Below are 72,089 nucleotides of genomic sequence, written 5' to 3'. Positions count from 1 at the left end.
ATCAGTTTAGTGAATAACTATATATAGAAAATCATAATTTTGTTATTATCATTAGGTTATGTCTAACTACAAGTTAATCAGAAATTGAAACCCGGATCAAAAAATACTTACAATTTTTCGTTCTCGCTATTATATCTTAAATGTCCTCGATCAAAATCTGGGTACTTTGCCATAAATGACATTATTTCTTTTTGTTTTTCTGTGACATTCATTGTCACTATTTTATTTTGAAAATCAACTTTTTACTGTCTTAAGTTTCATCGATGAAAAGAGGAAATGCTAGAAAAGAAACTTCTTACTAAAGCTTAGATAGAAAACTAGAAAATGACTCATGTCTTGCGAGTAATATTCCCGTGAGCATATGAATATCACTTTTTCACTTTGTTCATAGCCAATCACGCGTATGTTTTTACATGAAATGAAAATGCAAGAAGTGAGAACTTTCGACAGAGATACGTAATCGATCCCCTAGAGTAAAGATAAACTTTTACTTTATGTTATTACGGATAATACATTTTATTCATGAATTTTATTGTCATGATAATCGCTTAGTAAAATACGAAACATAATCGATATGTTGCGAAAATCATTCAGTGATTCATTTCAGCCTTACTAACGTTTATGCATTGATGAAAGTTTGCTTTTGTACAAAAGATGACTGTCTTTTAAGCAATATATTTAATTCCTTCAAAAAGAAATAAATTTGGCATTAAATCATTTATTCTTTGCGATTGCAAGACAGGATATGTGCAAGATATAATTGTTTATATCGGGTCATCTACGACTATGGATAGCGAAATTAAAAACATTGGAAAATCAGGAGCAATAATATTATCACTATTTCCACTATACACACTGCAGATTTTGCAAGATTATCCAGACATAGAGAGAAAAATGTTGTGCAAAAGCTTATATGTGTCATAGATTATAATAATTCAATGGTAGAGTAGATAAAGTCTATATAATCATAAGCACTGTAGAGTCAACACGCAAATCTTTGAATCATTAATAATGTATTATGGAAAACATTATTATAAACAACTTCCAAAAAAAAGACAAAAAAAAATGTGTGTGAAGCTGGCGTCTCATTTCGCAGAAACTCACAAATTATTGAGAGTTCTGGCTTTCTTTTGAATAGTTCTAGAATTCCTAATAAGTTAAACAAATAGTTCTGTTCATTAAAGCGAAAAAATTGGTTCGGACAAAGTGAAACGCCAGAATCACACTCAAAAAGTATAATATTTAAGCTAGAATTCCGAAATAGCGGCCAGTCTCATACCTTTCTGTCTAAGTATGTGATACTCGGACGGTATTTATTTATTTAAAAATTGTACGTTATTATAATTGGTTGGAACTCTTTAGAAAATGCTTCTACACGTTGAGAACTATACGAAAAGTATAATTTTTAGGTCAGAACGAGTTATTTGTTTGTGTTGTAGCTCGATCTGTTATTACATTGATTGATAATTATTCTTTATTTATGTTTAAATAATTTTTGCTTTAATTTGACAGAACTCTTTATAGAACTTTTGTGGAACTGTAAATCTTTTAAAATCTTGCATTGGCGGATGTCGGAACTCATTTAGGACAAAGTGAGACGCTGTGTGATCCTGGCGTCTCACTTTGTCCGAACCAATTTTTTCGCTTTAATAAGCAAAATTATTTGTTTAACTTATTAGGAATTCTAGAATTATTATTCAAAAGAAAGCCAGAACTCTCAATAATTTGTGAGTTTCCGCGAAATGAGACGCCAGCTTCACACACACACCAAAAAAAGACATGTAATTTTAAAATAAGTATACTGCACTTTTCCTGGTTTGTAAAAGCACATATAGATATAGTAACATCTTGTTGTTTTTGTATCTTACCTTTTAATAATTAATACATCACGATTACAATCATTATTAATGACGGAATGTAAGATAACTGTTAAAATTGCTGTGAATTGGAAATTTCTGTCGTGATGTAAATATTCTTAAAAGTAAAAATATATTTATTTTTAATTAATTTTGATTGTATTAAATTCTATAGTTATTAACACAATAGTTCCATGGTAATAATGTAAAAATTGATGACATTAATAAAATTGTTGAAATTGATGAAGCGAAAATTGGTCAAAGAAAATATCATAAAGGACGGTTTAAAACAGGATAATGGGTATTCGGGGGTATAGAGCGAAAATCTAAAAAAATATTTATCATACCAATTCAAAATCGGAAATCGGAAACTCTCATACCAATTATTAAAAAATACATTAAACCTGGTGCTATTATTTATACCGATTGTTGGAAAGCTTATGATAATTTAAAATATGAAAATTATATTCATTATACAGTTAATCACAAAAACAATGTTGTATATCCATGTACAAGAGTTCACACTCAAAATATTGAAGGCTCTGAAGAGATATGAAAAACGTGTTACCTCGATAAGGAACTTTTAACATTCATTACGAACATTACTTGAGTGAATTTGTATTCAAACATTACTATTTAGAGGAACGTATTGATACATTTTTTAATATTATGACTCATTTCTATTTACCATAACGTGATTAATAATGCATTTATTTAATAATGATATTATAGAAATAACTGATTGTGTGTTATTTAATGAATAAATTGTTCATTTTATCCTTTTTTTATTAATAACTTTTTAACGAACAGTGACCGTCATTTAAAACCTCACTCAGGGTAATGACCCTAACAACATATATCAAGATCAAGATCATTGAAGGAGGCGCTCCGTTTTTCTATATATTTACCAAAATTTAAATATAATTATTTCTATTATGTCAATTTACAACACATACACATACACACACACGCGCATGCGCTCGCACGCACGCACGCGCGCGCGCACGCACGCACACACTCATACACATGTATCTATATAAATATCTATTTTTATTCTTTTTAAAAGGATTTTAAAAATTTGTTATTAAGTTTTATTGATGGACATATTATCAAATTGTATGAGAAGCACAACATATTCAATGAACCCAGACGCAAAAAACTGACTGAATTTTTCGTTACTAAATTTATGTTTTAAAAATCTAGAGATATTACAGAAATGTAAATATTTATTCATAGAAAATATTTTTGCTATATATTTATATCAATATATCGATATATTATATATATTACATTCAATATATATTACATTCAATATATATTACATTAATATATCTTATTAATATGTACAGACTTCGCTTATGTAATGCTAATTTTGATGTTTTATCAAAAAAGATTACGAATTTATTTTCAAACGAACAACAAGCATTTTATCATGTCCCACCTAAGTCTGAAGAACCTTCTCAAAAAGTATCAAAAGGAAAATTACCAAACTTTTATTGAAATAAACTTGATGAATGTAGACAAATCGCTAACTAATGCATAAAAAACGAAAGAAAATTGACGAAAATATTAATGATTCAGATGATTATTGAATCAAATATTAATTTTAATGGTAATGACAATAGAAAGTTACCATTATTTTTTTAAATTATATTTTTAAAATATTATATTATATTATATTATGATACTGATTGTACATTAATATCGTATAAAAACTGTTTTTTAAATTAGAAATTCAAATTTTTAAATGTAAAATATAAATTAGAATTAAGCGTATTTGCAAAACACATCTGCAATGATTATGATACAATACTGCACCTTGGTTATCTGTAAAAGAGCATTGGGATGAATCTCATGAATTGAGAAAAATTTTTATCAAGTAACATAAGGAAAATATTTACAACATTTTCAAGGAATATCCAGTATTCAAACAAGAATTGGGTTATATACTTGTTTGCAATATAAATCTTATTTCTATTTTTTTTAATATTTTAATAATTTTTTACTATATTTCCTATTTTAGTTGGATGATGATTATAACGCTTTAATTGATAAAAAATCAAACATTTATAACGAATAGCCTGAACTATCCAAGAAATTAGAAACATTACTCGAAATTCGAGTTATGAAAAATAAAACTTTTGCTAAACAGTTGGAGGAGATTCAATTATACCCAAAAGGAGAAGGGTAATAAAATTATTAGATATCAAATTAAAATTAAAAAAAAATTTACTTTATGGATAAAAGAAATAATTTTTTAATATATTGTACAAAATGTAGAAATGCTACATTGCTTTTTTTAATATCTGTATTGTGTCCTAATGTTCAACAGATATAACGTTTAAAAATATAACGACACGCCCGAATCACTCTTCTCTCCGTAAATAAAATTGTTAAACGGCGTGTTATTATATTGTATTATATTTGTATTATATATTCAGTTCCCGATCGATCATCTGTTGGGGTTCCGACACGGTGATTCTCCGCGATCCCACCGTCAGATAATTCGTGTCGACCACCAGACGAATTCAAAGGAAATGAATTCATGTGAACAACGTATGAATCATAATAGACCGCGCGTTAGGCCATTGCCGTTGACCCCGCTACCAATCGCGCCACCGAACGTATCCGCGGAATCGCCGAGTTCGGCGAATTTTGCGAATCTTCCGGCAAGATCATCTCCGAAGTCGACCCCAGAATCCGAGCTCGGCCGACCTGTACCCGATTATTCCTAATCTATGGCCGACTCGGATATATTAACCAACTCCGGCAGATGATTTTGGCCTATTACTGGCAAGACAGTAGACATATCCAGTGACATATCCTGATCTCGATATATCCGTTCCAATCCAAAAAAGCGATCTAGGGCGCTTCCTAACGAGCCAGGAACTTCTGGTCTCCTATGGTTCGGACCAATCCTGACAAAATTTTAATTTTTGGTTTAATTTTATACAATTATACATTGTAATAATAAATAGTTGATAAGTAAGTCTAATTAGAAATTTAATTTAACATTTGAAGAGAGTCTAACTTAAAATACAATTTATTTTTGATAAGTTGATAAACGTATAATATTTATTATAGCTATTATAATATTAATATAAGTAAAATATAAATTAACTGATTGAAAAATCTACAATTTTAAGTTAAATTTAATTTTAAATTTTGTATAAACAAATAATATAAAATAACATAAAGTAAAGATTACAAAATTAATTTACGTTGCATATGTGCTTTATGAAATTTTTATTATTTTTTGGTCATGGTAAAATTAAATGTAATTTTAAAATTTTATTAAATAAATCTGATTCTATGTGATTATGACCCAAAATGTTGCTATTTATGCGAGTCAAGATTTGAGAATATTAATCCGTTTATTTATCATTTTTCTGTTTTCCATTTCAAACTTGCAATCGTTACATATATATGCAAAACAACTGCTACCGGATTTTTCAAAAAATTTTCACTGTAAGATTGTTCAAAAGTCATTTAATTATCGATCATTCAATTGTTACGTCCAGCCCGAGGTAAATATTTTTTTGGAAAATGGATAGGCTAGGAAGGACGTTCCAAATACCCTCTCACAGGTGGGCGCGCTGAGGCGTCCCTACGAGTCGGACACACTGTGCAGAGCCACGAGTGCGAGTCAACGTCTTGAAAAAGACGCTATGACTTCGACTGCGTGACGTGCGTCCGTCGGTCCGTAATTTAGGCAAGAGAATTTAATCTCTTTTGCCAGGGACAGGATCATGTGCGAATGGGATAACGGGGAATGAAAGGGAGAAAATAACTAAAACGATAAATAATTTAAATTTTACATGTAATTAATAATTTTAAAAACGATTACAAGTTTAACTAACTACAAGATCCGTGTCATTATTTTTTGTGTTGAAGTACATTTACTGAAGGTATATTTACATTTGATAAAATAAAAAAAGGTGTTACGTACGGAAATTCATATAATATAAATGTTCTAAAAATTGACGGATGTATTATTTAATTTCCGTGTACAAATTCGATTATATTTGTATATTTGTCTACATTCTAATTATTCTTATCTTATATGGTTTAGTATATTTAATCTATATTTGATATTTTTATCCTATGTTGTTAATCTATTTAAATCTATATTTAGTTATCTGTGTGTGGTTGTTTCGGAGAGGAGGTCGGATTTCTGATGGTGAGGTCTAGGGGAGGAAGAGAAGGAGTCCGGAGTTCGCAGAACTTGTCCAAGGATTTCTTGGTGCGGAAATCTGGATATTGGAAATTAGTGTCATGGCGCTCTGAGAAGAGTGCGCTGAAATCTGGGGGTGATCCAGATTCGGATGGTCTGATCGGGGAATAGAACGGAGGAGATATGTACAAATAATAGGGTCTCCTGCTGGAACAACTCGTGGTTTCTTCAGCATGTGTAAAAACCTCGGATGTCCTAGGCGAGAGGTAGTTGGCTGATCGACGAGCTCGCTTGTTGCGACGATAACGGAGTCTCTTCAGGGCTCGCCTCCGTCTCTGAGCGTCGGAAAGAGAGGATGATGCAGATTTCACTAGAAGAAATGGATTTGGAATATGAAGGAAATGTCATTGGTCGTAAACCTTAAGGCTATCTCTGAAATATTTCAGGAGACCGAGAGATCCGACAGAGGAGAGAAATTAAGAAAGGAAAGAGAAAATTGTAAAAGGGGAGAGAAAAAAGAATAGATTTTCCGAATTATTCGGTGGCCATGAGTCTGCTGAGTGTTCCACAACGCATAGGGAATCAATGAGGTTCGACGGCCGAAATAAACAGAGAAGAAGCAGATTTTGCCGAATTACTCGGCAGCCATGAACCTGCTGAGTGCTCCGCAACGCATAGGGAGCCCAAGAGGTCCGAGCAAAGAAAGAAAGAGAAAAGAAAAAGAAAAAGGGAGTAGAAGTGTAAGGAGAATGACAGAGGATAGAAAGGATGTAAGGGAGAAATGAGAAAATATTAGGAGAAGAGACCCAAAAACTATTATTAAAGAATTTTATTACGTGTAGTCGAATTTACTGTTATTCTGGAATGCCGGAGACTTGGGACCTGCGAGATGATGAAGATGGAAGCGATGTCGCCAGGAAACTTGGTCACTTGTACTTGGTGAAATTATTGATTTATTTCGACTGACACTGACTGATTGGATAATTACTGACAACTGACGGACTGAAACTGTTCTGACCGCGTGAAAAAAGGAAGTAGCAGTGCGCGTTCCGTGCCTTTAAGGGCACTCTATATATATATATATATATATATATATATATATATATATATATGATTTCGTTGAGGAAAACATCTGTACATGTTGTTTTTCCGCGATTAGGATAATAGAGATTATCCACTTAGCCAAATTCTTAGTAACCGACTCCCGGAAGAGATCAGTTGCGTCGAAGAGAACCGTCGCGATCTAACAGCGTAACAGAACATGTGTCATCCGTTTATCTTAATTAAATTCTAATAACTGATACCTCAAAGAGAAGAATCGTGCAGTCGTCACGACGTAACACAATAGATAATACAAATTCTTCGAATGTACGATTGAATCTATCGCTGACTTATCAGCCATTAGTAATATTATAACAATAGTGATAATATTTTGATGTTTTTGCTTTATTCATAAATGAAGATGAATTTATTTGTGATTTAGTAAAATTTGTAATTCTAGTTTTTATAACAAATTGTCAATAAATAGAATACATGTGCCAACAGTTGTTAATACTACACGTACGTTTATAAAAAAATGTACTGTTTTCATTCTTAAACCAAATATTTTAAATAATCAAAGAAATAATCAAAGAATAATATTTAAATATTTTAATCTTCAATCAAATATTTTAAATCTTCTTACAAACGTTAACGATACAATTTGATATCAAATTGAACATATTTTTAATTTATTTGAAAATCACTATCAGGCTGCTCCTCGCCCTGATGAAGTGGACTACAATGTTCACGAAACGTTGGCATTCAACAATGCATAATGATACGGATAATACCCGTAAAAATATTTACTTATTTGAAAATCCATTCGAATCACTTGATTTAAAATTCAAATGATTCAAATACTTTAATAGAACCAGAATCGTACATAATTGGGCAACAAACTATTGGAAAAAAAATTGATTCAAATTATATAATTAAACTTAGTAATGTAACAGGTCAGTATATATCAAGTATAGGAATGTGCTTGAAAAAAATGGAGTCTAACTGACAGTATATTATTTTATCTTTTACTTTAAGAAAATACAACCTAAGTATTGTTCCATATGTATGATAATTATAATATTATATTTATATAAATTATCTTTTTTTAAAAAAAGATAAAAAGGATGTCAAGTATAGCGCATATTGCCAACTCAAATGATTGTGTAAAATTTATATAAAAGATTTGATATCAATAATCGGCGCCAAGTTATAATCCTACAAACATGGAGCTACAAGTCCATTTTAGTCAAATTATATATTTCAATCGTATAAAAGATTTGATAAACCATTGTTTTAAAAAAATAAAACTCAAGTAGTAGTTTCTTTAATTTAAAAATAATAAAAACCAAATTATATCTATATCTATATGTATATCTTTCATTAAAAACTTCTTTTTCTAACCCAAGTGATAGTAATTATTTAGCTTTAAAATATTATTATATCACAAAATTGCTTTACTCAACCTATATGCAGGAGAATGTCCCTCCCTTTTTACCTTTTTTAAAAAAAAGGTAAAAAATTTTATAGTGATATCAGACATTTTGAAGTATTATATTATATTACCGGCGGCAATCGATAAAATAGATAGCAATTTTTTTATTCAATTATTTATTTATTTTTTTTCTTATAATCTCCTATCTTATTATGTTATCCTAATAACTTTTACGATTTTCGAAGATATCGAGAGACACGTGAGGATAACATGATGAGGTAAGAGGTTACAAGAAGTGATACAACTTAAATTTGACGCCATGCAGATAATAAAATATTATTATATTACCGGCGGCAATCGATAAAATACATAGCAATTTTTTTTTCAATTTTTTTTTTCTTATAATCTCTTATTTTTTTTCTTATAATTTCTTATAATCTTATTATGTTATCCTAATAACTTTTACGATTTTCGAAGATATCGAGAGACACGTATCCCAACTCTCTTCCGCTGGGTCAATAAAATTAATAATGACATCTCGTGATAAACGTTGCAGCCGTACAAAGGCGACGATGATGACGTTTCTTATAGTAAAAATTTCCAAATCGGACTTTGCATAGCAATATCTCTGCTTGTAGGGCACGTAGCAGAAAAATAAAAATACTTTTATTATCAAGTCGGACTCAAGCTATCGATCAAGCCTACTTAGAACTTGATCGGTTTAACCGTTATTGAGATTCGATAATTTCAGATGCTCGAACCTCGACGATTCGCATAAAGTCACACGGCAGTGTTCTCAGTTGATCTTGACTTGACTACCGTGACCCCGTGACCCGTGACTACCGTGTCTCCTGATATCTATAAAATCCATTTTACAAAAATTGCTTGCTTTACCTAATTTCTTAGAACAAATTTTAAATTACATGCAAAACTTATCAATGGAATCGAATAATATTTCAAATATTATTCAAGCTGAATCTCGTATAAAAACTTATAAAAAAAATATCCTGATAGAATAATTATTCCTTTTATATTTTATTATGATGAATTTAAAGTGAATGATCCACTTAACTTTCGGAGCACGCTTTTCTTACAAGATTAAAAATAGGCATAAAACGTCTTTTTGCTGTCACCGTCGTACTCCGCCTGATGTTCGACGGTTCCCGAATGGTCGGTCGGGAGAAAATTCGGAATGGGAACGGAGCGGAGAGATGCGCTCCGTTACATTAATAATCATGTGTATATTATAGCGGTAATACTTTCTTTTTTATTTCGATGTACATTACATGCATCCAGACATTAACGAATTCAATAATCATAATAAACGGATATCGAGATACAATGTGTCAGATGGGAGAAATCTAACTTCAAGTAGGAAGACATCAATAATGCTTAACATTCCGTAAAAAATTGTTCATATTAGAACATAGAAATATATATAAATGTGTATAAATATTTATAATTGTATACGAAATATATCCATGTTTTATATACTGTTGTAGCCAGATCTACAACCAATAATAAAAGTAGTCCGCATGGCAACAGAAATAGTCCGCATGAATCTCGAAAAGTCTTTCGAAAGACGATACAAATGTGTGACCGCCGAAATTGCGACCAGTCTTTCGAAAGACTGCAGAAATGCATCACGCGAGAACATTGCGAAAAGCCTATCAGCAAATTTCTAAATTTGATGATCAAACCGAGCGTAATATTGATCAATCAATATCACGCAATCGATCGGAATGCTGATCGGGCATCGATCAGACTATATAACCGGTTACACAAGGCGGAGTCGCCAGAGTCAAGAATAACGTGTCGTTCGGAATCATTATTATAAACATCGTGCAAGATATTACAAAAGTGCGGCTAAGTTTACGCGAGCGTCTCAAGTGACATACTCGGTCGTCGGCCGCGATACGCGCCGAGCCGCCCGTCGACGTTTAACCGTGTGTAAAATAATAAAATAAGAAATACTAATAATTTCAAGAATTTGTGCATTTATTAAATAAACCAATTAAAATAAAGAAAGTGTGTTAATGTTAGTGTGTGTTAGAATTCAAGAAAGTCCTTACATTCTTTTGATCCTGCTCGGAGTCCCAACTCCTTAGGCTTAACGAACCTGACTATTCCTAATATTATCGTTGTAGCCCATCCGGGGTACAACAATACATTTTTTTTTAATGTATATTTCGTATAACAGATTAATAATAATAAGAAAACATAAAAAATAATTGAAAGGATAATTTTCACATTATTTCTTTTATAAAAAGTTAAGTTTAAAGATATGAGAGAAAATTATCTATATATAATATTAAAATATTTATACTGATCAGGAAACGTAATGTCTCGGATGTCAAGTCAACCGAATGCTATCGTGTGACTTTACGCGAGTCGACGGGATATGAGCAAAACTATCGAATCTCAATAACCGATAAACTGATCAATTTCTAAGTAGGCTCAATCGATAACTTAAGTTCGACTTGTGTAATAAAAATATTTTTATTTTTCTGCTACGTGCTCTACGAGCGGAGATATTGCTGCGCAAAGTCCGATTTGAAAATTTTTACTTAAAAAACGTCGTCGTCGTCGTCGTCGTTGTTGACGTCGTCTCTCATGCACGGTTGCAATTTCTGTCGCGAGAGGCGCTCTAATGTACACCTGTCAATGATTCGCTGGGTCTTACAGTGACCCTGACTTATCGGCCTGATTTATCCACAGAGTCAAGATTTTCAAAATCATTGAAAGATTTGCACTGACAGTTTACTGTTCACGTATATCTTTCCGCACAGCATGTAATATTGCTGAAATATCGCAGTAATATTGCAATATTGCAATAATATTATCGTAATATTGTAATATTTTTGCGCTATAGCTGCAATATAGTAATGTGATATATCTCATCGCAATTTTTCTACAATATTACAATAATATTACGGTGAGATATATCACAATGCATATTTCGAAAATATTACAGTGTGATATATCTTACCGTAATATTACCGTAATATTGTTGAAAGATTGCGATAGATTGAAATATATCGCATTGCTATATATGCTATATGCTATATTGTCGCAATATTGCGATAATATTGCATTGTGATTTATCTCACTGTAATATGTTCGAAATATTGCAGCACTATCGCGATAAATTTAATTGTAATAGATTGCTGAAATTCATTTATTAATCGATATACAAAATTTCACTTTCATTTAAAGAAATTCCAATTGTATATGTAATAATAGATAAAAAATTTATCATTTTATTAATCAATATAGTGCAAAATATCGATTTGAGAAATGTATTTTATTAAATTGTCGCGTTCGCGGCATTACTTCCCGAGATCGCGGTACTCGGCGGAGCGCTTTCGGAAAGGAAGAACACTGTTTAAAGAAAAAGCTCGCTCTTTATTAAACCAACGGTACAACGGTACAGAAACGGGTCCGGCCACCGCGGAATCTGGCCGTGAAATCTGTATAACAGTCGGAGAACGACGCGTTGCCAAGGGCCGATCCTCTATTCAAACTCTTATCGATTGATATTGATTAATTTCAGCAGCGCCGAACGGAACACCGCACGGCCGCAACAATATCTAATCATCAAGGATCAGGAACGTTTTTAAAATCTTTTTAAATAATTGTTGGTAATGAAAAAAATTTATAAAAAGGTTTGTTTTTTCTCATTTATATATATATATATATTTTATATATAAATATATATATATATATATATATATTCTCATTTATATATATATATATATTTATATATAAAATATTCATATATAATAACGGCTAAGATACAAACTTCCGCAAAAGCATACGAGGTAAGCTTTTCATACTTTTTCTTTTATTGTGTGATCCACTATATAGTCTCTGCAGTGTCCAATTAAAAATCAAAACTACTTGTATTTTAAAGTAAAAAATTATTTTTTAAAAGGTTTAGATAAATTATTGGATCGAGACTATTGCCATTATAATCAAAACATTATATAGAACATGAGTTGAACATAATTTTATATTTTGAGAAACGTGGGGTGTAATATCATTAGTAATAAAGATTTTGAACAAAACAGAACTGTTATGGTCTTCAATATTTGAACACTTATTTGATTTATTTAAGAAATGGCTTATAAGTTAATATTACACTTATATAATATTAATATTAATTACATTTTATTTTTATATTTCATTATATATATTTTATTGCATTTTAAGATTTTTGTGGCAAATTTAATGACTTTATGGTTTTTAAATTCAAGAATGAATAAAAAGTATAAAAATTAAATGTCAATTTTATGTTATTTACAATTTGGAAATAATTATTTTAAAAAACTATACAAATTGTTACCATTTTTAAAATATCAAAAATATTATATAATTAATATTTTTTTAACATTATAATTGAAAATTTAAATTTATCTTTACCGAATTAGAAAGGAGATATTTTTGGAATGTTTTTTACATATTGTTTTCAAATAAAAGACGATTAATAAAAGTAAAAAATTATTAATAGATTTTGGCTTACTTTTTTACGTTAGAAGAAATAGTTAAATATTTAATAAACAGGTTTTATTTTATATTAAAAACTTGTATTTTGAGAATGTAAGATTGAGATGAAAATAAAGTGAGATATATATTGTAAAAAATGTTTTTGTTATTTGTATTTCCCCAAGCATGTATATAAGTATAGTGGGTAGTATAAAAAAATCCAATTATAGTATAAGCAATGAATCTGATTATAATATAAGCAATGAATCTGATATATAATAGTTTAAAACAATCTAATATATGATACAATAATTGAAAATAATCTGATATATGATATAAATCGTTAACGCGATATTACAGTTCGGTGATACATTCCTATCGTTTCGACCAGTCGTACAGTTTGCATACGTTCTCCACAGCGCAATGCTTCGCGTGACGCTTGCAGTGGAATGTCGTCCAAGATGCTTAGACGTCCTATATCCTCGAAATCCGCGTCGATAGCCTCGACGATCACGTCGTGGTCCATGATGACGTCGCAACCGAAAATCTCCTCTAACCACTTCTTTTTCTCCAAGCCTTTGACGTACATTCGTTTAAGCGCGTCTCGCGATTGATCGCACACGCCGCTTCGAATCACGTGTTTCGAGAGTCTGTATGCGACGTCGCCGTCGCTCCACTGCAAGCCGTGATGATTGGAGGTTATCCAGCACGCTTTAGATTTTTCCGTCTTTGTAAGAAGATTCCAGGGAAACTTGCTTCTTGAAACATTTGATGAATCAGCTCTTTTCCATTTTTTAATATCGCCACCTCTTTAACTATAAATTTCTCCCGAACGATAAAACCTTGCAGATCAACGAAGATCGGTACGTTCGGCATCGTCGCGAGAATTCGATAATCACTGCGCTTTGCGCTTCGCTCTTCTTTATACATTCGTTATCGCTATCGCATAGGGAAAACCACGATTTCCTGTTTTTTTCGCGCTCCGCTCTTCCTTATACATTCTTCCTTATACATAATCGATATCGCGTAGAGAAAACCGCGGTTTCCTGTTTTTTTACGTGAGTTTACGTACGACGTTCGTCAGCGGATTATATTCTATTATATTATAATATTATATATTCTATTATATTATAATATATAATATAATAATTCTATCGTGAATGATGAGACAATAAGCCGTTGTGTTAGCCGGAACGTTCTCTTTGCATTCGAATTCTACGCGAACGTCGACGGTGGCGCTCTTGATTGATTCGTTCTGGCGGGAGCAATCAGTGACCACGAGCGGACCGTATTGCAGAAATCTAGTGACAGTCATGAATAGTTCGCAGGTCTCGCACCCGTAATACGCCTTTCGAAATTTCAAATACATATCGTACAGCACTGCGAACTTATTACGCTCGAAATGTAGATTCATATCGTCGTAGGGATAGAACTCGGAATTCAAATAGAGTTTTACATTAGTCAGCTTGCAAACGTCGAATTTAGAAACGTCTTCCGACGGTACGTTTTTCCTTCCGGTCTGTAGCGCGAAAATCATATATCGCGGTTTCTCCAATTGCGTTGTCGCTTTTACCGCCCACGAATGCTTGGTCGTACTTTGCAACAGTGGAAATTCGTACAGATCCTACAAACGAAAATGTTCAGATCGTCCGCTGTCCAGCAGAAGCAACAGTTTATTAACGTCATTCAGTATCACGTGTGGCATTCGCCACTGTATTCTCAACAACGTGATCTTCGATCTCTGATCTGAATGCGCCACGACGCAATTGTTATCGTTGCGCGTATCAGAATGAGTTCGTGTCGCGCGTTTATCACTATGCGTTTGTAATCCTCACAGAAACCGAGGAGTTGAGAGGCACGCAAAAGTTGAAATCGTCCAATGCTATAGGCGATATTTCTCATCCGGTGTTCTGTAAAGCTCTATCTCTCTCGTAGCTTAACGATAGTTTTTTATCAAGGTCGTTATCCCAACGTTTCTGTTCTTATCGATCTCCACGCCATTGAGCTCGTATCTATATCTCGTCGAACATAAACACGACGCAGTTGTTGACTAGCTTCGTTCTCGTAACTTCCTTCGCCGTACCTTCCTTCGCCGTGCCTTCCTTCGCGCTCTCTCTCGTCGCGAACTTTCCCTCGATGTACAGAAAACTTTCGCACGGCAACGTCTACAGATCCTGTTGTTGTATAGATATTCGTATCTCGTCGCTGTATCCGAACGTGATGTTAGCGTACGGATTGTAAGTGTGGGTTTCTATTCTCACGGTACGATCGTCAAAGATCGGGGCACCTCCGATACTTAAAATGTCGCTCGACATGTCGATTCTTCACGACGAAACCTAAAAATCTTAAAAACGCGACGTTCGTGGTGTTCAACTCGTTCGCTCTTCCCTCGCGCACCTTCCTCGCGTCATTTTGCGGTAGGATCACGGATGTAGCGTTTGCGTCTTCTCCTTCTCTTGCGTACCACTCGTTCAGAACGAGCATCTTTCGCTCTCGCGCATCTCTCTAATGCCTTCGTCGTCGCACATGAAGTCGTGCCGTTATCTCCTCTCCGCGAAAGTCGATCGGTCTCCCATCCTGATCCACGACTCGAAGCGTGATATCGGTAACGTTTCGCGCGATGATCGGAAAGTAAATGATCGATGTCAGAGCATTCGACAGTTTATATCCCGGAGGAACGTTCGGAGAAAACTCGTGTATCGTGTGAACCGGTTCGTTGCTGTACGCACCCGCGGTGATATTGCACTCCACCCGAATGATATTCATGCCCATGATATTTACGGGCCCGTCGGATGTGTGCCATTTGTTCGGTCGTAGCACGCGCGACGACCAGAATCCCAGGAGCGAACCGATGTTGTTCGGTTTCACGAAATCGATTTGATGCTCGCACCTGATCTCGCTTCTCATGATGTTCTCATTGGCGCGAATGATCAGAGACCGCTCGTCCTCTTGCTTTCGTCGATCCTTTGCTTTTTAGAGGCGTTCAGATATCTGTCTACCGCGCTTAATTCGTACGAACTTTCAGGAATCACGATCGTTTTGTCATCGTAATAGAACTTATTATTTGCGGAATCGACGTTCAGTATAGTGTTGTACGTCTCGAAATTCGTGAGACCTAACTCGTAATCGTCGTCGCTCAGATGTAAGGCGGGAAAATAGCACGTCGTGAGGATGCTATTCTTACTGGTGAACGAAAGGCTCAGCGACATCATGACCGATCCTCGAGAGAAATCGCTAGCACAACTGACCTCAGATGATCTGATCGACATGATGACAGTATTACGACGTAAAAACCGAAGTGAACGTTCTGCGACTTCGAGAAGAAGAGAGAGGTCTCGCTCGTCGATCACGACAAACGAATAGAGACGAGAGACGCGATGGAATGAGAGCTCGAGAAACGGGACGAATCGCGAGAGAAAGATCTGAGAGAGATCCGAAAGATCATCGAGACGCTCGATGACGCTCAAGAGAAACGAATGCGAAATCTAGAGGAATCACTGCGACAGATCGAGGAGAGGAGGGAGGCCTCGCTCGATCTCGATAAACGAATAAGGGAAACGGAACAAGCGTTCGATAAACGAAACAACCAACGAATTAAAGACATGTCCATGTTTCAACGTGCGCTAGGATGAACGGGGGAAAAACAGGACAAACTGCGAGCTAAAGATTCGAGCGAAATCCGAAAGACCGTCGAGACGCTCGGCGACGTTCAGGAGAAACGAACGCAGATCCTAGAGGAATCACTGCGAAATCTAGAGAAATCCCTGCGAAACGAGCTCGATGCGTCGTCGATGAGCAGCGAGAGAATATCGACGAACATGGAGAATCTTGCGCGTAGCGTGACGGATCTGACGAGGATCGCGAGAGAACTAACGGACAAAGCGGTAACGAGAGAGACGCTGGACAAGACGCTGGCCTCGTTGAACGTGGATAAAATAGTGACTAGAGAAACGATAAACGAATTACTAGTCGCACTAAAAATGGATATTCCAAATACCATGAAATACACGATTAACGTTTGGAACGAGGAACAGGAGCAAATGCGCGAAGTGACGAGCACGAATAAAACCAACGCGAATCGCGCCTCCTCGTAAATCAGCGATGAGCGTCGAGAAGAGGAGACTCGGCAAGAAGCTTCACGCACTCGCGCGAAGAAACTTCCCGCGTCGTCGCGTCATGGTGCGCGGTTACGACCACTTGTGATAGGCCAATATGGTCGAGATGCGTCCGCACGCGCGACTAAACAAGGATTACAACTACATAGTGACGGTTATCGACGTGTTGAGCAAGTACGCGTGGGCGGTGCCGCTGAAGAGCAAGAGCGGAAGCGAAGTAGCCACGGCGTTGTCTAAGATATTTCGCGACGACGCTCGACATCCGCAAAATCTACAAACGAACAAAGACAAGGAGTTCTACAATGCTGCCGTAAAAACGGTTATGAACAGGGGCGATATATGTCACTACTCGACGTACTCGGTGATGAAGGCAGTGATTGTGGAGCGATTTAATCGCACGCGCAAGAACAACATGTGGAAGCTCTTCAGGCTCAACGGATCGTACAGATGGCTCAACGTTCTACCGCGTTTAACCTCGGAGTATAACAACTGCGCGTATCGAACTATCGGAATGTGACCGACGGACGTAACTCTCGCCGTTGCCAAGAGACTCCTCTCCACGGTACAGTCACTTGAAAATCGCAGCCCCCGCAAAATTCAAGGTGAATGATCCGGTACGCATCAGCAAGTTCAAAACGATTTTCGAGAAGGGATATACGCCTAACTGGATGACCGAGAATTTTTCGAATCGCTAAGGTGCAACCAATCCCATGACGTATCTGCTGAAAGACTATCGTAAAGAGCCAATAGCCAGAGGATTTTACAAACACGAGTTATTGCGAGTTTCCAATCCCGATATCTATCTCGTAGAGAAAGTGCTACGTAGAAAGAATGATAGAGTTTTCGTCAAATGATTAGGAATGGACAATACACAAAACTCTTGGATTCATAAAACGGCTGTATTGTAATGAATAAAGAATATAAAGTATTACTTATTCTACATTGGTAAAAGTTTTATGTTACATTAGTATCTAATAACGGTATCTTATAATGATCTCACGATAATGTATCGGTGGAATCAGGTATTAAGTATCGCTTGTCGTCGTGAGGATTCAAAGCTAGCTTTAGTTCGGACACGGTGTAAACCTCGTGCAGCATCGAGCGTACGCACGCCTGACGTCTCGATTGATGCGACGATTCGTTCAAGCAACGCGCGAAATCCTCGAATATTAACGTTTTCGTAACAATACTCCTCTTGACGCCCTTTATTCTCTTCGTATCGCTCTTTCCCAGAACTCTCAGAGCGTACATCTTCGCCCTGAGTCCTATAAACTTCGTCATGACCGCTCCATTGTTCTCGTCTTTCAAACCGAGAACCTTCTTGTTCGCGCGCGGTATATCGTACGCGTTGTCGTCGGGATAATCGCTGGTGTCGGATCTCGCGATATCTTGCTTCATATTCTCGTAAACGTTCCGGCATTCCAGAGAATATGGAAAATATATTAGTACAAAAATGTTCTGAGCTTTAGATTTCATATAACCGAAATAACAATTTAAATTTTATATATCTTCCCGCCCTTTTGCGGTTTTAAAGCGTTGACATTTGGCCTTCTAAAATGCCATACGGTTTGGCGTTTGATGCACATAACCTCAAAAATCAGTAGTGTTCACGATAGTAATAACAAAAGAGCATATTCGATTTTCCATCCACTTCGCGTTTCATCTGAAGAAAAATGCTGCTGAAGCCACTGCAATGATTTGTGCTTCATATGGAGAGAACGCTGTAAGTCATACTATATGTAAAAGATGGTATCAAAAATTTCGCCAAGGAGATTTCAGTCTTGAAGATGAACCGCATGCCAGCTCTCAAAAGATTGAAACGGACGAATTGCAAGCACTGCTGGATATAAACTCTGCACAAACTGAAAAGGAGCTTGCAGAACAGCTTGGCGTTTACGCAGCAAACCATTTCCGTACGTTTACATACGATGGGAAAGATTCAGAAGGAAGGCAGATGGGTTTCGCATGAATTGTCAGAAGACAACAAAAATCGTCGGCGTGACACTGCACTCACTTTGCTTTCAAAGTTCCGGAAAACAGATTTTTTGCACAAAATCATTACAGGCGATGAAAAGTGGATTCTTTATGATAACCCTAAACGTAGAAAATCATGGGTTGACCCTGATCAACCTTCGACATCGATGCCAAAGCCCAATATCCACGCCAAGAAGGTTTTCCTCTGTATCTGATGAGATTGGAAAGGTATATTGTATTACGAGTTGTTACAACCGGGTGAAACAATCACGGCAGACCGCTACCAACAACAATTGACCAATTGAGCGATGCATTAGAAGAAAAGATGCCATTTACTGGCCAAGGACGTCGTAAAATGATCTTGCTTCATGACAATGCTCGACCACATGTTGCGAAAGCGACTCAGGACCATATCTTTGCGTTAGGCTGGGAACTTCTCCCGCACGCGGCGTATAGCCCAGACATGGCGCCTTCCGATTACTACCTATTCCGGTCGCTGCAGTATCATTTGGCTGATACACATTTCGTGAGATTTGAAGAGATACGAAAATGCATTGATGACTTTATCGCTTCGAAGCCGGTGAGCTTCTATAATCAAGGAATTCGCAAGCTACCCGAAAGATGGCAAAAGGTCGTTGATGCAAACGGGGTATATTTCGCTGATTAATTTATTTTTTTGTTTGTTTTTGAATAAAGATTGAATTTTACAAAAAAAAGCCCAGAACTTTTTCGTACACCTATCAAGCTATCGATGTCCGTGTACATGATTTTGCATTTAGAGCGATAAAGCGGCATCATATAATCGTAATGAAAATCATACAATCGCATCTTGGATATCTCTAAAATGCACATACCGACGTAGATTGGTTTGTTAAACTGAATCTCGAGTTTGCGCAACTCGATAGAGATTCTCGTCGAAGACGCTCCTACTGTGAAAATTCGGTTTCGCGATCAGCACCTCCGCGCCATATCTCCCGTCCCAACGCGTCACGAGTCTCACGTCTACGTAATTGCGCACGTTCTCCATTGTTTTGCCGAATAGCGCGTTGTTCATCAGCTTATACAGATTCCTCTCGAACTCGTTGCTCGCGCGAGTTCTCCGTTCCGTATTGAGCTCGATGTACGCAACCAAGGAGATTGCGCGAACCGTAACGCGCGATAGACCTTCGTCACGCGTAAACCATGTCGCACGCACTGCTGAAGATTGCGATAGTGCGTCACGTAATGCGACTTGTCGTAGAACGTGGCGAGTAGCTTTTCGTTTCGATTTCCCGGCGGTCTCTCGCGCGTCGAGCAGAACGAAAGATTCGCGTGATTGTCGTGAAGATATCGCGGATACTCGAGATCGATTTCTAGAATATCGGAATCGATATCGGAATCAGGTGGCACGGACATAACGTCGAGACCCTCGACATCCTCGACCCACTGAAATTCCGCATACGGTAAGGGTTCGCACATGGCCCAACCATAGAGATTGTTCATATCGTAGTACATGTGATACGATGACGGTTGAGGCGAATCGTATGACGATTCATATTGGTTGTTAGTTTGCGCATCTGTTCGAGCATTGGCTCAAACCGCCGCGTATACCGCGCTCTACGAACATCACTATATCGATATCAGTAAGCAGATCGAATCGAACATTCGTGTATTTCCACATAGCGTCTCACGTGTATCCCGTAATGTGAAATAATGCGCTGGATCCAAATCATAATTTTCCATACAGATCTCGAAAATTTTCAAAAACATCTGTCAAGAGAAGCACATCCGTTTTCAAATATAGATCGCTGTACTCGCCGAGAGTTCTCACGCGAAAACGTTACCCTTCGCGCGTGTTCGTAATCGCTAACGCTCACAGTTTCGCCAGTTAAAGAACTGTGAAAGACTTCGATCGGCGGTCTCTAACAGTTTATCAACGATATCGATGTACTCGCTATCGTACAGAAATACGTCCTTGCGCGTGAGCAATTCGAAATCCTCCGCGACGAGATCGGAGAATTCGAATCGTGCGATCCTCAATTTTTCCCGATCTAGATACGAAGCTACTTTTTCTAAACTGGTATTGAGAAACTTAAACGAATCCACGAAACGTAGCTTAACACAATTTTTCCATTTTCCGTACGTCGAATTGTTGACAATTTTCGAAAACGCGATGTAATTCTCCTTAGTCAACGATAACAGATCGACTCTACCCTCGAAAGCATTCGCTACATCCTTGATAATGAAATGCGCGTCGTATAGATTGTGAAAAAAAACGGGAATAACGAACGCGTTCTGATAGTTCAAATTGCAGCTCGCGTGCGCGGGTCCTCTGTACCGTCCGATAAGATGACAGTGATTGCGCACGCGAATATCGTATGACCCAAAGCTCCTTCCGCACACGTGACAATTTGTCGCCTTTTGGAAAGCGCTCCGTTTGTTCGGCGAGAGCTCCGATATCGGTACGCTCGCACACAGAACCTTTCTCACGCGACACGCGAGAGCGTGCAGTTCCTTGACGATCCACGAGACGCAGTCGTCGCCTCGGCGAGATCTATACTCGGATGCGATTCCGTTGTACGCAAATGATATCCCATGCTGAACGCCTTATGATGTTGATAGGCGAATCCACCGAGATCTCCCTTTTCTAAAACGCACTCCAGATCGGCATATACGACGAATCGTAGTCTCTTCTTTTTGTTGTGATTGTGAAAGGAGAGCAACTTGTCGTCTTCGCTCGGAAGAATAACGGCGCAGTCGTTCATTCTTCCGCACTCGACGCTATGCGCGACCAATTTCTCGTTCGAGTAAAAATAATGTAGACATCTGAAAAATACAATTTATAATTAATATAAAATTTATCTCGCGACAAGCATAATTTCTCTCTTACGCTTATCGGTCGCATATGTATTTTTTTTCCTTATGTTTGTTTATTTGCGACGTTAACAGTCGAGACAGGTGCTTTATCCATACGAAGTGACCGACGTTATCACCGCGCCGCTCGTTCGACAGATAGAGCAAATTTACGTGCGTTATCTTCTTGTTCCCCGTGAGCGACAAGGGTACGATCATGATACCGTTCCTCTCCCTTTTCTCTGGAATGGCAAATACGTTGATAGACACATTGTTAAGACGTTCGAACCTAGCGATGTTTCGTAGCGTCATAGGAAAGTCGATACCATCGAAATTCAGCACCAACGAATAGTGAGGATACGACGACGGTCTGTCCGAGTGTAGATCAACGGGATATAGGGCTATTACCGCCTACGCGAAGCACGCGTTGTCGTTTGAACGTATGTTAATCACGGCTCTTTTATATCTTATATTCGGAGGAAGTGACATCCAACATTCAGCGTGTATAGGATTACACTTGTTCACATTGATCATCAAATTTATTATCCGAAGTAACGCCCAACCGCTGTCACGTTCCTGAAATTCCTCCAGCGACGTGCGAATGCTCTTAACAGCTCTCTTATTATTCGCGACGAACTCCCCGTGAAACACGGTGTTGACCTTTAAACACGCGTGCATATCGAGATCGACTCGCACTCGCTCGAGCACCATGGCCCTCGCGTCCTCGAAAAACCATCGGGGTTCGACGTACTCAATGTTTATCACAGCACCCGTTCGTACGCGATTCGCGAAGACCGTCTCGATATTCACCCATTCAAATCCCTTTGAATCATCGTATCCTGCATCCAAGTAACCAAAACGTCGACTCAAAGCGAGTCTCGCACCCTTCAACTGCGCTATTCGAGAGACCAGAGAATTTATCGTTCCGGTAAAGGATCGACTCTATTCTCATATCTATCTCTCAAGACCTCGAGACACTCAATACACTCCTGTTTCCAAACACGATAGGCGCACATCCCTTCAACCCCCGCTGCGCGTTCGAGAAGATCGCGACTCTTCTCCATATCGCAACCTCCCACATAGTGTTACCCAAACCGTCCGTAGGAACGACGAATTTAACGTCTCGAAATTTCCTCTCTCGCTGTTCTCTCGTAGATCACCGCTCTGTCACTCAGAGCGAGCAACGTTTCGATCCACAGTTTCTCTCGCGGGCTTTCCGTATCGATTTCCCGTCGCAAGTGATACGTGACCACGTTCCAGCGAACGTCTTCTCTCATCACGATCCACTCCTCGTCGTTGCCAGGCGCAACAGTCTCGTAACACTCTAAACTATCGTCACTCTCGATAATCAACTCGCAACGATCGTAGTCGTCGAGATCGCGATGCATCACGTTATGATCGAACGCGCGTAAAAGCGGATCATCGCTCTCGCTCGAAGATGAATCGCCGTTAAACGCGACTTCTTCCATATACCACGTTCTTAACAATGGAAAAAACTACCTCTCACGACTAAATATATACTCCGAGGCAGCGTCGAAAACGCGTCAAATCGCAACAATCGCGACATACTGAAATGACAAAACGCGCGGTATTCTATATAATCAGAACGCGCGTCTTCCCGTCGCTGCGAAAACAGGACGCGCTAAACCCCGCGGAAAAGAACGCGCCTAACCGCAATATTTTGCAAATATCTCTTTCCTCTTTTTACGTTCCTGATAAAATAATACAATAATAAAATAATACAATAATAAGATAATACAATAATAAAAATAATACAATAATAAGATAATACAATAATAAAGATAATACAATAATAAAGATAATACAATGATAAAGATAATACAATGATAAAGATAATACAATAATAAAGATAATACAATAATAAGATAATACAATAATAAGATAATACAACAATAAAATATTCTCTCGTCATTATTAACACTCCTACGACGATTCCCTTCTCGCGCGACTCCCACCTTTCATATATTCCCGATACCGTTGTCCTTGATATCGCAAATTGAATCTCTCGTTATTATTAACACTCGTACGACGATTTCCTCCTCGCGCGACTCCACCTCTCGTCTCTCATACGTTCCCGATAATATAACGTCACCCTCGGTATCGCAAATTGAAGACTTCCGGCGCGTCGCCCGATCCGCCTCTCGTCTCCGCGATATGCAAACGAACGAGGAAAAAAACTTTGTCTCTCGCGGTTAGTCTTAATCTCATATATATTCATATATACAATCTATAGTTATATTACGATTATAGTACATAATTATATGCATGCACACTTAGTTGCGCTAATTGATGCCAACGCGCTCTCTTCTTTTTCTCTCCTCCTCGTACGCGGCTGAAATGGTACCGCTTTTCCTCCAATACTTGCGATGAACGCAAAAAAACATTTCGTCGTCATCGTTGTCGTTAAATACGTCGTAATAGCCGCTTTCATGAAAGTTCACTATGTATTCCTGTCATCTGCTAATCTCGATCGGTTTCTTCTTTTCGTAGAGTACCTTCAATAAAAGATTATATGCCATCCCTCGATAGTGATGACATACACACGTACACACATATCTCTATTACCTTTTTAGGTGAAATCTCACGCTGAGCCGGAAATCGACAACCGCGCCTCTTTAACTGGTTAGAAATCGAAGTGTATTGTCCTCTCACGACGTACTCCGTCACATTGACCGATGGATACGTCGTTATGTTTCGCAATGGAGAAGATGTTAGGTCATCCAGAGAATAGCACCAACACATCTCATCATCATCGATTCGTGTCTCGCACAGCTGGCACCGATTCACTACTTTGACGGTTCTCGCCATCGTAAGCACGACGACAAGTATCACTCAAAAGAATCACTTCGACGACGCGTCAAACCGCAATGTTCTACAAAACAGGACGAGCGGCACGTGTTATATCCTCATACACTAGACACAGAACACGCCTAAGGCGACGTAAAAAACGCAAACCGCAACATCCTGCAGAACAGGACGCGCTAGACCCCGCGAAAAACGCTAAGGCAGCGTCGAAAACGCGCTCGGGGTTACGCGGGAAGCGCTAGATCCCGCGGAAAACACTAGGGCAGCGTCGAAGACGGGGAGGACGAGCGGTACACGTTACATCCCCAGAGACAACGCCTAGGGGAAACCGACCCGGGGAAACCCCGCGACCGCCGTGGAAGACCTTACCGACCAAGGAGGATAAACCTACCCCGACGACCGCCAGAGGGATCCACCGTCTCTCCCCCGAATACAAACCCCCTGGAAAAAAAAAACCATCCTTACCGACTCAGGAGAATATTCCTCCGGATACGAAACCCCTGAGGATTCTACGACCCCCTCACCCCCCTTTCCGCCCCGTGGGGGCTAGGACCCTCCTTGCTTATCTACTGTCGAGAGATATTTTCGTTCTAGAACTCTGATTAGATTATTCGTACCACTGACGTTGTTATAACTCCATGCGGCCTGTTATCGTCGAGCGTTCTCTTCCTCTTCCTCGCGTCGTCGCTCTCGTCGACTCGATGCGTCTCGGAACCCTGCAAGTGTTCGATACCGTATATCTTTACGACCAGAGAGATCGCGCGATACTGATTGTTCGTAACCGTTTCGCATCCTTTGCTCTATACACTGTATGAAAAATTCCATGCCTCCTCCTCCCTCTCCTCCTCGAAATCATCCTCGTTCGAAAATATGTTCCTCATCTGAGTGAGTCTTTTCAGAAGAGCGTGCAATTGTTCTAATAGTCCGTCCCTTGGACGATATCAAAAATCTCCGCATCGAATTTACCGGCCATAATTATACTTCTGGTAAACTCGTTGTACTTGAAGAACTGTCGTTTAACGATAAAGTACAGATTATTGTCGATATATCGAACGGCTGACTTTACGGCGGGTGGAATCCCCGGAAATATCGCGTGCAACGAGTTATGTCTGACGGCTATCATCGAGCAGTCGTCGATGTTGGCCACGATCTTATCGTGTTGTAAATCGCGAACGTTCGTCCCGTTAATATTAACTACAGTGTTAATTTTCGCGTAAGGAGGAAGATTCATATTCTTCAGTTTCTTCGGCCAACCCGGTACCAGCTCGAAATTCGGATATTCTGCCATGTAAACTGTATTGTCTACGAACAATACGAGTTGGCATGAGGGTCGTCGATACGCGCCTGCCAAACGCGTAAAATTATCGAGAAGGAAACGGACGCAGATAGTCCGTCAGTAACAACGATCTGTCGTAAGATTTTCCGTTTACGCCGACCGACCATAAATGGCGTCGATACGCCACGTACATTCTGTCTTCTAACATCGCGACGCGTCACAATGCGCACAGATCCACGTTCGTCAAGTTTGTATCGCGCATCGCGATCGTGGTCGTCGCTATGGTCGTCGTCGTTGGCACCGATCTCGAGACTTTGCTCTTATTCTTTAAACCGTATAAATTCTGAATAGCGAGAAAATCCGCCTCGCTCAAACGGATGAGAAAAGTCTTAGAGGGAACGAAGGCGTACATTATCGAATTCTTCTGAGGACTGTGGTGTAATTCTAACGCGTGGCCGATCTGCGTCAATGTATGCAGTAGATAATCATTAGGATTAGCGGTCAGCTCGATGTGCCATTTCTCCGCGTTATCTACGTACACCTCCGACACTTCGGACGATAGTAAAAGAGCATGAGTTAGCACGTTACCTGGTCCGTCCAGCAACGGACATATTCGGTTACCGCGATGTCGAGGATTTACGAATGTGTGAAAGTCCTCCTGAAACGATAGCATGATATCGGGATTCATTGAATCGCGCTCGAACGTCAACGAGGAATTCGCTGCCTACATCTCGAACGCGATCTCGGTGACTAGAACGCTCTCGCTCGCCAGGTGAAAGTTCCAAGCGAGGTGCGTCTTCGCCCATTTCCTCGGAAACTTGTCCAAAATAGAATTCGATATATTTCTGACATCCACATCACGGTTTACGCATCTGTTTCAATGTAGCGTCGTTAAGAAGGTATTACCAGGTATACCCATTACCAGGTATACGGTAATACTCCTGAAAAAACGCGATCACATATCTCAGAATCAACGTCGCGTTATCGGACGATATCGTTTGCACGTTATCGCCGTCCAAGTATTCGATAGGTTTGCAAAAACCGAATTGCCTCCTCGTCGCTATCGGCGGCGGAGTTGCGAATCACCGCGATAACGGCCATCGCGCATGCGACTACGCAAGCGTCATCGCGCGAAGCGGAAATCAAATCGACACTGCGCGTCGCCGACCGAAATACGCTCGATCGATGTCGCTATCGGTACGCGTCGCGAGAGATGGTACGCTAACGCGAACCGCGATGAATCGCTCTAATTTTTCATTAATCGCTTAGATCGCTTAACTCTACGCGAAGTTTTTTAACTTTCGTTCGATCGCGCGTTTCTATCTCTAACGACTCGCCAGAACTCCAACCGCAACAAAGATAGTTCGATTTCCTACTCTTCTCGCGCTTTATTCGCGTTATAAAAAAGAAGAAACGCATCTGTCGTCGCGACGAAACTCTACATATGCGAATCGGAAATTTCAACCGCGATTACGATATGATTTTATTAGTTTCTATTTTCTATTTTTTTCACTAAAAAAAATACGTGTCGCGAAAGGTGAAGGCCGACGCGAACTGCGATGAATCATTCTGACCTTTCATTGATCGCTTAGATCGCGCTTAACTCTACGCGAAGTCTTATTTTTTTACTTTCATTCGACTGCGCGCTTCTATCTCTAAGAGTTTTATTAGTTTCTATTCTCTATTGCGCGATAGCGAGATCATTCTCGTCAAACGATCCCAAAGATTCCTCGTCGCGCGATTATACACAAATGATGATCTCGTTAAAGATACACAATATCATTAAAAGAGTAAATAATAGAAAACAAAAAGTAAAAGCATAAACAATGATAAAATAGAAAAAATAAAGAACGATGAAATAAACGATAGACGAATCTTCTATTGCGATCGGACTTCCGGTAGCCGCGCGGTAGCGAGCACGGAAAAGACGCGTCGCGAAATCATCTAAATATTCTTTTTTCCTCATCACTCTTTATCTCTTTCCTCTTTTTACATTCCTAATAAAATATTCTCTCGTTATTATTTACACTCCTCAGATGATTTTTTTCCTCGCGCGACTCCTACCTCTCGTCTCTCATACGTTCCCGATAACGTCACCCTCGGTATCGCAAATTGAAAACTTCCGGCACATCGCTGATCCGCCTCTCGTTTCTGCGATATGTAAACAAACGAGGAAGGGAAAGGAAACTGCGCCTCTGCGGTTAACTAATCACTGTAACAAGGATGCGTATTAATGGCGATTCACATTTTTTATTTTAACCATATCTCGTACATATATATTTGTTTCTATTAATATATATTTATTTTTATTACTATATATGTATTAATATATATTTATTTTTATTACTATATATATATTTTCATTAATATATATTTATTTTTATTAATATATATTTGTATTAATATATATTTTTATACTCATACATATTCATATACATAATTATATTACATAGTTATATATGTGCGCAAACTCGCACACTCTTTTATAGCTTTTATCGCGTTACAATGATTCATCGCGCGTACATAGAGCTCTCTCGCGCATCCCTACTCGACGTTTCTCGCTTTCCCGTGCACTCTCCTCAGATTGTCGGCGGCCCGATCTAGCAACTGTCGCACCAATTTCTTCTTCTTCTGATCCGACGCGGAGTACACAAATTGAATTCTCGCGTGTTTCAGTTGCGCTAATTGATACCAACGCGCTCTTTTTTTTTTCTTTCCTCTTCGTATGCGGCTGACGACACAGTACCACTTTTTCTCCAATACTTGCGATGAATGCAAAACATTTCATCATCATCGTTGTCATTAAATACATCGTAATAATCGCTTTCACGGAAGTTTACCATGTATTCCTGTCATCTACTGATATCGATCGGTTTATCCTTTTCATAGAGGACTTCTGTTGATAGATTGTATGCCATCCCTCGGTAGTGATGACATACACATACCTCTATCACTCTTTTGGGTAAAATCTCATGTTGAAACGGAGATCGACAGCTACGTCTCTTTAAATGATTGGGAGTCGAAGTGTACTGTCTTCATACGACATACTCTGTCACGTTGACTGATGGATACGCCGTCACATTTCGTAATGGAGAAGATGTTAGTTCCTTCAGTGAATGGCACCAGCACATCTCATCATCGTCGAGTATTCTTGTCTCACATTGTTGTCGCACACCGACAATATTTTGACAGCGTAACGACATCGTAACGCAACACACTTTTTGACGTATTACTCAAAAGAATCAATTCGACGACACGCCAAACCGCGGCATTTTAAAAACAGGATGAGCAGCACGCACTAATAATCCGTAATAACTAAAAAACCCGTAGACAACACCTAGACAACCTAGATACAGGACGTGCGCTTAACGTGCGGCATCCTACAAAACAGGACGCGCGCCTTTCCGTCGCCGCGAAAAACAGGAGACACCGCGGAAGACGCTTAGACACAAACGCGCGCCTAACCGCGGCATCCTAAAAAACGGGACGTGCGACGTCTCCGTGGGCGACGCCGAAAAAAAACCGGGCTCCCGACCGCCGAGCTCGCGATCGCCTGGAGGAAATCACCCTGCGATCGCCCGGGGGAAACCACTCCGCGATCGCTCGGGGGAAACTACTCCGCGATCACCCGAGGGGAAACCACCCCGCGACCGCCAAGGGGGAAACCACTCCGCGACCGCCAAGGAGGAAAATCATCCTTACCGATCGAGGAGGAAAAATTTACCCCGGTGACCGCCAGAAGGATCCACCTTCTCCCTTTCGGATGCGAAGCCTCCGGGGATTCTATGACCCCCTGTCCCCGTCACCCCTCCTTTTGCCACGGGAGGCTTAGGGCTTCCCTTGTTTGCCTACTCACAAACATAATGATTATTGTCTTCGTTCTAAGAAAGTAAGACGTAAAGTTGTTCGTATATGTCGTTTCAGTTTTTCTCGTCCTATCACGGAAACATTTGTTATAAGAGATGTCATAAATTCAATAGCAGTTAGGAAACAATTAAAACATAAAAGAAGACTTTACTGACCTTCCTCGAATTGATATCGAAATTGGTATAAATGATTATAATCCTATCCTTCTTACTGCGTGGGAAGGAAATATGGATATACAATTTATAGGTGAAAAATCATCTTACTTTTTATGTTACTAAGTATATGAATAAAACAGGAAAATATGAATTATCTGATTCTATCCTTGATAATAAAAATAAAAACAAATCGTTAGCGAGCTATCTTTGGAATATTGCTTTGCAATTCACAAATAATAGAGAATGTGGAGCTCTTGAAGTTGCTTGATACATTGCTAGATATTCCTTTATATGGAACTGATATAAATATGACTATTAGATGGTTAGATGTTAGATGTTAATCAGATACAATATAGAAAAGTCAAAAAAGTTATAAGGAAATTGAAACTCTTGATAAAGATTCTACAGACATATTTTATCCATCTTTAATAGATAATCATTATCCGGATAAATCAAAAGAATTAGAATTGATGTCATTATATGAATTTGCACAGTGGTTTGATATTACCAAAATAAAACCACAAAGTAAAAAATTGAGTTAAGATGGCTAATGGTTATTATCTTAAACATCGATAGTGTGAATATCTTATTAATCACTATAGATATGATGTCAAAACGCGGTCAGAAAATTATTTCTTTTCATTACTTTTTATATTTAAACCATGGCGAAAGATAGAAGAACTTAAAAATGGATGTACTTATGCGGAATCATTTCACAATGTAAAATTACATCTTGCGAAAGCATTGCAATATCATGAAAAATTAGAGGGATTGCAAGAAGCATTTAAAACTGCAAAACAATTACTTGAAGAACATTTAAATAATTTGGCAAAACAGAATGTGTCTCAAGATGATCCTGATAACTTAATAAGTGTTTAAAATGTTGAAGTGATGCAAGATTTTAAAGATCTTGGTAATAAACGCGAGGAAATCGATATATCTGAAATGATTTCAAAACTGATGAATATCAAAAAAAGAGTGTTTGATAAAATTACTAATATCGTAATATCAGATAAATCAATATTACGATTATACGTTAGTGGAGAAGAAGATACTGGCAAGAGTTTTTTGGTTAAAACAATTAGGTGCTGGATAAAACAAAATCTTAACAAAGATACTACTATAACAGCACCTATTGATAGCAGCATTTAATATAGATGGTTTGACAGTTCGCAGGTTACTGCAGTTACCTGTTGAACATGATCATACTCTTAAATATAAATAATTATCTGACCACTTTTTGAAAATTATACGAGCTGATCTCAAAGATGTTCTTATAATAATTGATGAAGTGTTAATGATATTGAATTTGATTTTAATGTATATGTTAATGTGCTTAACGTGGGCGTTTTGTAAAATGACCGGGCACTGTATAGAATGCCCGTTCGAAAAGATATTATACAAAATGCCCTTAACAAGTTTCGGTCTATAAATCTATAAAATATCCGGTCATTATACAGAATGCCTAGAGGGTGGTGGTCAATGTATTGAATCGCTCTGACAAGGAAATTAAAAAATGTATTTCTTATTGACAATAAATCCCTTAGTCAAAATCAACATACAGTCATTATAATCATAATTAATCATAAGGATCATTTATTGGAGCAAGGCAAAGAACATTTGGAATTACAGAGCTGACTGGTAGCTCTGCACGTGCACTTTTTTAAAACATATTTGGTTTTGCAGTTGCATTTTTTATACCTCTGTGACCCTGACACGCTGTTGTAAGATGCAGCCTTTCTCAGAAAAATCAGTTTGCTATCCGCCTTTGCAGTAATAGCAGCTAAGTCTATCAGAATAGAAGAATGTGTAGAAGCAATAGGCAGAGTATAAGTGACAACAGATGAAGATAAAAGAATGTCAGTTATAGGCAGAGTACAAGCGATGAAAGATAAAGATAAAAGAATGTCAACTATGGATTCAACACACTGCTCAACGAATCATGGGCATTATATAAAATATCCGGGCCATTTGTCAAATACCTGCTCATTATACACATTGCCAAAAAAATTGGGCATTCTATACAGTGCCCAGTCATTTTACAAAACGCATTAAACACATTGACCGTAACATATATACATCTACGACTGTCTGAAATATTCGATACTACTGATTGTGATGATGGTTGGTTTGGTCAAAAGTATGTTCTTTTATTTGGAAATTTGCTTCAATTATCTCCTATACATGAAGATCCTGCTTTTATACATTTATCAGATGAAAAAATTTGTAAATATCTTGGTTCTTTAAGTGTTACTAATAGATTACTCTCTGTGGATTACTCTATGGATTATTTTATTTGACTATGATGAATTGACGATCAATATGCGTCAATAAGGAGATGAATTATTTATCATGAATTACTCTTGAAAATTCGTGTTAGTTTATTAACAAAATCTGATTATGAGATTTTCGAAAAAAGAAAAATCTGTTTTAAGGGTGAGTCTTTCGAAGCAAGAGTAAATGAATTGTGTGATTTTATTAGTAATTTGCCATCTGATTTGTTTATTGCCTACTTGTCATATATGCGACGTTCTTAACACTGCAATGTTAAATCGTATTGCTTCAAAAGAAATATTATTAATAGCTGAAGATATAATTGATTGCGTTCCATATATAAAAAAAAAGAGTGACAGATATTGACAGGTAATGATGATGACAATACTTGAACAGCTTTCAAAATAAATTATAATTAAAATTGGAGCAAAAGTTATGATAAGACGCAACATTGATGCTACTTTGGATCTTGTAAATGGTACAATAGCTACAGTCATTTCAGTTGTACAGGATACAACTACTGATTACATAGAAAAAATAAAACTTCTTTTACCATCTGGTTTGGAATTTTATTGAAAAAGTAAGCGTTTAATTCCAAGTGATGGATAGAGCATATGTTATTAGGAAATAATTTCCATTATCCTTGAGTTATGGCATCACCATTCATAAAAACCAGGGATTAAGTTTGCAAAATGCAAATAAGTCTGCAAAATATTATGGATATAGGTAACTCTATATTTAATTGCGGACAGGTTTATGTTGTTTTATCCCGAGTGACATCTCTAGATGGATTGCATTTAATTAATTTTGATCCTTTATCCATATTTGTTAGTGAAAAAGCTATTATAGAATATAATCGGCTAAAACGAATATATAATTTAGAATCAGAAATAATTGATGTTTTGAAGGAGTGTTATCGTAAAGTTAAAGATGTTTCATGGATATTATTGAAAACAATTACTTCCGTTCAAAAGTCAACTCAAAATGCGTTCTCAAAAGATATTAATTGGATTATGTATGGTTTTCAAAATATAGACAGAGTTTCATATTATGCAAATGCAGTATTACAGTGTTTATTGTATTTACATATTATCAGACAACAATTATTAAATTGCGATAAACTGGATGTATTAAATTTACTTGTACATCGATATGAATATAAAATGAACAATTTGGATACCTATGAAATATGGAAATTTTTAGGAGAGAATTTTTCAGTTGCTATTAAACAAGATCCATTCGATTTTTTTACAGCTCTCTCTACAACTTTTTACAGCTCTGTACAAAATATGATTACATAAAAAATTTAGTAAGACATCAAGTTATTGCAAATTATCGATGCAATTCATGTCGTGATACAAAAATTATTATTGAGAATAACACTATTACTTATATACTTTTAATTTCTATTAATAATATGAAAAGAAAGGTTTTAATCTTAATGATTTACTAAAAACATTTTCATCAAATTGATGTCAATCGTTTGACAATCATGTTGTGGAAGAAATGATATATTATTTAAAAATGAATTGGTTTTATCAAAGGAAATACTTATTATCCATTTAATTTTCTTTATAGGATGGAGAATTAGTAAAAATACCACATAAATTCAGTTTGTGTGCAGTACCGAAAACTAAAATACTAATAACTTGACAAGCATATACGAGGGTAGTCTGAAAAGTTTTGAACTTTGACATGAAGATGACATTACTCAAAACCATTCTAGTACTACAATAGTATATGCTTTGAATGACTTTTGTGAAAATTTCAGCCATTTTGGATGCTCAGTTGTTATTTGACAATCGTTTGTGTCAGTCGATGTCAGTTTTTTTTGAAAAATGGAAAAAATTGAATATCGTGCCGTGATTAACTTCTTACATTTGAAAGGCAATAAGCCTGCGCAAATTAAAATCGAATTGGACGCTGTTTACGGGGACTCTACCCCATCATTTGCCACCGTAAAAAGATGGGCAGTTGAATTTAAACGTGGTCGTACCAGCTTGGCTGATGATGAGCGTTCGAGACGGCCAAAAACTGCGACCACCGCTGATAACATCAAAAATGTTCACCAAATGGTACTGGACGACCATCGAATCAAGGTTAGAGAGATAGCAGAGGCTATAGGTATATCGAAAGAACGCGTTTGTCATATATTGACTGAAGAATTGGATATGCGCAAGCTATCCGCGCGTTGGGTGCCGCGCTTACTCATTTTGGAAACGAATTCGAATGAACATTTCCAAGATCTTGTTGGAGCGGTTCAAGCGAAACGAGTCAGATTTTTTGCGTCGATTCATAACTGATGAAACTTGGATCCACCATTACACTCCAGAGATAAAAGAACAGTCAAAACAGTGGACTGCAAAAGGTGAATCTGCTCCGAAAAAGGTGAAGACGGTTTCATCAGCTGGGAAGATAATGACGACTGTTTTTTGGGATAGTCACGGAATTGTGTGTATCGACTATCTTGAAAAAGGTAAAACAATAACGGGAGCGTTTTACGCATCATTACTTGATAAGCTGAAGGCAGAAATTGCAAAAAAACAGCCGCATTTGAAGAAGAAGAAAGTGTTGTTCCATCAAGATATCTGCTCATACTTCGGCGGTCGCCATAATTCACGAACTGCACTTCGAATTGATTGACCACCCACCGTATTCACCAGATCTGGCCCCCAGCGACTTTTTCCTGTTTCTTAAGCTTAAAGTTTCCCTTGGAAGATAGAGATTTTCATCGTATGAAGAGGTCATCGCATACGTAAACGCCTATTTTGCGGAACAAGACGCCAACTACTATTTGGAGGGGTTAAAGAAGTTAGAGTATCGATGGGAAAAATGTATCGACTTTAAAGGAGATTGTGTTGAAAAATAAAACTATATTTGACTGAAAAAATACTTGTTTCTATGTTAGGCTCAAAACTTTTCAGACTACCCTCGTAAGATTATAAATGTAATTTTTCATCATGGAACTTGTATCAAAAAAGGTCATAATACGAGTATATGTAGAAACGGAACATCTATCACTTGGATTGAAATTAATGATGTACAAGTTATAAAAAGCAATGGCCTAAAGGTGCTAAAGATATTTATATACTATTTTTAGAAAAAATTGTTACTAAACGTGTATATTAAGTTAGACAATATATTAAATATATTTATATTTAATAAAAATATTGTTTATATAAAGAAAATGTCAATTATATTTATTATATAAAAGATGTCAAGCATAGGCGTGCTTCTCAAACACGAAAAGATGCTTAATATTACAAAATGCATGATATTATTAAAAAATTATCTTTTTAAAAAAAGTTAAAAAAAGGATGCTAAGTATAGGAGCGCGCTTGAAAAAAAACTGTTGTACCAAGTTAAAAATAGAATGTAACTGATAATATCTTTTATTTAAGAAAAAATAGAACTTAAATTACATACATCTGTTTGTTTATCGGAGAGTCTTTTTATTGTCATACTAAATTCTAATTCTCCTAACTAAATCCTAAAATTCTCCTAACTAAATTCTAATTGTGATCAAAATAAAAAATAAAATGTAGTATCTTTAAATCTAGTATCTATAAAATGCTAGTATCTTTGTAATGATCTTTGTATTTTCATGAAACAATCTTCCTTTTCCAATTCTAATTCAAGTAGTATTAGCTATAATTCTTTTTAAAAAAAATTGTTTTTTGTTAACTTAACTCAAATGATATCATTTGTGTAAAAGATTTGATATCAATAATTGGTGCCAAGTTATAATCCTACTATAAAAATTGCATCATTTCACTAAACCCAAGTGATATGTATTATTTGTGTAAAAAATATAATAAAATAAAATAAAATCTAACTGGCAATATTATGTTAAGAAAATGAAACCTAAGTGTTATGTATCTTTGTATCTTCATTGAAGAGCCTTTTTACTGTAACTCATGTGGTAGTAGTTTAAAAAAAAAATATATTACGCAATTGTCAGATCTAATTCAATCCTAGTTAATCAAACTTAAAAATAAAATCTAAGTGATATAGTGTCTTTGTAATTTTTGAATTTTCAATGAAGAGTTTTTTATATGTGTCACAAGTGTTTTTACATAAAAATTTATTTTATTTAAATAAAATTTTATCATTTATTTTATACTGTTACTGTTGAATTCTTTGTAATAAAAATGTAGTGGAGTAAAGCAATTTTGTGATATTTAAGCTAATATAAAAGCTAAATTGGATGAGAAAAGGAAGCGTCTTAAAAAATGGTCATATGCAGACTAGAGCCGACATAGAGCAGACTAAACTGAGTTGAAAAGACCTGTACTATTTTGCGATTTTCACAATAGTTATGTTTGGCAATAGTTTTAACGAGTTATTAATGTATGAAAATAATCAAATTGCAAACGCGCGATGGGAGATGGGATCGCCCAGTGAGACACGCGTTCGTCGTCGTTAGGCACGCGTGGAGTTGTTAATTGCAAACGGCATTGGCTACGTACATTACGGACTTCATGTACGTATGCTACGCTTAGTGTGTTCCACGCGTGCCTAGCAACGGCGAATGCCTCACTGGGCGGTTTATCTCACTGCGCGCTTGCAATTTGATTATTTTCATAAATTAATAATTAACTCGTTAACTATTACGAAAATTGCAAAATAGTATAGGACTTTTGGACTCAGTTTAGTCTGCTCTATCTGCATGTGACTGCTTGGCCATTTTTTTTGAACACCCTATATGTGTATATATATATATATATATATATAATATTAATTCAGGAGTATGTCCTTGTAAGAACATGGGGTTGTTCTGAATCACTCTATATATATATATATATATATATATATATATATACATAGTGATTCAGAACAACCCCATGTTCTTGCAAGGACGTACTCCTGAATTAATTCTGAGACGATTTTTCGTCTGCGAAAATGTAGTCCGACGCTTACATTTTAAATTATAATTATAAATTATAAAAAAAAAAAGTTAACGAATAACGAGACGCGTACGAAAGGTAGGCAGAGATGACACAACTCACCGTCCGACGCAGGCGATTATTGCAGGGTGTTCGCTTCGACGTGTTTACCATACGCGACAATATGCACCTATGCGATTTCTCACTTACTTCTCTCTCTCTCTCTCTCTCTCTCTCTCTCTCTCTCTCTCTCTCTCTCTCTCTCTCTCATTCACTTATCTTGTAGAGATCTTTATGATATCTTTATACTGTTGTAGCTTGACGGATGAATTTCATTGTGGATGAACGATGCCCCATGTGACAGATTTACACCCAACACACACACACACACACACACACACACACAGAGTAATAAGCCAGGAATTTTCTTTAATAAATTCTATTTTCTTTAATAAATTGTATCGCGTATCAATACTTTCACAGTCTTTCACTGACTTGATCTCACTTGATACTCACACACTTGATCGATAGAATGACTTATTTACGAACGAATTTATTAGTTTGTTATTATCAATCACTATCGATTAATTATTTAGTGATTAAAAATAACTTGAAAGAAAAACATATTACATATAATCACAGTAATCTATCACAAGTTCTCTTTTATAAATTGTCAACATGTTCACGGATTTACTCACGCACTTGATCGATAAAATGATTTATGAACAAATCTATCGGATCACTACTATTAATCACCACTGGTTAATTATCCCGCCAATTGAAAATTATTACAAAAAACGCGTACATACACAGCGCACGTAACCCGTCACGGACTCTGCTCGATGACAACAATCAGACAGATTATGTTCTTAATGCAGTAAAGTGCATTAATTCGCCAAGTGATAATAACGATCTATCTTATCGACCTAATGTAATGTAAATCAGCTCGATAAGTCAGCCTATTATCATGATGCAGCGCGTTAATGACCGATAGTGAAACGCTTCGAACGCTTCGTAATATCAAGTAATAATAGATAAGTATAATAAGCCGATAGATAATATCGGCAGGTAATGTTCACCTGTCGAACATAATTGATTTTATTTTTTGTTGATTTTTTTTTTAATAATTTGTGAACTCGAAGAGATTGTCCCTCGAAATAAAATATTTGCCCTGAAAAGGGCAGATAAATTATTATAGAAGACTTCTTTTTTTTTCATAATAAATAAATGTTCGAAATGTTCGCCATCCATTCTGATGCAAGCTCTCATGCGTTTCAATAAATTTTCTTGAGTTTTCTCCACAACTTCGTTATCGATTGACCAAATGGCATGGTGAAGTTTGTTATTTAATTCTTCGACATTCTCGGGAAGCTGTCTGTAAATGATTTTGTAGTATCCCCACAAGAAAAAATCTAATGGATTGAGATCTGGGGATCTTGCAGGCCAACGTATCGGTCCATACCCCATCCAACGACCAGGAAATTGCTGATTTAAAAAGTCTGTGATTATTCTGGTGTTATGTGGCCTAGCACCGTCCTATTGAAATATAATTTTATTTCAGTTTAATAGTGGTATCTCTTCTAAAAAGTCCGGCAGATTTTCTGATAAAAATTCCAAATACGATGCGTTATTTAATCTTTCTGAAAGAATAACTGGACCCAATATTTTTGTACCCATAATCCCAGCTCAGACATTTAGTTTCCAACGAACTTGATAATTTCTGAATCATATCGCTCGAGGATTCTCGTCCCACATATGCATATTATGTGAATTTAAAATTCCTTCTCGTGTGAACAGCGATTCATCATTGAATATTATACAAGAAGGAAATTCTCGATCTTCGTCTACTCTTCTTAGGAAATTCTCGCAGAATCTCTTTCTCCGAGGATAGTCTTCTTGTCGCAAATGTTGCACGCGAGTATAATGATAGGCATGTAATTTTTCTTCTTTTAGTTTCTGAGTATTCTTTGGACGGTAGAAAGATAATTAGATAAGATAATTCGTGCTCTCGAGCAACGTCCTGAATATTAGTTTCAGGTTCTTGCTTAAGCACGAAGGATTGTTTCCATGTTTCGTAAATTTCTTGCAACACGATGTCTGTCAGTGTCCTTTCTTTTTGGTAACACGCTTTCATATAATCTTTGAGCCGCTTCAAGTATAACACTAGGTCTTGGATGTCTTGCTCGGTTTGAATATAATTCGACGTATCTTCTCGCAGCAACGTGATATTGCCCTTGACTCGCCAAGTAGCATGTCGTAATACTCTTCATTTGTGTAGACTGCCATATCGTTCATGTTGTCAACGATGTTTTAATAATCAAAAGAGTGAGGTATCGATATCGTCCTGACAAGAACGTCCTAAAAATCGAAAGATTGTTGATATCGTCCTGACAAGGACGTTCTAATAATCAAAGGATTATTGAGGAAGTATCGATGTCACTCTGATAAGAATGTTTTAATAATCGGAGGATTGTTGATTGAAATCTCGATGTTGTTCTGATAAGAACATTTTAATAATCGGAAAATTGTTGATTGAAGTCTCGATGTCGCTCTGAGAATGTCTTACAGTCGACGGTTTATTGATTGAAGTATCGATCGGTTCACCTTATTTATACGATGTTCGTGGAGGATCGATGTCCCCTCTCCGCCCCCTCCGTCGAATGGGACGTTGGGATCCGCGCACTTCTATCGGCGACAGACCGCGACGCAAAATTCCCAGACCTTAATCCATTAGATTTTTTCTCGTGGGAATACTGCAAGGAAATCATTTACAGACAGCTTCCCGAGAATGTCGAAGAACTAAATAACAAACTTCACCATACCATTTGGTCAATCGACAACGAAGTTATGGAGAAAACTCAAGAAAATTGATTGAAACGCATGAGAACTTGCATCAGAATGGACGGCGGACATTTCGAACATTTATTATGAAAAGAAAAGAAGTCTTTTATAATAATTTATCTGCCCTTTTCAGGGCAACCAAATATTTTATTTCGAGGGACATTCTCTTCGAGTTCACAAATTATTAAAAAAAAAAAATCAACAAAAAATCAAATCAATTATGTTCGACAGGTGGACATTATCGATATTATCTATTACTGCCGATATTATCTATCGAACTTATCTATTATTACTTGGTATTATGAAGCGTTCGAAGCGTTTCACTATCGGTCATTAACGCGCTGCATCATGATAATAGGCTGACTTATCGAGCTGATTTACATTACATTACATTAGGTCGATAAGTTAGATCGTTATTATTATCACTTGGCGAATTAATGCACTTTACTGCACTAAGAACATAATCTGTCTGATTGTTGTCATCGAGCAGAGTCCGCGACGGATTACGTGCGCTGTGTATGCTTATGTAACGCGTTTTTTGTAATAATTTTCAATTGGCGGAATAATTAATCAATAGTGATTAATAGTAGTAACCCGATAGATTTGTTCATAAATGATTTTATCGAGTGCATGAGTAAATCCGTGAACATGTTGACAATTTATAAAAGAGAACTTGTGATAGATTACTGTGATTACATGTAATCTGTATTTCTTTCTTTCAAGTCATTTTTAATCACCGAATAATTAATCGATAGTGATTGATAATAACAAACTAATAAATTCGTTCGTAAATAAGTCATTCTATCGATCAAGTGTGTAAATATCAAGTCAGTGAGACTGTGAAAGTATTGATTCGCGATACAATTTATTAAAGAAAATAGTTCCTGGCTTATTACTCTGTGTGTGTGTGTGTGTGGCGCGCGCGCGCGCGCGTGTGTGTGTGTGTGTGTGTGTGTGTGTGTGTGTTGTGTGTGTAAATCTGTCACATGGGGCATCGTTCATCCACGATGAAATTCATCCGTCAAGCTACAACGATATAAAGATATCATAGAGATCTCTACAAGATTAGTGAATGAAAAAGAGAAAGAGAGAGAGAGAGAGAGAGAGAAAGTAAGTGAGAAATCGCATAGGTGCATACTATCGCGTATGATAAACACGTCGACGCAGCGAATGCTCTGCAGTAATCGCCTGCATCGGACGATGAGTTGTGCCGTCCTTGCCTACCTTCCATACGCATCTCGTTATTCCCTAACTTTTTTCTTTTATAATTTAAAATGTAAGCGACGGACAAAATTTTCGTAGAGGAAAAATCGTCCCAGAATTAATTCAGGAATATGTCCTTGCAAGGACATGGGGTTGTTCTGAATCACCCTTATATATATATATATATATATAAGGTAGGCAGGGACGGCACAACTCATCGTCCGATGCAGGCGATTACTGCAGGGCATTCGCTGCGTCAACGTGATATATATATATATATATAAAAATATATATATATATATATTAGGTGTACAAAAAAGTTCTGAGCTTTTTTTTATAAAATTCAATCTTTATTCAAAAACAAACAAAAAAATATTAATCAGCAAAATATTCCCCGTTTGCATCAACGACCTTTTACCATCTTTCGGGTAGCTTGCGAATTCCTTGACGATAGAAGCTCACCGGCTTCGAAGCGATAAAGTCATCAATACATTTTCGTATCTCTTTAAATCTCACGAAATATGTATCAGCCAAATGATGCTACAGCGACCGGAATAGGTAGTAATCGGAAGGCGCCATGTCTGGACTATACGCCGCGTGCGGGAGAAATTCCCAGCCTAACGCAAAGATATGTTCTTGAGTCACTTTCGCAACATGTAGTCGAGCATTGTCATGAAGCAAGATCACTTTACGTCCTTAGCCAGTAAATGGCCTCTTTTCTTCTAATGCATCGCTCAAATTAGTCAATTGTTGTTGGTAGCGATCTGCCGTGATTGTTTCACCCGATTGTAACAACTCGTAATACAACACAATTTTCCAATCCCACCAGATACAGAGCAAAACCTTCTTGGTGTGGATATTGGGCTTTGGCATCGATGTCGAAGGTTGACCAGGGTCAACCCATAATTTTCTACGTTTAGGGTTATCATAAAGAATCCACTTTTCATCGCCTGTAATGATTTTGTGCAGAAAATCTTTTTTCCGGAACTTTGAAAGCAAAGTGAGTACAGTGTCACGCCGACGATTTTTGTTGTCTTCGGACAATTCATGCGGAACCCATCTGCCTTTCTTCTGAACCTTTCCCATCGTATGTAACGTACGGAAATGGTTTGCTGCGTAACGCCAAGCTGTTCTGCAAGCTCCTTTTCAGTTTGTGCAGAGTTTATAACCAGCAGTGCTTGCAATTCGTCCGTTTCAATCTTTTGAGGACGTCTAGTACGCGGTTCATCTTTAAGACTAAAATCTCCTTGGCGAAATTTTTGATACCATCTTTTACATGTAGTATGACTTACAGTGTTCTCTCCATATGCAGCACAAATCATTGCAGTGGCTTCAGCAGCATTTTTCTTCAGATGAAACGCGAAGTGGATGGAAAATCGAATATGCTCTTTTGTTATTGCCATCGTGAACACTACTGATTTTTGAGATTATGTGCATCAAACGCCAAACCGTATGGCATTTTAGAAAGCCAAATATCAACGCTTTAAAACCGCAAAAGAGTGGGAAGATATATAAAATTTAAATTGTTACTGCGGTTGTATGAAATCTAAAGCTCAGAACTTTTTTGTACACCTAATATATATACTCATACAACACAAATGATTGTTCGCCGACTAATTGTCGACTTTTTTTAATCAACTTGAAGTCGACTTGTAAAGTCGATGTTTAGCCGACTGTTTCTGTAATGATTTTTGTCGATTTACAATAAGTCGACTTAAAGTCAACTATTTTCGAGGATATTAAAGTCGACTTTTTATGTTAGACTTTTAGTCGATTAATATTGTCAAATTTATGTTCATTTTTAATTATACAGATGTGTTATTAAATTATAAGAATTGTAATTTGATATTTATATTTGAGAATTGTAATTTGATATTTATATTTGAGCCAAGTCAATATTGCGAGTGTTAAGTGGCACCATTAAGCGCTAGTATAATTCTTTCTGAGTTGTTCGATTTCTATCCGGCGTTCACATTAGATTATATGGCAACGCAACGCGCGATATAGTAAAACTCGATGTGACTAGTGATATAATCCAAGATAATTCTCTTTTGTTTCTTGAGGTTACGTTATAAAAATTGTAAAATTAATAAAGCAATATTATCTTTTTTTTTGTTACTCTTTGATGAACGTTGTCGTAAATTAATATTACAATTTTATATTTTTTTCACATCTATGTAAAAAAATATTTGCTATTTAACTTTCAATCTGCTTTTACAGAACAGAAGAAAAAGTTCAAAGGAACAATTGCGATTTTCTGCTCTGGTGCCTGCGCTGTCTTCTCTGTTCAGAGGTAAATGCTTTCATAAATTAACACTATAATTTTATGTTCTTTTTATATCTATGCAAAAAATGTTTTATTTAATTTTAAATTTGCTTTTACAGAACAGATTTGAAGGACCGATTACGACTTTCTGCTTTCTGGTGCCTGCGCTGTCTTCTCTGTCTATTTGAAAGTTCCATAATGTAAAAGTTTATGTTTGTAATGTTGACATTTGAAATGTTTCATATTTTATTAGGTGTACAAAAAAGTTCTGAGCTTTAGATTTCATACAACCGAAATAACAATTTAAATTTTATATGTCTTCCCGCCCTTTTGCGGTTTTAAAGCGTTGACATTTGGCCTTCTAAAATGCCATACGGTTTGGCGTTTGATGCACATAACCTCAAAAATCAGTAGTGTTCACGATGACAATAACAAAAGAGCATATTCGATTTTCCATCCACTTCGCGTTTCATCTGAAGAAAAATCCTGCTGAAGCCACTGCAATGATTTGTGCTGCATATGGAGAGAACGCTGTAAGTCATCCTACATGTAAAAGATGGTATCAAAAATTTCGCCAAAGAGATTTCAGTCTTGAAGATGAACCGCGTGCTGGACGCCCTCAAAAGATTGAAATGGACGAATTGCAAGCACTGCTGGATATAAACTCTGTGCAAACTGAAAAGGAGTTTGCAGAACAGCTTGGCGTTACGCAGCAAACCATTTCCATACGTTTACATACGATGGGAAAGGTTCAGAAGGAAGGCAGATGGGTTCCGCATGAATTTCCGAAGACAACAAAAATCGTCGGCGACTGCACTCACTTTGCTTTCAAAGTTCCGGAAAAAAGATTTTCTGCACAAAATCATTACAGGCGATGAAAAGTGGATTCTTTATGATAACCCTAAACGTAGAAAATCATGGGTCGACCTTCGACATCGATGCCAAAGCCCAATATCCATGTTAAGAAGGTTTTGCTCTGTATCTGGTAGGATTGGAAAAGTGTATTGTATTACGAGTTGTTACAACCGGGTGAAACAATCATGGCAGATCGCTACCAACAACAATTGACCAATTTGAGTGATGCATTAGAAAAAAAGAGATCATTTATTGGCCAAGGATGTCGTAAAGTGATCTTGTTTCATGACAATGCTCGACCACATGTTGCGAAAGCGACTCAGGAACATATCTTTGCGTTCGGCTGAGAACTTCTCCCGCACGCGGCATATAGCTCAAACATGGCGCCTTCCGATTACTATCTATTCCGGTCGCTGCAGCATCATTTGACTGATACACATTTCGTGAGATTTGAAGAGATACGAAAATGCATTGATGACTTTATCGCTTCGAAGCCGGTGAGCTTCTATCGTCAAGGAATTCGCAAGCTACCCGAAAGATGGCAAAAGGTCGTTGATGCAAACGGGGAATATTTCGCTGATTAATATTTTTTTGTTTGTTTTTGAATAAAGATTGAATTTTACAGAAAAAAGCTCAGAACTTTTTTGTACACCTAATACATGCTGCCTACAGTGATAACAGTCGATGTACATCTTGTTTGCAATAACAATTTGTAACATTACCCGCAGTGTAATATAGTATTTTGTAGTGTGTGTGAAACTGCGTGTAAATGTCGCCAGAACGCGGGCGATTTAAGATGCAAAACGTATGTCTCTGCTGTCATGCAATTTGCACAAAATGTAACGTCATTCGAGATTTGAACATACCATGCGGATAAACAATATAATTAGCATCAAATTATATATTAAGCATCGAATTTAGATTCAAATAATCTCGATAATACGGGGATACGTAAATGTCTTGTGCTCGCTCGAGTGGAGGAGAATTCTCAGGAATGGGTATTGCTCGCTCATGCGCTCGCCTATGGCGTATTCTCGTTGTCGTGGCGGTTCCAAGTTTTCGTATGTCCTCCTGGGTCGCTCTTCTGGTTGCGTCGTGGCGTTGCGTCTATGATTAGTTGACTGCGGTTTCATCTCCATGTATTCCGACGATTCAGGATTGTTCGGACTTCCCGTTGCGGCGGCGGAGACAGATGGTATTCCTCCTGATAGGGCCCGTTTGACATTGCGATTGATCACCAATCACTCATAGCATTTGAACAGAGAAAAACCTCTAGGCACCGGCCGTTGTAAGTAGCTGTGGTCAATCAACATGGTCAAACGAGAACGCTCCCGTTCCTCCTCGGTACCCGAGTCATCCCGGCGGCAGATCAGTTGGTAGTCGTGACAGATTCCCAGCAGCGTCGAGCCTCATCTATTTTATTCAGTAGCTCCCGAATGAGATCTGAAATTGAGGTGATTATGGAAAGTTTTCGGGGCGGGGGGGGGGATGGCCTCGTATTCCTGCCTGGGAAGTTGTACGGGTTCTTTTGTATAAACTTCGGGATCGGTTGGTCGGACGTCCATTCCCGGCTCAACATCTTTCTGAAAATGAAGTTTCTCCATTCGTTATTGGATGGCCACAGGATAGATCTTGTGTGTATGACCGATTGACTCGAAAGTTTTGATCCATGAGGATATCCGCACTGAGATGTAATCGTCCAAGCACATGATGCCAACGTTGTCTTTCTGTTTATACGCTTCTGCATCAGCTCTTACGATTCTCCAGGATTGATCCTTCGATTACTGTAAACGAGAAACCAAAGAATTAGCAGCGATATACCTTACCCAATAGTTTAGGACTTACGATTTTATTTTATTATATTCTCCTTTCCTTGTGATTGTCTTCGGTATTATTCTCTGGCGATAGCTCCTCCAACTGACTTGAAAGATGCTCGGCACCAGCATTTTTATTTTCAACCGAAGGTAAGAGGGAGATTCTTTATTCTTTTGTCTTTTAAGACAGGATCATCTGTATACTCAGGGCATTGCATCACAGATCCAAAAATTTCTGCATGCCAAGGACAGAGCGAGCAAGAGTATCCCAAGTTATAATATTCGAATATACCCAAGTTCGATATAGTGTCGCATATAGCATGCAGCTGCACTATACACGGTGAAGCGTGAGTTTTGCAACTTCCTTTCTTTGATTTAGCGTGCTTTTTCTTAATATCGTTAAATAATGCCTCTATATTGCTATGGTTGGTTATCCAGATTTCATGCGCAGCTTCTGTGAAATTATTTTATATTCCTTTTGAATGGGCTTATATAATTGAAGACTTATATAATTGAATTGAAAATGCTCAAATTATTCGTGGAGATGAAATGTTAAGTGAATGTTATAGTCTAGTAGTTTAGATAACTCATAGCGGCAGTTCTCGCTTTAATTTTGCATCCTTATTGCACGGAAATTATTCCAGCATTGTTAATTTCAAATTGCTTGTTGTATGACAATATAGCAATTTAGTCGTACAGTTTCTTTTTCCATAGTAGAGTAAATCCAATTTCCTGGAGTAGTCGAAGCTTTCCAATATGTGTCTTGAAGTTTCATTTAATTAAGTTTCATTTAATTAATTAATTTTTATTTTGCATTTGTTAGGCTTTATGATTTTATTTAATAAAATCTCCACGTCGCAGTTTGCCTTATCTTTTTCAAAGGAAACGTAGCTGGGCTAAAGATACTGTCGGATGCGCATTCTTCTAGCTCACCTTGACGGAATTCGTAGAAGTTATCGGCGTCTTTATTTAATCCTATGTGCGCTACCTCAGTTTTAAATGTTGCAAATTTCGTTGTGTCAAAGGATTGTCTAACAGGCAATGGTATTGATTTAATAAGTTTATATTTTTCAGATGTTAGTAGCGGAATGTGCAAAATATAAATGAGACGCTTTTGTAAATATGCAATATGCAGAATGGAGATTTTTATTAAACGATCGATTCTTTTTTCATTAATAGCTATAGGAAATTCATGTGGTATTTGTTTTTGAATATGTTTGGAATTTTTTATTAAATAGTGTGGCGATATTATTCGTGAGTCTATTATCCTTGTTTGCCAAACAGTATTCCGTCTATTAAAATATTCAAATCAATCTTGTGCTTCAGGATTGCTATCTTGCTCACGTTCAATGTTGTCATTGACTTTATTTCGGATAATTACGTCAGTTACATTAACATATTTTTCATCTATGTATTGTCAAAGATCGGTTAACTGCGTTCTTATTTTTGGAGTCACATTGTACAGTTCTCCGAAACGTAAACGTGTTGTGATTATCTAATTAATGAGTAGCATTGCAAGATCGTTAGTTTTGTTCTCCATATGTTCTATCACGTTATTAATATAATGAAGATCTTCTACGATTCGAGTTCCAAATAAAACTTTACTCAATTGCCCAATGAATTCTAGGGGAGCTCTTTTCATCCGAGGTCCTATGAACAATTCGCAGATATGAGATTGATATTGTTTCATTTTATTAATTTTTCTTGTCAATTTTACGAGTTGCTTTCAACTACTACATGTCTATGGAATTTGGTCGTGTTGTTGTTTTGCTCGCGTTGAAGCTCTTCTAACGCGCTTATGACGTCTAAATCAATGTACATTATCATTTTCCAGGAAATATCTGACGTGCGCATCTCGCTTAACCCTTCATAGAATATTCCCGGATTATTTCTTAATTTATTATTGAATATTCTTCGTCATGCCTGATCTGGAATACGAGCTTTGTTTTATTTACATGTATAATTTGGATTTTATTTTGAGAGATTAAGATCTTTAGATTATTATTTTCTAGGACTTCTACAATTTCATATAGGCCAGTATATTCGTCATCGAATTTATGACTTTTTTTTGTTTTAATAAATAAATAAAATCTCCTTTGTATCTTTGCGTTTTTAGTTTCCTATCACAGTAATATTTATAACGTTCTTTAGCGTTGCCCTAATTTGATGCCGCTAATTTCCTTAAATCAGTTAATTTATCAATTAATTCATTTACATAATCATTATAAGTTTCAAGAGCGTCATTAGTTTCTATTTGAGAGGGTAAACGCGCTATTTTATCAAATAATTCGTAAGGGATAAATTTTGTTCCTTTATGTACTTTAGTATTATATGAGAACATAGCATGCTCGAGCCAATTATTCCAATCTCGCTCGTTGATAATAATAATGCTTTAGATATTCGGTAAATACGTGATGACTTCATTCTATCGAACCATTTGATTGTGGATGAAAGGCGGATGTACGATATTGTTTAATTTTAAAATATTTTGTGAATTTTTTCATTATAGAACTTGTAAAATTTGAATCTCGATCCATCAAAATTACTTTCAGACTACTGAATTGACAAATAAAATGTCGAGTAAATGCCTTTGCAATTTCTTCCAAATTTGCCTGCACGAGAGATACGGTAACAGAATATTTTGTTAATAAATCTTGAATAATTAAAATATACTCATTGCCATTTTTTGTTACAGATAATGCCCTAAAATATCCATTGAAACTTTATTAAACGCATCAATAGGCATATCGGTTGTTATCATCGGCTGCTTTACGCGTAATTATTTCTTTTGGCAACTGTTGCAAGCCTGAATATAATTTTCAATTTGTTTCTTCATATTTTCCCAATAATATTTGTGACGTCACTGTCTTTACGACTTCGAAAAGGGCGAGCGAAAAAACTCGACGCGTTGTGAATCGGACCATACATAATCGAGAAAACGGCCGACGTAAATTATAAAATAAAGGCGGGCCGCTGAATAATAAATTTACACGCGAATCGATTAAAAGCTTTCGTCGAAAATTAAGAAAGTAAAAATAAAACTAGATAATAAAAAGAAAATGTTGAGCCTTACCAATACGAAGAACAACTATAAAATCCAAAGTATAGTCCACAATAAAAAAAACTACACACTAAGAGTAAAAATAATTACATAAAACTAAGTAATTAAAACTAACACACACACACACACACACACACACACACACACACACACACACACACACACACACACGCACGCACGCACACGTTACGATTAATGTAAAATCATTAGTCAACTTGAGAAAATTCATTGTCCCATCCGGGCGAGGAAAGAAAGACTGTAGTTGTCAACTTTTCCACATCGGATTCATCGGAAGAGTTCGCGGCCAACCACACCACAAAACGTCGAAATTTAATCTCGTTTTCCGACTCTCCGCGTTCGGACTCGCTTCCGTTTCCCTCGTGATCTCCCTCACCTTCGAGACTAAGACCCTCTACATGAGCCAACTGATTATTTGATAGAACCTCTGAAAGCGCGGACGAAGCTGACTGTTCCTCACTATCAAGAGAAGCGGAAGTGGAGAGGGCCCGGAAGATTTGAGTTAAAACGATTCCCACGATAAATATTAAAATATTCGCGCCAGCGCGCCTCCTCCGCCGCGTTCACAAATTCTCCCGTATACGAGCTATCACGAATAGTCATAAAAGGGATAAATATAATGTTCCAAACGAACGATCCGGATCTAGAAACGCACCGAGCAACTCTCGGGTGACTGCATAAATCACGTATTATCGGATAATCCTCCATCACAAGATTAGGATCACGCGGACACATCCTTACGGTTAAGAAGACAACACGAGACTAATATAATATGAAATAAAAAGTAAGCAGAAAGCGGTCATAAAGAAGATATCGCGAAATTAGAGAAAGAAAGAGGGGAAAAAAGATAGGCATTGTGAAAAAGCAAACGGAAAAGGTTCAAAGAAGACTCTTTAGTTGAGAAAGCAAAATAAGAATAAAGCAATAATATCCGAAAAAGCAGATAAAAAAAACACGTCCATTCTCGACCGCAAAAACTCTTCGTAGAGAATAAAAATTTTATTTTAATGAATCATGCGAGCAAATCGATTAAAAAAAGTACTTATTAAAACCAATAAATAAAAATAAAAACAAAAAGGAAGACTCACCGGGAGAGTTCCGGAGAAACGCCCATGTAAATATCTAAAAATCAATCACTAACTAAACTAAATCACTAAAGAAGATCATAAAAACTGATCATTACACTAAAACTTAAACTAAAAATAATAATTATACAAATTGTTTCGGACTAGCCCCCGGGAGGACATTCCCCCATTTCTTCAAAATGTCCACCGGATCATTCTTCACATTAGCTTCCGCATCATCCATATCTTCTGGAGGCATACTACATACTAAGTAACTCAAAAAATTTGATCGACCACAGAGGTTCTATGGGTTCAGCATCCGGATCGTTAGAAAGATACAAATGAACTCCTCGTCAAATTGAAAGGCACCATTATTGTAAAAACTATTAATGATCCATATCCATTCTTGTATGCGACGAAAATATGCGCCCGAATTGCTGAATCATTCAGAAATTCGTCTAATGCGACATAATTCTCATCCGGGATTATAAAATCTGGAGGTTTAATGATCTTCATCATTAAACAAAACTTCAGACGACACGTCGCGTTCAGACCATTCTCGAGTGATCCCATGTTAACGCGGAAAAGACGTTTTAAAAACTGCCAATGTGCAGTCACAAGCTTTATTGCGAAAGATGAAATACTAAAAAACTCACAGGAAGCAACTAACACTAATATAATAATAAAAAATACTAACACTAATAATAAAAATAATAAAAAAAAGCAAGTGATATGTTGAAAAAGACACCGCAAAGTCAAAAAATAGATCCTAAAAATCTAAAAGAGATAAGAAAGCAAAATATGAATTAATATATGAGGAATTAAAAGATTATACGCATCAGCTCAGACACTTCAATAACAAAAATTCTTTTTTCTCTTCTTCTCTTTTTCTTCTAAGAAATAAAAAAAAATTTTATTATAATTACAGAATAAATTTGTAGGTCATCTATGAGTCTGTGGAGAAAAACCACTATTTGAAATAAAAAATTTTAAACATCATCCCGAAATATATTTCGAAGAGATAGGAAAAATATATCGAGTCATTCTAGAAAATAGTTATAAGAATAGATATCTCACTAATTGAAAAACGAGCGAAACAATTGGAAGAATATAGTATATACTTAAAACGCAAAACGTATTTACTATGTGAGCATATACAAATAAATGGTCGTGTACAAACTATAATACTATAATAGAAAATAATTACCAACGACTAAATACTTAATGAAAAGAATAAATTCTTTATATAAAACATAAAATACAAAAACAAAACAAGGACTGATCGACGGAATAGGAATAATTGTCAAGACATTATTCGGAACAATGGACAATGATGACAGAAAATTATCAATCAATAAACTGTCAAATATCCTACACGACAAACAACAAGCGACGCAACATAATAAAAAATCAAATAAATATTATAAACGCGACAATAGCGCACATAAACAAGAAAAAATAATCCAAAATAACGAAAACGTTCAAAAAAATTAGAAACTACGATAACAACAGAAATAAGTCGCGAAAATATGAATGAGCATTTTATAATTATAAATACAGCCCTCGCCGAGTTGACATAACACGCAGAAAATACACTAGAATATCTAATTGCGATTAAGAATGGAATATTACACCTGCTTAATATCATTAGAGGAAATATTAGAAAACTTCAAAGAAACAACAACGCAAATACCTTAAGGACTATTCTTCCATTTAAAATAAGAGAAGAGGACTGGGCTATAATAGAAAAAGTACCAACTATGAGCGCACATTGTGACAACACAGACGTTTACACAATACTACATTTCCCACTGATTTCACTTCAAACATACAAAATATTAAACATTATACCATTATCCATACTATATAAACAAAACATGTTTGCATAGTGATTAATAATCCGTCAATAGCTCTAGACACTGACAGGCACACATACATAAGACTGACGCAAGAAAAGTTAAGACGATGCAAAGAAATTAATTCAAATTATTCATGTGAAAATTTTCGCATGAATAACATTAAAACTGATTCATTATGCGAAAAGACATATACATAGAAACCGACATTACAAAAATTGTAAAGTTAAATATATAATAATAAAAAATAGTATATGGATAGCCTTAAATAACTTACATTCATGGTTATACTCCACACCAACAAAACAAACCATTACAATTGTATGTAAAAATAACATTGAAACGCGTAGAATTATTGCAAATCCTTTCCATATTATAAATTCATAAAGGAATCGGAAGGATTTATCTTAAGTGATATGCATCCGATACTAAAACAGAGGTTAACCGAGTGGTCAGATCTTTGGATATTATCTCTTATCTCACATTCGGATACATTCTGTTCTTTCCAAAAAAATATACATATACATATTCTCTTTCGATGCATTCCCGACCTTTATTTTATCGATTTTTGATCGTGAAAATGCACGCCATTTTTACGTACATTGACTCTTGAATTAAATAATGTGGCACTACTAGGGTACCTTTAGAGAGTTTCAGATTAACTGATAACTGATTGCTGATAATAATGCCTGGTGGGAGTAAAATGCATCGGGATCTTATTGAAGGCTGAATAGGCGTTGGCAGAATTTTTCTTTCTTTTGATTGGCATTCCGTATCGTGACCCTCAAAGCTATTTTATAAGATTTGATTGTTGATGGTAGAAAAGAGAGAAAGTGTATATGTTTCTAATGTTGGAACTGCTTATAGTTAAGCTTAATTAAAACGGAATTGCAACGATTCTTCCTGAAAGGTACTACCTACTGCTAGTGCATTTCGCATTATCTTATGATTACATTTATTAATTTCGACAGAAGGATAAATATTTATCGCGACTATTTGTTCAATCTGTGCATATCCTAGGTTTATGAGAGCGTCTCGAAGATTCAGCCTCCTATGATCGTTCTCGTGTGATAAAACTAGCTTAACGAGTGTGGCCCCATTCTTCAGGGTGTATTATTTTTAATTATCCCTCTTGTCCTTTTATAAGGATTACGCACATACCTTGATCTTTTTGGACCATATTCGGGTTGACACTGTCGGGCCTGATAAGTTAGCCCACAGCAAGAACTTGCCACGGTAATGCCTGGAAGCGATCTTCTAGGATGTATAACTCGTTGAATCGCCGCCATACTTCCCATACGTCCCTCGTCCCTGAGAGTTATTTGGACAATTCCTTGAATCCGCCCAATCGCTGTTATTATGCCTCGATGCTATACGTCGCCATCCTTGATTACGGCCAAGTTTATTTTCATTAAGTGTGGCTAACAAATGAGGATACTTGACTTCCGATTTATTCGGAATCCAAGTTCTTCCATTAGTTCTTTTAGGTTCGGTTCCCCATTTTTGAGTCGTACCAAAAAGGGATGCAGCGATTCTACTCGAAGTACCTTGCAGTTAAAGTGCCCACGGGTCAAACAGCATCGACGACGTTAGATTTCATTCTTCGACTAAACATTCCGTCTGACTGTTTGTAGTAATATCAAATTTGCTCATTAATGCTAGGTTTTCGGGGCGCAATTTTTTAGATTCGGACGCTTTGCAAATGGTTCTTCCGTAATTGAGGTCTCTTCTAAGGGAAAGGCAACGGATTTCGGAGCAGGGGTTTCTTGCTGGAGTAAAAGTATAGGTTCTGGTTAATCTTTTTAGGATTACCGCTACTCTCTAGACCAAGCTTATAGAGATCATCTACTTTAGCCTTGTCGGTCTTAAACTTCGTAGCCATTTCCTCCCGAGATCGCTTTGCATCCCGGACGAGCCCCAAAATTTAAGACCCATGTCTGTTACGTCCATCTTGGATAAGTTCTTATGAATTGTTGGGGATAGAAGGACGCATCAAATGCTGCTATTGTTTTCACTCGCGAGTTGAAGCTCATGACCCAAGCATACAATTATCGTCCAGGAGTACAGATCAACGTGCTGTCCACACTATGACTCCGACTCTGAGACGTGTGCCCGTCGGTTCGTTTTCGGGTCAGAGAATGTAATCTCTTTTACTCAGGATAGGCCTCAGTGTGACTCCTAGAATTTGAGGGAACGAGGAAGAGGTTCAAATAACAAGAAACGTTTAAATATTATGTCTACATTTAATTAATGAAAGAAAATCTTACAAATAATTTTTTATTTGTATACATCAAACAACGTCTACATTTAATTAATGAAAGAAGAGAGTCACAGAATGATTTTTTTTTAATGTGTACATCAGACAAAGTCTACATTTAATTGAAGAATAATACAATTGAGTACAAAAATATTATAAAGGATTTTTTATGATTATATTAGTGCAAACATTATCCCGTATTTTGCAATTACATTTATCTTACATTTAAATTTATATGTATATATCGGGTTGGCAAATAAGTTCGTTCAGTTTTTTATAACAGAATAAGTAGGCAAACAAGGGGGAACCATATCCCTGGGAATGAGAGGGAGGTGCAGGAGAGGGGGTCCGAGAAACCCCGGAAGATTCGCATCCGGGCGGAAGTGGATCCCCCTAGCGGCCGTCGAAGTAATTTTTTCTCCTCGGTCGGTAAAGATGGTTGGGGATGGTTTCTCCCTGATGATCGGGAGGGGGTGATTTTCCCTGCTGTTGCTTTTTTGGGGGATGGCTTTTTTCGCTGGCGCACGTTTCGGTATCGGCTACGGGAGTCTGGCGAGAGGATGTCGCGCGTCCTGTTTTTTAGGATGCCACAGTTAGGCGCGTCTTCTCGACATCTTCTACGGGGTTTTCGCTCGACCTGTTTTTTTTTGTACGGGATCTGGTGACAGGAAGACGCCCGTCCTGTGTCTCGGCGTCTTCCGCTTTGCACGTCTCGAAAGGATGCCGCGATTTAACGTATCTTCGACGCTGTCTCGGAGTATATATCTACTTGCGAGGAGCATTTTTTTTTATTGTTAAGAATGTGATATATGAAAGAATTCGCGCGTAACGGCAATTCGTCTTTGAGCGAGAGTGACGATTCGCTTCTATGCGCGTTCGACATTGTAGTGTATCGCGATCTCGACGGCGATATCAATGGTGACGATCGTTGCGAATCGGTTACTGGTACGATAGTTTAGAGTGTCGCGAGACTATCGCGCCTAGTAACGATTAGGAGTGGATCGCGGTGAGAGAGGATGTTCGCTGGAACATATCACCTGCGAGAGATCGGTATAGACATCCCGAGAAACTGTGGATCGAAACGTTGCTCGCGCTGAGCGATAGAGCGATGATCTACGAGAAAATAGCGAGAGAGAGAAAGATAGAAACTTGAGACATCAAATTCGTCGTTCCTACGGACGGTCGGAGTAATACCGTGTGTCGCGTTATCCCGGCATTCAGGGTGACGATATGGAGAAGAGGCGCGGTCTTCTCGAGCGCGTTGCGGGAGTTGAAGGGGTGTGCGCCTATCGCGTTTGGAAATGGGAGTGCGTCGAGTGTCTCGAAGTTTTAAGAGACAAGTGCAAGAAGTAGAGTCGATCCTACGGTTACTGGAACGATAAATTCTCTGGTCTCTCGAATAGCGCAGTTGGAGGGTGCGAGACTCGTTTTGAATCGACGTTTCGATTACTCAGGATATGACAGTTCGAAGGGATTCGAATGAGTGGATATCGAGATGGCCTTTGCGAATCGCATACAAATGGATGCGGTGATAAACATCGAGTACTTCGAACTTCGGCGGTTTCTCGAGGACGCAAGAGACACAGTGCTCAAGCGTCAAGTACGCGTCAATCTCGATATACATCTCGATATACGTGTTTAAAAGTCAACATCGTGTTTCACGGGGAGTTCATTGCGAATAATAAGAGCGCTGTTAAGAACATTCGCACGAGGAATTGTCAATTATTCGGTATGTCTGATCTACGAGAATGTACGACAGAGACGTTATGGATGTTATTTTGACGTCGCTGGAGGAATTTTAGGAACGCGACAGCGATTGGGTATTATTTCTGATATTAAATTTGATGATCAATGTGAACAAGTGTAATCCTATGCAAGCTGGATGTTAGATGTCACTTCCTCCAGAGATAAGAAATAGGAGAGCCGTGATCAACGTACGTTCAAACGACAACGCGTGTTTCGCGATGGTCGCTCTGTATCTCGTCGATCTATAGGAGAGACTTTCGTTGTTCCTCACTATTCGATGGTATTGAATTTCGATGGTATTGAGTTTCCTATGACGCTACGCTACGACAAATCGCTAGATTCGAGCGTCTTAACGATTTGTCTATCAATGTATTTGCCATTCGAGAGAAAAGGGAGAGGAACGGTATTATGGTCGTTCCTTTGTTGCTCAGGGAAGGGAGGAATAAGAAGCCTATGCACGTGAATTTACTTTATCGAACGAGTGGTGCGGCGATAACGTCGGTCATGGTATGAATAAAGCACTTGTCTCAACTGTCGGAATCCCAAATAAACAGGCATAAGAAGAGAAAGTACATATGCGATCAGTAAGTATAAGAGAGAGACTATACTTATCGCGAGATAAATTTTATATTAATTATAGATCGTTTTTTTATGTCTGCATTACTTTTATTTGAATGAGAAATTGATCGCGCATAATGTCGAGTGCGGAAGAACGAACGGCTACGCCGTTATTCTTCCGAGCGAGGAAGACAAGTGGCTTTCTTTCCGCAATCCGCTTTCCGATAGAAAGGAGAGATTCCGATTCGTCGTGTACGCAGATCTGCGTTTTAGAAAAGGGAGATGATGCGCGGGGAATCTCGACAATAGATTCACCTATCAACATCACAAGGCGTTCAGCGTCGGATATTATTTGCGTAGCTCGTACAACGGAATAGTATCCGCGTATAGATCTCATTGCGGCGACAACTGCGTCTTCGTCGAAGAGCTGCGCGTTCTTGCATGTCGCGTTAGGAAGGTTCTCTGCGCGAGCATACCGATATCGGAACTCACGCCGGACGAGTGGAGCGCTTTTTAAAGGGCGACAAATTGTCACGTGTATGGAAGGATATTTGGGCCGCATGACGTTCGCGTCATTGTCATCTTACCGGACGTTACAGAGGACCCGCGCATACGAGCTGCAATTTGAATTATCAGAACGCGTTTGTTATTTCCGTTTTTTTTCACAATCTATCTGATTACGACGCGCATTTTATTATCAAGGATGTAGCGAATGCTTTCGAGGGTAGAGTCGACTTGTTACCACTAATTAAAGAGAATTACATCGCCTTTTCGAAAACCGTCAACGATTCGGCGTACGGCAAATGAAAAAAACTGCGTTAGCTACATTTCGTAGATTCGTTTAAGTTTCTCAATGCCAGTCTCGAGAAATTAGCTCCGTATCTAGATCAGAAAAAATTAATCGCGAAAATTAATTCAAATTTTCCGGTCTCGTCGCAGAGTATTTCGAATTGCTTATGCGCAAGGACGTATTTCCGACGAGTATGTCGACAGCGTTGATAAACTATTAAAGACCAAGTTACGGCCGATCGAAGCTTTTCATAGTTCTTTAACTGACGAAACCGTGAGCGCTAACGATTACGGATACGCGCGAAGGGTATGGGTCTTCGCGTGAGGACTCTCGGCGTGTACAGCGATCTATACTTAAAAATGGATGTATTTCTTTTGGCGGACATTTTTAAAAATTTTTGGGACATCTATATGGAGAGTTACGGTTTGAATCCAGCGCATTTTTTCACGTTACCGGGATATACGGGGCGCTATGTTGAAATACACGAACGTTCGATTCGATCTACTTACCGATATCGATATGATGTTGTTCATAGAGCGCGGTACGGACACGCGGCGGTTTGAGTTAATGCTCAAATAAATACGCGCGACCTAACAATCAATACGAATCGTCGTACGAGTCGTATCGATCGTCATCGTATCTCATGTACTACGATGTGAACAATCTATACGGCTGGGCCATGTGCGAGCCCTTACCGTGTGCGGAATTTTGATGGGTCGAGAATCTCGACATTATGTCTGTGCCATTTGACTCCAATATAGATTATATTCTAGAAGTTGATCTCGAGTATTCGCGATATCTTCACGACGGCCACGCGGATCTTCTGTCCAACGCGCGAAAAACTCCCGGAAAAGTAAAACGAAAAGCTACTCGTCACTCACGCTTTACGACAAGTCGCGTTACGTGACGCACTATCGCAGTGCGTGCGACACGGTTTATATGTGACGCGCGTTGCAGTTCGCGTAGTCTCCTTGGTTGCGCACGTATATCGAGCTTAATACGGGACGGAGAGCTCGCGCGAGCAATGAGTTCGAGAGGAATCTGTTGTCACGGCTATCTATATTTGTTGTACCCCGGATGGGCTACAACGAGAATATTAGGGATAGTCGGGTTCGTTAAGCTTAAGGAGTTGGGACTCCGAGCAGGATCAAAAGAATGTAAAGACCTTCTTGAATTCACTAACGCACTTTCTTTATTTTAATTGGTTTATTTAATAAATGCACAAATTCTTGAGATTAGTATTTCTTATTTTATTACTTTACATACGGTTAAACGTCGGCGAGTGGTTCGGCGCGTATCGCGTTACTCTGGCCGACGACCGAGTATGTCATCTGAGACGCTGATAGTACGGCTCGCGTGAATTTCGCCGCGCTTTTGTAATATCTTGCGCGATGTTTATAATAATAATTCCGAACGACGTTATTCTTGACTCTCTCGACTCCGCCTTGTGTAACCGGTTATATAGTCTGATCGATGCCCGATCAGCATTCTGATCGGTTGCGTCGATCGGTTGCGTGATATTGATTAATCAATATTACGCTCGGATTGATTATCAAATTTAGGAATTTGCTGATAGGCTTTTCGCAATGTTCTCGCATGATGCATTTCTGCGGTCTTTCGAAAGATTGGTCGCAATTTCGGCGGTCACACATTTGTGTCGTCTTTCGAAAGACTTTTCGAGATTCATGCGGCCTAGTTTTGTTGCCATGCGGACTACTTTTATTATTAGTTGTAGATCTGGCTACAACACATCTTACAATTTTAAATGAAGGAATACGCGTAATATGATAAAATATTGATTTATTGATTTATTGATTGAATTCTTGTCGGTACCAGGCTTCGATTGTTACCAACGAAGATTCAGATGACACCTCTGAGAAAAAACCTTCCCCCTTTTAATTATGGGTTTGAAAGAAGGAAGTGGTGAGAAACTCGCGCGGGGATTCTGACCATTTCCACCTATAAATATGCGTGCGGAAAAAGCGGCTGCGGCCTTTCTTCGGTGCTAACTAGGCGGTGACATTAGTCAGTGGCGCGTGATCAACCTTAGGGTTAAATTCTTAAATTTATAATCAATTTCTGTAATATTTCTCTTAGGAGAATTTAAAAGCCTCCTCGGTTAAATAAAGGTAATTTTAAATTAAAATAATTGGGAAAACTGAAATCTTAAATTCTTCTTAATTAAAATCAAGATCATAATTCTAAATCCAAAACCGGTCGTTAACAATAGCGTAGCGTACCATTTAGTCGCAGCCAATGGTGTTGCGACTGAATAATTTGAATTTAGAATCTTAATAATAAATAATTATTTTCAAACGCATTCATGCCCAAAAGAGGAGGGCGCAAAGTTCAAATTAAAAGATTAAGATTTCAGTTAAATCAAACGATAATTTTAAATAAGAATCCCCTCTCATTGTTCCTAAAACTTAAAAATTTGGAAAGACAAATTAAAATTAAAATAATTAAGCAAATTCCTAAATATAAATTAAAAAAAATTGATTTCGATGTAAATTATCCAAATTATAATCAAATTAATAAGAAGGATCCTCGATATAAAATTTATAAAATTCGTTTCCTATTTGGGGTTGATTAATTCACAAACCAGTCCAATCCCAGGGTAAAGTACTTAAATGTATTAACCCAAAAACGGACAATCAGAACGTAACATTTCGAAAAATTTTTGGTGACAGCGGTGGGATACTAAAACGGTTTGTGTAAAGAAACGATAGTGAACAGTGAAAAAGTGAACATAAAAAAATAAATAAATAAAAAATAATAAATTAAAGAACATGAAGAGATCTGGTCAAACAACATTAAGAAACACCATGGAAAACTCAGGGGAGACAGACATGAATGAATTACGGAGGCTAATTGGGGAGCAATAACGAACGATACAACAGCTTCAGCAACAGCAACGAAGTTAAGCCATTAATTTATCATCGGAAGGAACGATAAGTAACTTTTTACAATTTTCGATCAGAGATGCGTTAGAAGCGGTGCCTAATTTCGATGGAGAAAATATTCTGTTTGTTTACTTTGTCGAGGGTTGCGAGGAAGCATTAAGTATGGTCGCACCCACGCAAGAAGTAATTCTAGTTCGGGCAATACGTAATAAATTAAAAGGGGATGCTCACAGATCAATATTGGGAAAAATCTTTGAAAACATGCAAGAACTAATTGAATTTTTAAGAGCAAAATACGGGCCGCGAGAAACAGTTTATGAAGCGCAAGGACGATTAGCTTATCTATATCAAAAGAGGGACGAGAAGGTCGCAGCATATGCAAATCGAGTTAGGGAATTAGGAAAGCGAATTCTTGATAAAAAGAGAATAAAAAAGAGAAACCGGAATATTAAGTTCGGAATTTCGAAATTCAATTGAGAAACATTTAAAAACAAGCTTCTTATGCGGATTAAATAGAGAAATAATAATCAAAAGAAGGAACATTTGAAGAAGTAGAGGCACGGGCAATTGACGCGGAGAAAGAATTAGAAACTGTAAACATGATAAGACGTGTAGTACTCGCAGAAAACGCGCCAGCTGAAAGACGAGCTTCGAAGCATTGAAGCTGAAATAATAACATGCCAATTTTGTCAAAAAGTAGGTCATACAGCTGATCGTTATTGGTTGATTAATAAAAATCAAAATCAAAATAGATTGGGATTTTCCCAAAAATACACGAAAGAATAATAATTATTTAAATAACAATAATTATAATAAAAACAACAATCGAGTACAACCCCCACTTCCACGATTTCAATCAAGTTGGAATAATCAAAATTCGATAACTTGCAGATATTGCAAAAAATGAGGGCACACTATTGAGGAATGTCGGAAAAGAATTTTTAATAATAATAATAATAATAACAATAACAATAGCACTCGTAATAATAGCTATAATAATAATTTGAACAACAATCGAAATAACAAGAATGGAAATAATTTTAGACAAAATTTACAAGCTCAGGGAAACGGGCAGATTCCCGAGAGGAACGGGGCAGCCCCGGGAAAAACCAATGTCTGCCCCGCACGGAAAATCAACGCTCAAATCGAATCAAATGCAGAACAATAAATTTAGCCTATATTGAGGAGGTACTAACAGTGAAATTAGAAAGCTTAAATTTTAAAGAAACTCTAAGTTTCCTTGTAGACAGTGAATCAGGGCCGAATATAATTAAAAGAAGTATTATAACACCAGATATTTTCGTGGACAGGAATGAAATTTTGAAACTAAGTGGAATTACAACGCATCACGTGACCACCTTAGGGCTGGCATTGATACAGATATCTTAGGATGTTTAGTTTCTTTTCATTTGGTGGAAGATGATTTTCCAATATCACAACATGAGATTCTGGGTTCAGACTTCTTCAAACAATTTCAAGTAAATGTTAATTACCAAGAAAATCAATTAGAATGAAACAGTATTATTATACCTTTTGCATTAAAAGAAGAACAAGAAGAAGAATTTATAATTCCTGCTAGATGTATTTCACAAATGCATATTAGAGTCGCAAATTCAGAATTAAAAGAAGGATATGTCCCGCGATTAATTGTAACACACGGTATCTACTTAGGTGATGCTTTAGTTACAGTTAGAGACGACAAAGCTTATTTACAAGTAATAAATACAAATGAAGAAGAAGAAAGAGTATTAATTCCCACAATTGAAATATATGAATTTGAAACAAATGATAAAGAAATCTCAAACTCGACGAACTCGAATTCAAACTCAAAGTCAAGTTCAAATGAAAATCTTAATACAAGCTCGAATTCAAGATCATGTTTCCCTATAAATCAAAATGAAAGAAAGAATAAAATAATTGATGCATTAAGACTTGAGCATTTAAATAATGAAGAGCGTGAACATATTGAAAGATTAATAAAGAAAAATGCCGATTGTTTTCATTTGCCGGTGAAAATCATTAATCATACAAATGTTTTAAAACATCGAATTCCAACAGTAAATGAGATTCCAATAAACACTAAGCAATACAGATTTCCAGTAATTCATAAAGATGAAATTAACAGACAAGTAAATGAATTATTAGAAACAAAATATAATTAAACCATCAAAATCACCTTATAATACGCCTGTATGGATAGTCCCTAAAAAGTCGGACTCGAAAGGAAACAAGAGATGGCGAATGGTGTTAGATTTCCGTGACCTAAATGATAAGACAATAGGTGACGCGTATCCACTTCCAAACATAACAGAAATACTTGATCAGCTGGGTGATGCAAAATATTTTTCTGTATTCGACCTTGCTTCAGGTTTTCATCAAATCAAAATGCATCCAGATGATAGTCATAAAACAGCATTTTCTACTCCCCATGGTCATTATGAATTTGATAGAATGCCTTTTGGACTTAAAAATGCGCCACATTTCAAAGATTAATGGATTTAGTTTTAATGGGAATGCAAGGAAGCGAAATTTTTGTATACCTAGATGACATAGTATTATATGCTAGTTCATTAACAGAACACGCAATTAAATTTGAGAAATTAATTTCACGATTAAGAGAAGCAAATTTAAAATTACAACCAGACAAATGTGAATTTTTAAGAAGAGAAGTAACTTATTTAGGACATATAATTAGAGAAAACAGAGTCCGACCTGATCCTAAAAAGATTGAAGCAGTTCAAAATTTTCCAATTCCCAAAAATGCAAAAAATATTAAACAATTTCTTGAATTAGCTATTATCAAAGATTTATTAAAGGATTTTCAAAAATAGCTAAACTAATTTACTAAAAAAGGAAATAGACTTTAAATGGAGAGATAAAGAACAAGAATATTTTAATACATTAAGAAATGCATTATGTGAAGAACCGATATTACAATATCCTGATTTTACAAAACCTTTTCTCTTAACTACTGACGCTTCTGGAACAGCAATAGGTGCAATTTTAAGTCAGGATCAAATTGGAAAAGATCAACCAATTAGTTATGCTTCGCGTGTATTAAATGATGCAGAGAAAAATTATTCGACTATAGAAAAGGAATTATTAGCAATTGTATATGCTGTTCAACATTTTCGACTTTATATTTATGGTAAAAAATGTTTCTTAATAACCGATCATAAACCATTAACTTGGTTTCATAAATTGAAAGATCCAACTTCTCGCTTAGCAAGATGGAGAATAAAATTGGCCGAATATGATTATGAAATAATATATAAACCAAGAAAAATTAACGCTAATACCGATGCTTTATCTAGAAATCCTACAGCAAATATATAGCCAATACAACCTCAGTACGATGAGATAGAAGAATGTTCAGAAGATGAAGAAGCTAGATACAGAAATCCAAGATCTTTATCACCTTCACCAAGAAGAAGAACAATGATGGAAGAATTAGAGCCTTTAGTTTCAGGGATGAAGACGCGTAATACAGAAAAGTCAGAAGGAGAAAGTGTACCACTAAAAAAAAATTAAATGAACCTTTATTTTATGAACATACATTTCAAGCAGAAATATATAATAATCCACTAGAAGAAACAGACGAAACTGATTACACAGAAAATTTATTTAATAACAGCACAGAAAATAATATACAACAAAAATCAACACTAGGATCAGAAATTTCAAATTACGAAGATGCAGAAAATTATGATGTGAATTAAATTCACAAAATCATAATAATTCAAATTCACAAATAGAAATACCACCAAAACTTTTACAAATTCTTGATAATTTAACAGGAAACAATAGTAAAATTAATCAAGGAGAAGTTCAAGAAAATTTGATGCCAGAAAGCGAAAATGAAGAAAAAAATTGTCCAAAGAACCAAATTTTCATTGACGACTACATTGATAAAAACATATACATTGAAGAGGACATTGAAGAAAAATTTGACGAAGATGAAGACAATGACAGCGAACAAGACATAGACGAAACTTACAATGAAATGACTTTTGATGAAATAAGTGACACAACTGAAAGACAGATAATGACACGCGGACAAAAGCAAAGTATAATAAACAGTCGTGATAAAATTTTTATGCAAAAAGAAAATTATTTGTACCTTTTAACTGCAGACGGTAAACCTTGTGATGATGGATCAAAGGCATTACAAAGTAGAAATTTAATTCCTAAAATTAAAGAAGGAAAAATAGGAAATAGTGAAATAGTAAAGAAAGGAAATAAATTTCATCTAATTTTTATTTGCAAAAATAATATTAATGAAAAGATAACTAAGGAAACATTGCATTGTTTAACTACTTAATTTACGAAAAGCAATTAAGGAAAATTCAATTAAAATTTTAAATATTGCAAAAACACAAGATAATATAAAATGGGAAGAAATCTTAAATCGAATTCGAGAATCCATTATAGGAATTCCAGTTAAATTAATAATTTGTCACGGTCTAGTCAGAATTCCAGAAGAAGAAAATCAAAAAAATATAATAAAAGAAGCTCATTCATCAAAAATTGGAGGCCATAAAGGAGTAACTAAAACATATAATCGAATTAGGCAAAATTTTTATTGGGATAATTTAAAGACTGAAATTCGAAATTATATAAATCAATGTTTACAATGTCAAATAAAAAAATTAGTTCGAGTCAAAACCAAACAATCTATGTTAATAACTGACACATCCTTTTCTTCATTTGAAAAAATATCAATGGACATAGTCGGACCTTTACCAGAAACATCGAAAGGAAATTCCTACATCCTAACAATCCAAGATCACTTAACCAAATTTTCCCTAGCAATACCTTTAAAATCAATAACTGCCGTAAAAGTCGCTGACGCATTATTAAAATATTTTATTTGTATTTTTGGAGCCCCTAAGGCTATATTAACAGATCAAGGAACGAATTTTATGAGTAACTTAATGAAAAGATTTACAAAACAATTTCGAATTAAACAATTTAAAACAACATCCTTTTATCCACAAGCCAATGGAGCTTTGGAAAGATCTCATTTAGTATTAATTGAATATTTGAAACAATATGTTAATAAATTTACTGAATGGGATGAATTATTTGAATATGCAACTTTTTCTTATAATACGAGTACACATGAATCAACTGGATATATTTCATATGAGTTGGTGTTTAGCAAAATAGCCAGACAACCGTCCAGTGAAATAATTAATGATATCGAAAACGGAAAAACATATGACGATTATTTATGTAAATTAATGATAAATATTCACAACTTACAAGAATTGGCTCGAAAATGTTTAATGGCTTCAAAAATTAAATCCAAACATTATTATGATCGAAAAATTAATCCACAAGAGTTAACGATCAAGTTTTCCTTTTATGTGAACCAAGAAAAGAAAAACTAAGTAATCAATATTCTGGATCACATATAATAACAGATATATTATCAAATGGAAATATCAAAATTCTTTTCAAAGGAAAACCAAAAATTGTTCATCCTAATAAAATTCGAAAAACCAAAAAATGACAATTACCTAAGAAATTGAACTTGTACCGCGCAACAATTTCAATTTCATTCATAATAATAATATTTCTTTCAAAACAGATGAAAGCAAAAATCTTCCTCTTAATTCTGATCCAGAACATCTTGGTAGAAGAAAACTATGGAATTATCGGCTTTGACTGCGGAATATGCAACCTGAATGTCACAACATTGTCATTGTTGGAAACAGAAGAATGTAATATACCACTAATCGAACCACAAATACAAGAAATTAAAATTCAATTATTACAATTGTCAAAATTCGAATCTATCAATATTATACAATGTAAAATTTCAATTTTGCGAACAATTTATTATTGCGGCATGCATTCACATGTATCAACTGTACAAAATGCGCAAGCAGAATATAATATATAATCGACACAACATTCGACCAATGTAAAAATATGCATAAAACCGGAACACTAACTGTAAACATAAATAACGTAATTAACGGATTAAAAGTAAATTATACAACTTCACGACCAACTATTTTTGCCGGATCTGTAACAAGCGATGGAAAATACTTTGGAACACAATATTCAGATCCATATGGAACTTGGCAAGATGTAGTTGTACAAGGAATAATGACTATAAGTTTATTTTCATAGCAACAATAAATATTGAAACAAATCAAATTCATTTAAAAACAGGAACAGGAACAATTTGTCAATATTCAGATGGAAATTGCATAGATATCAAAGGTAGATATATTTTTTGGGAAACCATACCAACGAATTTTTGTAAATTTAACTATTATGACGTATTATATGAAGGAAAAGCGAACAAAATGATTAGTAACATAAATGAAAAATTACAAATAATTTATTCCTTGTCAACTCAAGATATAACTTTTACGCTTACTCAAACTGAAGAAGAATTTCTTTGCGGATATACTTTAATAAAAATAGAACATCCAAAATTATTAATTCTTGAAATTAAAAATGAAGGAACTTTTATTCAAAAACAAAAATTATCAGTTGAAAATTTAGATATTTTTGCCTATGTAAATTCAAAATTTGTTTACGTAGAAAGACATATACGAACACAAATAAATCATTTATACACAGATGTACTTAAACAACGGTGCAATTTGGAGCAACAAATTATGAAAAATGCACTCAGTATAGCCACACATTCTCCAAACAATTTCGCATATCAAATTATGAAAGGACCTGGATATATGCCAGCAATATCAGGAGAAGTCGTCCATATAATCAAATGTATTCCAGTCGAAGTAAAATTTATCATACGAAGGAATGTTATCAACAATTACCAGTATTAAAAGGAAATGAAACATACTTTTTAGCACCACGAACTCATATTCTTTTCAAAACCGGAACGCAAATCACTTGCAGCAGAATAATTCCAACAATGTATTATTTAAACGACGGATGGTATAAAATTACACCAATTCTGGAATACAGCAAATCTCCATTTGCTGAAACTAATGCAATAATTTGCAGAAACTAACACCAATGACGGAACCGACTTGGCAATACAACGATCCTGGATCATTGGCAGCAAGCGGCATATATACAAACAGCGAACTCGAAAATTTACGAGACCATATTATGTTTCCAGCAGAGAGAAATGGAATTTTAAATACGATGACCCGTGGTGTAATAGGAGAATCGACCTTATCTCAAAGAATATCACTATCTCATCTTCTCGATGAAAACTCTTTATATAAAATTACCGAATCTGCATGGAAGAAAATTTGGGGAACATTCCTATCTATCGGAAACGCAAGTGCAGGACTAATTGGATTATATTTCTGCATAAGAACAATCAAATTAATAATAGACACACTAATTCATGCCTATGCATTTCACACAATTTATGGTTAGTCAATATATCTCATCGGAGCATTTTGGGACTCAGTTACAAATCTATTATTACATCTAGCTAAACGAAAACTCCAAGAAGAAAGAAAATCAGAAGAAAAAAGATTAGAGGAAGGAAATCAACAATCAAATGAACAACAAGAAATAACACAAATATCTACACAACAACAAACACAAGTCGAAATAGAAAACGAAATTGGAAATTCAAGTCAAACTTTTATCCGCAACGAAATTCAAACCCTATCCGCGATTATAAAGAGATAACGAAAAAAGCATGAAAGATGAGCCCTATATCGATCGAACAAAACATGTATCAAGCGACAAGTAGAGATAACAGGTGCAAATTCTTACGATAGAGTTAATTAACAATTGAAGTTCAGTCGTGTAAGAAGAAAGAACAAAATTATAATAATAAATTAATAATAAACAACCTTACAAAACAAATCAGATAAATTTTAAATCACATTTTGACTCATCAAAATTAAATTTTATTAATTCTTTTTATATACAAAAGAGAAAATGAGACCACCGACACAAGAAGAAAAACAACAATTAGACGGCATACTACCCCAAAATCATCCAGATGTCTATGAAGCTTTACTTAAAGAGACAACAATGTGCATTACGGCAATAAACGAAGAAGAAACAATCTATAGGGAAAAAGACATACCCTATAGACGAGTCTGAATGTTTCTGGGACATTGCTCTCGACATTAATAGTTTTATCGAGGAAGTAAGAAATTAGCACACGCTTTGTAAGGTTGAAGAACAAATTCAGGGAATTAAACGTACATGCTATTGTTGCGGAAAAATTGTATTAAATTTAAGACCAGCTAAAGAATGTATAAAATGCGTAGAAGAATTTATTAATAATGAGGAAGAATTTTACTGGAAAGACGAAATAGATGTATGAAATTATGAAAATATTGAAAATTAATTATATATTACATACATATAAATAGAAATAATATAGTACATAGTAATATAGTATAGAAATATAATATAAATAAATTAATAATAATTATATACCTTCGTAATTAATAATAAATGATAAAAATATAAAATCAAATATATATATATATATATATATATATATATATATATATATATATATAACGGTCTCGCTTTTCCGCGCGGAGAGCGGTCAGTCGGTTACCAGGGGGAGAAGCGAGGACGTTGGAGACAGAAAGGCGAGATTAAAGTGTGAGGCGAGATTGATAATAAATAACGATGTTTATTTAGCTAAAAGTGGTGCGATGGAATGCACCGAATCGTCGCGTTAAATGTTCGTGGCCGTAGACGGGCGAGGCGGCGATCGGCGTGCGGGTAATGCGTAAATACAAAATAAGAGATCGCTCGGGCGGTCGGCGCGATACTGATCGCGGTGCGCAGTTCGGTGGCGCGGGGCGCGCGCGGCGGCGGCGGTGTCGCACGTGTTAGTCGCGGGCCTTTAAATCGGCGATTTAAACGTGCACGCGTGTCGCGGGTATTGTCGCGAGGGTGGATATTTCGCGAGGTCGGCGGATCGTTGAGATCGGAGAACGGGAGTGCCCGTTCCCTGCCGAGAGTGCTCGGCTGACGGGGGGTGGGCCCCTCGTCTGTTTGCGTGAACGCCGAGTGTACTCGGCCAGCCGGGGAGAGCCCCAGCTGTGTGCGGAGAAGAAGGTGGCGGCGCCGAGTGTACTCGGCCGACCAGGGTGTACCCTGGTGCTCGGAGAGGTAGTATCGGGGAGAACCCCGGTACTCGGCGGTGAAATCTCGGAACGGCAGAGTCGGGTCGAGCGAACTCGACGCGCTGGGGAGACCCCAGCAACTCTCGGCTTGCCGTGCGAGCTACGGAGACGGCTTTCGGCCAGGCCAAGCGAACTTGGCGCGTTGGGGAGAGCCCCAACAATCTCAGGCTTGCTGTCGGTTTCGGAAGATCGTTTCCTCGAGGCGAGCTCTCGGAGACGATCTAGGAACAGGAGTAAACGGAGCGTGAGTGAGTGATTTTCTGTGGAGAGCGATGCCTTTTTATATCCGAGATCGACCTCGGTATTTTCGGTCGGATCGGTCGGATTGGTCGATCTCGGGGTTGGCATCCCTCTCCCCAGGAGCGGAAAAAAAGGATCGGGGGGATGATTGGTTTTTTGGGTAGGGAAGGAATTCGTAGGGAAGGTAGCGGCGCGGTGCGGGGTGGTTGCGCGCTTGTGGACGCGGTCGTGGCGCGGTGCGGGACGCTCGCTCGGTTGCGTGGCGCGGCGTCGGTGCGGTGCGGGACGCTTTCGCGCTCGGTGGTACGGTGCGTGGCGCGGCGCGGGGGGCGTTCGCGCTTGTTGACGCGACGCTTGGCGCGGTGCGGGGAAATACCACGAAAACATACGTGTTTTCGCGGTATTCTCCGACGCTTTCGGAGTTCGCGTGTATAAGTCTTTAAAAAAAGGAGGCATTGCTGCCTCTTTGCGGCCACTGCCGCACTCCGCCTGATGTTCGGCGGTCCCCGACGGATGGTCGGTCGGGGGGAAATCCGGAGGAGGAACGGAGCGGAAGGATGCGCTCCGTTACATATATATATATATATATAATAATATGTAACAAATTCCTAAATAAAAAAATATAATACTAAAAATAAAGAGAATACAAAGCAAATTCATGCATACATTATTAAGCATATATACCAACACATTACATACATGAAAAATGAAACAGGAAGCAAAAGATAAGTCCACATTAAACAAAGGCAATGAAATCCAATACCTTTCCCACCTAAACAAAAAGCGTTATAAGATAAGAGTGACATAGAGCATAAGCTAAGGGCCAAGAGCCGAAAAAATCATTCAGAATCATTCTGTTCCTCGTACGAGACGGACTCATTCTACGCATCAAACCAATAGATAAAATGCAAAAGGAAGAAAAAGAAGTATAAAACTTTAAAAAACAAATAAAGGATCCAGAATTTGATTGTGCTGTAAGTAACTGAGAAAATTAATTAATAAATAAATATAATAAATATAATAATAAATTAATTTTCTTTTAAGATACAGAAACAACAAAACCAAAAAATAAACTATACCAAAATGCTAGGAGATCCGAACCTAAGATGCATCACAGGGCCGGACAAATTCAATAAACTACAAACAAAATACTATAATTATATATTTTATGAAACCATACCTCCTAGAAGAAAAATATGTGGAGACTGCTTTAACCCAACCGAAATAGGCGCAGAAAATTTTAAAAAACTACCCCTTCCAAATTGGCATAGCCACGCAATTATTAACGATAATAATATAGATAAGAAAATAAAATGTGTAAAATGCCATAAAAAACTTTTAAAATTAAGAAAACTATTAGATTGTGAAAAATGTATTAGAAATTATATATTAGAAAAAAAACCAATAACAGAAGAAATATACTTATTTAATATGTAATATATAAAATAAATATTCAATAATACAGTAATCACCCAATAAAATAAACAAATGAATAATATAAAAACAAATAAACAAACAAAAAAAGGGAAAGGTGGAACATATGACAACAAATAATAAATAAATAATCATAAACAATAAAAAATAAGGGAAAACAAAATAATAACAAATATATAAATACAATAATAATAAGAATAACAGTAATCTTTGTATAGAAATAAGCTAATTTTGTATCAGATTGTAACGGAGCGCATCCTTCCGCTCCATTCCTCTTCCGGATTTCCCCCGACCGACCATCCGTCGGGGACCGCCGAACATCAGGCGGAGTGCGGCAGTGGCCGCAAAGAGGCAGCAATGCCTCCTTTTTTAATACTTGTACACGCGAACTCCGAAAGCGTCGGAGAATACCACGAAAACACATATGTTTTCGTGGTATTTCCCCGCACCGCGCCAAGCGTCGCGTCAACAAGCGCGAACGCACCCCGCACCGCGCTACGCACCGTACCACCGAGCGCGAAAGCGTCCCGCGCCGCACTGGCGCCGCGCCACGCAACCGAGCGAGCGTCCCGCACCGCGCCACGACCGCGTCCACAAGCGCGCAACCACCCCGCACCGCGCCGTTACCTTCCCATCGAATTCCTTCCCTACCCAAAAAACCAATCATCCCCCCGATCCTTTTTTTCCGCTCCTGGGGAGAGGGATGCTAACCCCGAGATCGACCAATCCGACCGATCCGACCGAAAATACCGAGGTCGATCTCGGATATAAAAAGGCATCGCTCTCCACAGGAAATCACTCTCCGTTTACTCCTGTTCCTAGCTCGTTTCCGAGAGCTCGCCTCGAGGAAACGATCTTCCGAAACCGGCAGCAAGCCTGA

General features: G+C 37.0%; 2 protein-coding genes and 4 pseudogenes across 2 annotated transcripts; 4 read left to right on the top strand and 2 right to left on the bottom strand.

Moving 5' to 3' along the window:
• The window catches only part of LOC148937759 (uncharacterized), a 6,187-nt pseudogene extending 1,596 nt beyond the window's left edge, over positions 1-4,591 (top strand).
• A 15,539-nt stretch (positions 4,592-20,130) lies between these two features.
• On the bottom strand, positions 20,131-22,973 carry LOC148937758 (uncharacterized). The gene is made up of 6 exons (XM_089071191.1): positions 22,895-22,973; positions 22,435-22,805; positions 22,004-22,320; positions 21,547-21,882; positions 20,934-21,388; positions 20,131-20,633 (listed from the first exon to the last, which is right to left on the bottom strand). Exons 1-6 carry the CDS (start codon positions 22,971-22,973, stop codon positions 20,131-20,133), a joined length of 2,061 nt encoding a protein of 686 aa, XP_088927317.1.
• Positions 22,974-26,228: 3,255 nt separating this feature from the next.
• LOC105433687 (stromelysin-1-like) lies at positions 26,229-26,684 on the bottom strand. The gene has a single exon (XM_011649095.2). It carries the CDS (start codon positions 26,682-26,684, stop codon positions 26,229-26,231), a length of 456 nt encoding a protein of 151 aa, XP_011647397.2.
• Positions 26,685-32,577: 5,893 nt separating this feature from the next.
• Positions 32,578-57,846, top strand: LOC148937757 (ATP-dependent DNA helicase PIF6-like; annotated as a pseudogene).
• Positions 57,847-60,311: 2,465 nt separating this feature from the next.
• LOC148937756 (uncharacterized) lies at positions 60,312-61,087 on the top strand (annotated as a pseudogene).
• A 4,635-nt stretch (positions 61,088-65,722) lies between these two features.
• On the top strand, positions 65,723-67,500 carry LOC148937755 (uncharacterized; annotated as a pseudogene).
• The last annotated feature ends 4,589 nt before the right edge of the window (positions 67,501-72,089 follow it).

The sequence above is a fragment of the Pogonomyrmex barbatus genome, unplaced genomic scaffold (genome assembly GCF_055798465.1).
Source record: "Pogonomyrmex barbatus isolate J1 unplaced genomic scaffold, ASM5579846v1 scaffold11, whole genome shotgun sequence".
Classification (NCBI taxonomy): domain Eukaryota; kingdom Metazoa; phylum Arthropoda; class Insecta; order Hymenoptera; family Formicidae; genus Pogonomyrmex; species Pogonomyrmex barbatus.
Note: the sequence above shows the minus strand (reverse complement) of the source record. Positions and strands in the feature narration are given on the sequence as shown.

Bases quoted from the DNA above. Each gene is read 5' to 3' on its own strand.
- LOC148937758 (XM_089071191.1), bottom strand. From the start codon at position 22,973: ATGGAGAAGAGTCGCGATCTTCTCGAACGCGCAGCGGGGGTTGAAGGG. The intron at 22,806-22,894 runs GTATTGAGTGTC...TCTCTCGAATAG, and splicing joins TCGTGTTTGGAAACAGGAGT to CGCAGTTGAAGGGTGCGAGA. The intron at 20,634-20,933 runs GTGAGCGTTAGC...ATGCTCGAACAG, and splicing joins GTTCTTTAACTGGCGAAACT to ATGCGCAAACTAACAACCAA.
- LOC105433687 (XM_011649095.2), bottom strand. From the start codon at position 26,684: ATGCTATCGTTTCAGGAGGACTTTCACACATTCGTAAATCCTCGACAT.